Here is a 72089-nt window from a genome sequence, read left to right on the forward strand (position 1 = left end):
ACACACTGACTCTCACTGGGGCACGGGACCCACACCCATTGACCCTCACTGGGTTACGGGTCCCACACACACTGACTCTCACTGGGGTAGGGTCAAGCACACATTGAATCTCTCTCGGGCACAGTTCAACACACACTGATGCTCACTGGGGTACAGTTCCACGCACACTGACTCTCACTAGGGTACAGTTGCACACACACTGACTCTCACTGGGGTACAGTTCCACACACACTGACTCTCACTGGCGTACAGTCCCAGAAACAGTGACTCTCACAGGAGTACAGTCCCAGAAACAGTAAATCTCACTGGGGTACAGTTCCACACACACACTGACTCTCACTGGGGTACAGTTCCACACACACAGACTCTCACTGGGGCACGGTCCCACACACTGACTCTCACAGGGGTACAGTCCCACACACACTAACTCTCACTGGGGTACAGGTCCACTCATACTGACTCTCACTGGGGTACAGGCCCACACACACTGACTCTCACTTAGGTACGGGTCCCACACACACTGACTCTCAATGGGGTACGGGTCCCACACACACTGACTCTCACTGTGGTATAGTTCCACACACACTGACTCTCACTGGCGTACAGTCCCAGAAACGGTGACTATCATTGGGGCACAGTCCCACACACACTGACACTAACTGGTGTACAGGTCCACACACACTGACTCTCACTGGGGTACAGTCCCACACACACTGACTCTCACTTAGGTACGGGTCCCACACACACTGACTCTCAATGGGGTACGGGTCCCACACACACTGACTCTCACTGTGGTATAGTTCCACACACACTGACTCTCACTGGCGTACAGTCCCAGAAACAGTGACTCTCACTGGGGTACAGTTCCAAACACACAGACTCTCACTGGGGTGTGGGTCCCACACACACTGACTCTCACTGACGTAAAGTCCCACACACACAGCCTTTCATTGGTGTACAGGTTCAAACACACCGAGTCTAACTGGTATACAGTCCCACACACACTGACTCTCACTTAGGTACGGGTCCCACACACACTGACTCTCACTGGGGTTCCCACACACACACACTGACTCTCACTGTAGTAAGGTTCCACACAAACTGACTCTCATTGGGATACGGGTCCCACACACACTGACTCTCAGTGGGGTACAGTGCCACACACACTGACTCTCACTGGGGTATAGTCCCACACACTGACTCTCACTGGGGTACAGTTCCATACGCACTGACTCTCACTGGGGTATAGTCCCACACACTGACTCTCACTGGGGCACGGGACCCACACCCATTGACCCTCACTGTGTTACGGGTCCCACACACACTGACTCTCACTGGGGTAGGGTCAAGCACACATTGAATCTCTCTCGGGCACAGTTCAACACACACTGATGCTCACTGGGGTACAGTTCCACGCACACTGACTCTCACTAGGGTACAGTTGCACACACACTGACACTCACTGGGGTACAGTTCCACACACACTGACTCTCACTGGCGTACAGTCCCAGAAACAGTGACTCTCACAGGAGTACAGTCCCAGAAACAGTAAATCTCACTGAGGTACAGTTCCACACACACACTGACTCTCACTGGGGTACAGTTCCACACACACAGACTCTCACTGGGGCACGGTCCCACACACTGACTCTCACAGGGGTACAGTCCCACACACACTGACTCTCACTGGGGTACAGGTCCACTCATACTGACTCTCACTGGGGTACAGGCCCACACACACTGACCCTCAGTGGGGTACGGGTCCCACACACACTGACTCTCACTGGAGTAAGGTTCCACACAAACTAACTCTCTCTGGGATACAGGTCCTACACACACTGACTCTCACTGGGGTACAGTTCCACACAAACTGACTCTCACTGGGGCACGGTCCCACACACACTGACTCTCACTGGCATACAGTCCCAGAAACAGTGCCTCTCACTGGGGTACAGTTCCACACACACTGACTCTCAATGGGGTACAGTCCCACACACACTGACTCTCACTGGGGTACAATCCCACACACACTGACTCTCACTGGGGTACAGTCCCAGACACACTGACTCTCACAGGGGTACAGTCCCAGAAACAGTAAATCTCACTGGGGTACAGTTCCACACACACACTGACTCTCACTGGGGTACAGTTCCACACACACAGACTCTCACTGGGGCATGGTCCCACACACTGACTCTCACAGGGGTACAGTCCCACACACACTGACTCTCACTGGGGTACATGTCCACTCATACTGACTCTCACTGGGGTACAGTCCCACACACACTGACTCTCAGTGGGGTACGGGTCCCACACACACTGACTCTCACTGGAGTAAGGTTCCACACAAACTAACTCTCTCTGGGATACAGGTCCTACACACACTGACTCTCACTGGGGTACAGTTCCACACAAACTGACTCTCACTGGGGCACGGTCCCACACACACTGACACTCATTGGCATACAGTCCCATACACACTGACTCTCACTGGGGTACAGTTCCACACACACTGACTCTCAATGGGGTACAGTCCCACACACACTAACTCTCACTGGGGTACAGTCCCAGACACACTGACTCTCACAGGGGTACAGTCCCAGAAACAGTAAATCTCTCTGGGATACAGGTCCTACACACACTGACTCTCACTGGGGTACAGTTCCACACAAACTGACTCTCACTGGGGCACGGTCCCACACACTGACTCTCAGAGGGGTACAGTCCCACACACACTGACTCTCACTGGGCACTAGTCCCACACACACTGACTCTCACTGGGGTACAGGTCCACTCATACTGACTCTCACTGGGGTACAGTCCCACACACACTGACTCTCAGTGGGGTACGGGACCCACACACACTGACTCTCACTGGGGTAAGGTTCCACACAAACTGACTCTCACTGGGATACAGGTCCGACATACACTGACTCTCACTTAGGTACAGTCCCACACACACTGACTCTCACTTAGGTACAGGTCCCACACACACTGGCTCTCAATGGGGTACGGGTCCCACACACACTGACTCTCACTGGGGTATAGTTCGACACACACTGACTCTCACTGGGGTACAGTCCCACACACACTGACTCTCAGTGGGGTACGGGTCCCACACACAATGACTCTCACTGGAGTAAGGTTCCACACAAACTAACCCTCTCTGGGATACAGGTCCTACACACACTGACTCTCACTGGGGTACAGTTCCACACAAACTGACTCTCACTGGGGCACGGTCCCACACACTGACTCTCATAGGGGTACAGTCCCACACACTGACTCTCATAGGGGTACAGTCCCACACACTGACTCTCATTGGGCCACAGTCCCACACACACTGACACTAACTTGTGTACAGGTCCACACACACTGACTCTCACTGGGGTACAGATCCACACACACTGACTCTCACTGGCGTACAGTCCCAGAAACAGTGACTCTCACTGGGGTACAGTTCCAAACACACAGACTCTCACTGGGGTACAGGTCCACACACACTGACTCTCACTGACGTATAGTCCCACACACACTGACTCTCACTGAGGTACAGTCCCACACACACTGACTCTCACTGGGGTACAATTCCACACACACAGCATTTCATTGGTGTACAGGTTCAAACACACCGAGTCTAACTGGTATACAGTCCCACACACACTGACTCTCACTTAAGTACGGGTCCCACACACACTGACTCTCACTGGGGTTCACACACACACACACTGACTCTCACTGTAGTAAGGTTCCACACAAACTGACTCTCACTGGGATACGGGTCCCACACACACTGACTCTCACTGGGGTATAGTTCCACACACACTGACTCGCACTGGGGTATAGTTCCACACACACTGACTCTCACTGGGGTACAGTGCCACACACACTGACTCTCACTGGGGTACAGTCCCACACACACAGACTCTCACTGGGGTACAGTTCCATACACACTGACTCTCACTGGGGTATAGTCCCACACACTGACTCTCACTGGGGCACGGGACCCACATCCATTGACCCTCACTGGGGTACGGGTCCCACACACACTGACTCTCACTGGGGTAGGGTCAAGCACACATTGAATCTCTCTCGGGCACAGTTCAACACACACTGATGCTCACTGGGGTACAGTTCCACGCACACTGACTCTCACTGGGGTACAGTTCCACACACACTGACTCTCACTGGGGTACAGTTCCACACACACTAACTCTCACTGGCGTACAGTCCCAGAAACAGTGACTCTCACTGGGGTACAGTTCCACACACACTGACTCTCAATGGAGTACAGTCCCACACACACTGACTCTCACTGGGGTACAGTTCCACACACACACTGACTCTCACTGGGGTACAGTCCCAGACACACTGACTCTCACAGGGGTACAGTCCCAGAAACAGTAAATCTCACTGGGGTACAGTTCCACACACACACTGACTCTCACTGGAGTACAGTCCCACACACACTGACTCTCAGTGGGGTACGGGTTCTACACACACTGACTCTCACTGGAGTAAGGTTCCACACAAACTAACTCTCTCTGGGATACAGGTCCTACACACACTGACTCTCACTGGGGTACAGTCCCACACAAACTGACTCTCACTGGGGCACGGTCCCACACACACTGACTCTCACTGGCGTACAGTCCCAGAAACAGTGACTCTCACTGGGGTACAGTTCCACACACACTGACTCTCAATGGGGTACAGTCCCACACACACTGACTCTCACTGGGGTACAATCCCACACACACTGACTCTCACTGGGGTATAGTCCCACACACAGTGACTCTCACTGGGGTACAGTTCCACACACACACTGACTCTTACTGGGGTACAGTCCCACACACACTGACTCTCACTGGGGTACAGTCCCAGAAACAGTAAATCTCACTTAGGTACGGGTCCCACACACACTGACTCTCAATGGGGTACGGGTCCCACACACACAGACTCTCACTGGGGTGTGGGTCCCACACACACTGACTCTCACTGACGTATAGTCCCACACACACTGACTCTCACAGAGGTACAGTCCCACACACACTGACTCTCACTGGGGTACAATTCCACACACACAGCCTTTCATTGGTGTACAGGTTCAAACACACCGAGTCTAACTGGTATACAGTCCCACACACACTGACTCTCACTGGGGTATGGGTCCCACACATACTGACTCTCACTGGGGTTCACACACACACACACTGACTCTCACTTTAGTAAGGTTCCACACAAACTGACTCTCACTGGGATACGGGTCCCACACACACTGACTCTCACTGGGGTATAGTTCCACAAACACTGACTCTCACTTGGGTATAGTTCCACACACACTGATTCTCACTGGGGTACAGTGCCACACACACTGACTCTCACTGGGGTACAGTCCCACACACAATGAGTCTCACTGGAGTAAGGTTCCACACAAACTAACCCTCTCTGGGATACAGGTCCTACACACACTGACTCTCACTGGGGTACAGTTCCACACAAACTGACTCTCACTGGGGCACGGTCCCACACACTGACTCTCATAGGGGTACAGTCCCACACACTGACTCTCATAGGGGTACAGTCCCACACACACTGACTCTCACTGAGCACTAGTCCCACACACACTGACTCTCACTGGGGTACAGGTCCACTCATACTGACTCTCACTGGCGTACAGTCCCAGAAACGGTGACTCTCATTGGGGCACAGTCCCACACACACTGACATTAACTGGTGTACAGGTCCACACACACTGACTCTCACTGGGGTACAGATCCACACACACTGACTCTCACTGGCGTACAGTCCCAGAAACAGTGACTCTCACTGGGGTACAGTTCCAAACACACTGACTCTCACTGGGGTGTGGGTCCCACACACACTGACTCTCACTGGGGTATAGTTCCACACACACTGACTCGCACTGGGGTATAGTTCCACACACACTGACTCTCACTGGGGTACAGTGCCACACACACTGACTCTCACTGGGGTATAGTCCCACACACTGACTCTCACTGGGGTACAGTTCCATACGCACTGACTCTCACTGGGGTATAGTCCCACACACTGACTCTCACTGGGGCACGGGACCCACACCCATTGACCCTCACTGGGGTACGGGTCCCACACACACTGACTCTCACTGGGGTAGGGTCAAGCACACATTGAATCTCTCTCGGGCACAGTTCAACACACACTGATGCTCACTGGGGTACAGTTCCACACACACTGACTCTCAATGGGGTACAGTCCCACACACATTGACTCTCACTGGGGTACAGTTCCACACACACACTGACTCTCACTGGGGTACAGTCCCAGACACACTGACTCTCAGGAGTACATTCCCAGAAACAGTAAATCTCACTGGGGTACAGTTCCACACACACACTGACTCTCACTGGGGTACAGTTCCACACACACAGACTCTCACTGGGGCACGATCCCACACTTTGACTCTCACTGGGGTACAGTCCCACACACACTGACTCTCACTGGGGTACAGGTCCACTCATACTGACTCTCACTGGGGTACAGTCCCACACACACTGACTCTCACTGGAGTAAGGTTCCACACAAACTAACTCTCTCTGGGATACAGGTCCTACACACACTGACTCTCACTGGGGTACAGTTCCACACAAACTGACTCTCACTGGGGCACGGTCCCACACACACTGACTCTCACTGGCATACAGTCCCAGAAACAGTGACTCTCACTGGGGTACAGTTCCACACACACTGACTCTCAATGGGGTACAGTCCCACACACACTGACTCTCACTGGGGTACAATCCCCCACACACTGACTCTCACTGGGGTACAGTCCCAGACACACTGACTCTCACAGGGGTACAGTCCCAGAAACAGTAAATCTCACTGGGGTACAGTTCCACACACACACTGACTCTCACTGGGGTACAGTTCCACACACACAGACTCTCACTGGGGCACGGTCCCACACACTGACTCTCACAGGGGTACAGTCCCACACACACTGACTCTCACTGGGGTACATGTCCACTCATACTGACTCTCACTGGGGTACAGTCCCACACACACTGACTCTCAGTGGGGTACGGGTCCCACACACACTGACTCTCACTGGAGTAAGGTTCCACACAAACTAACTCTCTCTGGGATACAGGTCCCACACACACTGACTCTCACTGGGGTACAGTTCCACACAAACTGACTCTCACTGGGGCACGGTCCCACACACTGACTCTCATAGGGGTACAGTCCCACACACACTGACTCTCACTGGGCACTAGTCCCACACACACTGACTCTCACTGGGGTACAGGTCCACTCATACTGACTCTCACTGGGGTGCAGTCCCACACACACTGACTCTCAGTGGGGTACGGGACCCACACACACTGACTCTCACTGGAGTAAGGTTCCACACAAACTGACTCTCACTGGGATACAGGTCCGACACACACTGACTCTCACTGGGGTACGGGTGCACACACACTGACTCTCACTGGGGTAGAGTTCCACACACACTGACTCTCACTGGGGAACAGTCCCACACACACTGACTCTCAATGGGGTACAATTCCACACACACTGACTCTCACTGGGGTACAGTCCCACACACACTGACTCTCACTGGGGTACAGTTATACACACACTGACTCTCACTGGTGTACGGTCCCAGAAACAGTGACTCTCACTGGGGTACAGTCCCACACACACTGACTCTCACTGGGGTACAGTCCCACACACACTGACTCTCACTGGCGTACAGTCCCAGAAACGGTGACTATCATTGGGGCACAGTCCCACACACACTGACACTAAATGGTGTACAGGTCCACACACACTGACTCTCACTGGGGTACAGTCCCACACACACTGACTCTCACTTAGGTACGGGTCCCACACACACTGACTCTCAATGGGGTACGGGTCCCACACACACTGACTCTCACTGGGGTATCGTCCCACACACTGACTCTCACTGGGGCACGGGACCCACACCCATTGACCCTCACTGGGGTACGGGTCCCACACACACTGACTCTCACTGGGGTAGGGTCAAGCACACATTGAATCTCTCTCGGGCACAGTTCAACACACACTGATGCACACTGGGGTACAGTTCCACGCACACTGACTCTCACTAGGGTACAGTTGCACACACACTGACTCTCACTGGGGTTTAGTTCCACACACACTGACTCTCACTGGCGTACAGTCCCAGAAACAGTGACTCTCACTGGGGTACAGTTCCACACACACAGACTCTCACTGGGGCACGGTCCCACACACTGACTCTCACAGGGGTACAGTCCCACACACACTGACTCTCACTGGGGTACAGTTCCACACAAACTGACTCTCACTGGGGCACGGTCCCACACACACTGACTCTCACTGGGGTACAGTTCCACACACACAGACTCTCACTGGGGCATGGTCCCACACACACTGACTCTCACAGGGGTACAGTACCACACACACTGACTCTCACTGGGGTACATGTCCACTCATACTGACTCTCACTGGGGTACAGTCCCAGACACACTGACTCTCAGTGGGGTACGGGTCCCACACACACTGACTCTCACTGGAGTAAGGTTCCACACAAACTAACTCTCTCTGGGATACAGGTCCTACACACACTTACTCTCACTGGGGTACGGGTGCACACACACTGACTCTCACTGGGGTACAGTTCCACACACACTGACTCTCACTGGGGAACAGTCCCACACACACTGACTTTCAATGGGGTACAATTCCACACACACTGACTCTCACTGGGGTACAGTCCCACACACACTGACTCTCACTGGGGTACAGTTATACACACACTGACTCTCACTGGCGTACGGTCCCAGAAACAGTGACTCTCACTGGGGTACAGTCCCACACACACTGACTCTCACTGGGGTACAGTCCCACACACACTGACTCTCACTGGCGTACAGTCCCAGAAACGGTGACTATCATTGGGGCACAGTGCCACACACACTGACACTAAATGGTGTACAGGTCCACACACACTGACTCTCACTGGGGTACAGTCCCACACACACTGACTCTCACTTAGGTACGGGTCCCACACACACTGACTCTCAATGGGGTACGGGTCCCACACACACTGACTCTCACTGGGGTATAGTTCCACACACACTGACTCTCACTGGGGTAGAGTTCCACACACACTGACTCTCACTGGGGAACAGTCCCACACACACTGACTCTCAATGGGGTACAATTCCACACACACTGACTCTCACTGGGGTACAGTCCCACACACACTGACTCTCACTGGGGTACAGTTATACACACACTGACTCTCACTGGTGTACGGTCCCAGAAACAGTGACTCTCACTGGGGTACAGTCCCACACACACTGACTCTCACTGGGGTACAGTCCCACACACACTGACTCTCACTGGCGTACAGTCCCAGAAACGGTGACTATCATTGGGGCACAGTCCCACACACACTGACACTAAATGGTGTACAGGTCCACACACACTGACTCTCACTGGGGTACAGTCCCACACATCCTGACTCTCACTTAGGTACGGGTCCCACACACACTGACTCTCAATGGGGTACGGGTCCCACACACACTGACTCTCACTGGGGTATCGTCCCACACACTGACTCTCACTGGGGCACGGGACCCACACCCATTGACCCTCACTGGGGTACGGGTCCCACACACACTGACTCTCACTGGGGTAGGGTCAAGCACACATTGAATCTCTCTCGGGCACAGTTCAACACACACTGATGCACACTGGGGTACAGTTCCACGCACACTGACTCTCACTAGGGTACAGTTGCACACACACTGACTCTCACTGGGGTTTAGTTCCACACACACTGACTCTCACTGGCGTACAGTCCCAGAAACAGTGACTCTCACTGGGGTACAGTTCCACACACACAGACTCTCACTGGGGCACGGTCCCACACACTGACTCTCACAGGGGTACAGTCCCACACACACTGACTCTCACTGGGGTACAGTTCCACACAAACTGACTCTCACTGGGGCACGGTCCCACACACACTGACTCTCACTGGGGTACAGTTCCACACACACAGACTCTCACTGGGGCATGGTCCCACACACACTGACTCTCACAGGGGTACAGTACCACACACACTGACTCTCACTGGGGTACATGTCCACTCATACTGACTCTCACTGGGGTACAGTCCCAGACACACTGACTCTCAGTGGGGTACGGGTCCCACACACACTGACTCTCACTGGAGTAAGGTTCCACACAAACTAACTCTCTCTGGGATACAGGTCCTACACACACTTACTCTCACTGGGGTACGGGTGCACACACACTGACTCTCACTGGGGTACAGTTCCACACACACTGACTCTCACTGGGGAACAGTCCCACACACACTGACTTTCAATGGGGTACAATTCCACACACACTGACTCTCACTGGGGTACAGTCCCACACACACTGACTCTCACTGGGGTACAGTTATACACACACTGACTCTCACTGGCGTACGGTCCCAGAAACAGTGACTCTCACTGGGGTACAGTCCCACACACACTGACTCTCACTGGGGTACAGTCCCACACACACTGACTCTCACTGGCGTACAGTCCCAGAAACGGTGACTATCATTGGGGCACAGTGCCACACACACTGACACTAAATGGTGTACAGGTCCACACACACTGACTCTCACTGGGGTACAGTCCCACACACACTGACTCTCACTTAGGTACGGGTCCCACACACACTGACTCTCAATGGGGTACGGGTCCCACACACACTGACTCTCACTGGGGTATAGTTCCACACACACTGACTCTCACTGGCGTACAGTCCCAGAAACAGTGACTCTCACTGGGGTACAGTTCCAAACACACAGACTCTCACTGGGGTGCGGGTCCCACACACACTGACTCTCACTGACGTATAGTTCCACACACACTGACTCTCACTGAGGTACAGTCCCACACACACTGACTCTCAGTGGGGTACGGGTCCCACACACAATGACTCTCACTGGAGTAAGGTTCCACACAAACTAACCCTCTCTGGGATACAGGTCCTACACACACTGACTCTCACTGGGGTACAGTTCCACACAAACTGACTCTCACTGGGGCACGGTCCCACACACTGATTCTCATTGGGGTACAGTCCCACACACACTGACTCTCACTGGGCACTAGTCCCACACACACTGACTCTCACTGGGGTACAGATCCACTCATACTGACTCTCACTGGCGTACAGTCCCAGAAACGGTGACTCTCATTGGGGCACAGTCCCACACACACTGACACTAATTGGTGTGCAGGTCCACACACACTGACTCTCACTGGGGTACAGTTCCACACACACTGACTCTCACTGGCGTATAGTCCCAGAAACAATGAATCTCACTGGGGTACAGGTCCAGCACACACTGACTCACTCTCGGGTACAGTTCAACACAAACTGACACTCACTCGGTTACAGATCCAACACACACTCACTCTTACTGGAATACGGGTCCCACACACACTGACTTTCACTGGGGTACAGTTCCACACAAACTGACTCTCACTGCGATACAGTTCCACACAAACTGACTCTCGCTGGGGTACAGTTCCACACACCTTGACTCTCACTCTGAGCTTCGGCAAGAGCGGAGACTGACGATGTTACGGAGGTGGAAATAGGCGATCTTAGTTATGCTGCGTATATGTGGTCGAAAGCTCATTTCAGGGTCAAATGTGACACCAAGGTTCCGAACAGTCAGTTTCAGTTTTGGCCAGATGTTGGGGAGAGGGATGGAGTCAGTGGCTCGGGAACGGACCAAAACCAAAAACATATTCAATTGAAGAAAATTTATGCTCATCCAGATTTTAGCCCACAAACTGGGTGAGGGGGTGGAAAGGTCGGAGGAGTCGAAGATTCGAGGAGTTAAGGGGTCGCGTGTTCAATGGATCGAGTTCCACGGGCACCGACTCTCACTGGGGTATAATTCCCCTCGTCTCCTCCAACGCCTCAACTAGTTTGTGGGCTAAAATCTGGATGAGCAGAAATGTTTTCCAATTCAATATTAGGAAGACCGAAGCCATTGTTTTTGGTCGAAAGAACATAAGTACATAAGAATTAGGAACATGAGTAGGCCATCTAGCCCTTCGAGCCTGCTCTGCCATTCAATAAGATCATGGCTGATCTGGCCGTGGACTCAGCTCCACTTACCCGCCCGCTCCCCGTAACCCTTAATTCCCTTATTGGTTAAAAATCTATCCATCTGTGACTTGAATACATTCAATGAGCTCGCCTCAACTGCTTCCTTGGGCAGAGAATTCCACAGATTCACAACCCTCTGGGAGAAGAAATTCCTTCTCAACTCAGTTTTAAATAGGCTCCCCTGTATTTTGTGGCTGTGCCCCCTAGTTCTAGTCTCCCCGACCAGTGGAAACAACCTCTCTGCCTCTATCTTGTCTATCCTTTTCATTATTTTAAATGTTTCTATAAGATCACCCCCTCATCCTTCTGAACTCCAGCAAGTAAAGACCCAGTCTACTCAATCTATCATCATAAGGTAACCCCCTCATCTCCGGAATCAGCCGAGTGAATCGTCTCTGTACCCCCTCCAAAGCTAGTATATCCTTCCTTAAGTAAGGTGACCAAAACTGCACGCAGTACTCCAGGTGCGGCCTTACCAATACCCTATACAGTTGCAGCAGGACCTCCCTGCTTTTGTACTCCATCCCTCTCGCAATGAAGGCCAACATTCCATTCGCCTTCCTGATTACCTGCTGCACCTGCAAACTAACTTTTTGGGATTCACCCCCAGGTCCCTCTGCACCGCAGCATGTTGTAATTTCTCCCCATTCAAATAATATTCCCTTTTACCGTTTTTTTTCCCAAGGTGGATGACCTCACACTTTCCGACATTGTATTCCATCTGCCAAACCTTCGTCCATTCGCTTAACCTATCCAAATCTCTTTGCAGCCTCTCTGTGTCCTATACACAACCCGCTTTCCCACTAATCTTTGTGTCATCTGCAAATTTTGTTACACTACACTCTGTCCCCTCTTCCAGGTCATCTATGTATATTGTAAACAGTTGTGGTCCCAGCACCAATCCCTGTGGCACACCACTAACCACCGATTTCCAACCCGAAAAGGACCCATTTATCCCGACTCTCTACATTCTGTTCGCCAGCCAATTCTCTATCCATGCTAATACATTTCCTCTGACTCCGCGTACCTCTATCTTTTGCAGTAACCTTTTGTGTGGCACCTTATCGAATGCCTTTTGGAAATCTAAATACACCACATCCATCGGTACACCTCTATCCACCATGCTCATTATATCCTCAAAAAATTCTAGTAAATTAGTTAAACATGATTTCCCCTTCATGAATCCATGCTGCGTCTGCTTGATTCTAGATGTCCCGCTATTTCTTCCTTAATGATAGTTTCAAGCATTTTCCCCACTACAGATGTTAAACTAACCAGCCTATAGTTACCTGCCTTTTGTCTGCCCCCTTTTTTAAACAGAGGCATTACATTAGCTGCTTTCCAATCCGCTGGTGCCTCCCCAGAGTCCAGAGAATTTTGGTAGATTATAACGAATGCAGCTGCTATAACTTCCGCCATCTCTTTTAATACCCTGGGATGCATTTCATCAGGACCAGGGGACTTGTCTACCTTGAGTCCCATTAGCCTGTCCAGCACTACCCCCCTAGTGATAGTGATTGTCTCAAGGTCCTCCCTTCCCACATTCCCATGACCAGCAATTTTTGGCATGGTTTTTGTGTCTTCCACTGTGAAGACCGAAGCAAAATAATTGTTTAAGGTCTCAGCCATTTCCACGTTTCCCATTATTAAATCCCCCTTCTCATCTTCGAAGGGACCAACATTTACTTTAGTCACTCTTTTCCGTTTTATATATCTGTAAAAGCTTTTACTATCTGTTTTTATGTTTTGCGCAAGTTTACCTTCGAAATCTATCTTTCCTTTCTTTATTGCTTTTTTAGTCATTCTTTGCTGTTGTTTAAAATTTTCCCAATCTTCTATTTCCGACTAACCTTGGCCACCTTATACGCATTGGTCTTTGATTTGATACTCTCCTTTATTTCCTTGGTTATCCACGGCTGGTTATCCCTTCTCTTACCGCTCTTCTTTTTCACTGGAATATATTTTTGTTGCGCACTATGAAAGAGCTCCTTAAAAGTCCTCCACTGTTCCTCAATTGTGCCACCGTTTAGTCTGTGTTTCCAGTCTACTTTAGCCAACTCTGCCCTCATCCCGCTGTAGTTCCCTTTGTTTAAGCATAGTACGCTCGTTTCTGACACAACTTCCTCACCCTCAATCTGTATTACAAATTCAACCATACTGTGATCACTCATTCCGAGAGGATCTTTTACTAGGAGATCATTTATTTTTTCTGTCTCATTACACAGGACCAGATCTAAGATAGCTTGCTCCCTTGTAGGTTCTGTAACATACTGTTCTAAGAAACAATCCCATATGCTTTCTATGAATTCCTCCTCCAGACTACCCCGTGCGATTTGAGTTGACCAATCGATATGTAGGTTAAAATCCCCCATGACTACTGCCGTTCCTTTTTCACATGCCTTAATTATTCCCTTGATTATTGCCCACCCCACCGTGAAGTTATTATTTGGGGGCCTATTAACTACGCCCACCAGTGACTTTTTCCCCTTACTATCTCTAATCTCCACCCACAATGATTCCACATTTTGTTCATTAGAGCCAATATCGTCTCTCACAACTGCCCTGATATCATCCTTTATTAACAGAGCTATCACACCTTCTTTCCCTTCTTGTCTATCTTTCCGAATCGTCAGATACCCCTGTATGTTTAATTCCCAGTCTTGGCCACCCTGCAACCATGTTTCTGTAATGGCCACAAAATCATACCCATTTGTAATGATTTGTGCCGTCAACTCATTTACTTTATTTCGAATGCTGCGTGCATTTAGGTAGAGTGTTTTAATACTAGTTTTTAAACCATGATTTTTAGTTTTGACCCCTCCTGCAGCCCCTTTATATTCAGTGGCCCTTTTTGTTTTTTGCCTTGGGTTTCTCTGCCCTCCACTTTTACTCATCTCCTTTCTGTCTTTTGCTTTTGTCTCCTTTTTGTTTCCCTCTGTCTCCCTGCATTGGTTCCCATCCCCCTGCCATATTAGTTTAACTCCTCCCCAACAGCACTAGCAAACACTCCCCCTCGGACATTGGTTCCGGTCCTGCCCAGGTGCAGACCGTCCGGTTTGTACTGGTCCCACCTCCCCTAGAACCGGTTCCAATGCCCCAGGAATTTGAATCCCTCCCTGCTGCACCACTGCTCAAGCCACGTATTCATCTGCGCTATCCTGCAATTCCTACTCTGACTAGCACGTGGCACTGGTAGCAATCCCGAGATTACTACTTTTGAGGTCCTACTTTTTAATTTAGCTCCTAGCTCCTTAAAGTCGTCTCATAGCACCTCATCCCTTTTTTTATCTATGTCGTTGGTACCAATGTGCACCACAACAACTGGCTGTTCTCCCTCCCTTTTTCGAATGTCCTGCACCCGCTCCGAGACATCCTTGACCCTTGCACCAGGGAGGCAACATACCATCCTGGAGTCTCGGTTGCGGCCGCAGAAACGCCTATCTATTCCCTGCCACAAACTCCGTCCGACCACATATCCGCAGCATAATTAAAACCACCTACTTCCACCTCTGTAACATCGCTCCTTAAATTCGTCTCGTAGCACCTCATCCCTTTTTTTATCTATGTTGTTGGTACCAATGTGTTTGATGCTCACACAGAGAGGCCTCGGTCAGTGCAGTGTTTGATGCTCTCACATAGAGGTCTCGGTCAGTGCTGTGTTTGATGCTCACACAGAGAGGCCTCGGTCAATGCTGTGTTTGATGCTTACACAGAGAGAGGTCTCGGTCAGTGCTGTGTTTGATGCTCACAGAGCGACTGGCTGTTCTCCCTCCCTTTTTAGAATGTCCTGCACCCGCTCCGAGACATCCTTGACCCTTGCACCCTTACCTCAGCTCATCCACGCCTTTGTTACCTCTAGACGGGAGTATTCCAATGCATCCCTGGCTGGCCTCCCATATTCTTCCTGACTTAAACTAGAGGTGATCCAAAACATGCCAGCCCTGTGTCCTAACTCGCACCGAGTCCTGCTCACCCATCACCTCTGTGCTCACCGACCTACATTGGATTCCGTTTAAACAACGCCTCGATTTCAAAATTATCATTCTCGTTGACAAATCGCCCCATGGGCTCGCCCCTCCCGATCTCTGTAATCTCCTCCAGCCCTACAACCCCCCGAGATGTCTGTGCTCCTGTAATTCTGCCCTCTTCAGCGTCCCTGATTATAGTCACTCCACCATTGGTGGTCGTGCCTTCTGTTACCTCGGCCCTAAACTCTGGAATTCCCTCCCTAAACCTCTTCGCCTCACTACCTCTTTCCTCCTTCAAGACGCTCCTTAAAACCTACCTCTTTGATCAAGCTTTAGGTCACGTGCTAATTTCTACTTATGCGGCTTGGTGTCAAATTGTTTTATCTCATAATAGTCCTGTGAAGCACCTTCGGACGATTCACTACGGTAAAGGCAATTTGTTGTTGTTGTAAAACAGACCTTGTGTATTTGCAGCTATAGGTTATCGGAGATTTCCTAAGGGTTACAACATGGATTCCAGGAACAGTCACCTTTGCAGTTGGTTCGAGGTCCTGTTGTACTTTGTCTATCAAGGACTCCAGGTTCATCAGATGTGAGGCCAGCTACCTGTAAGGGTACACAGACAGGGTAAGCAACAAACCGTAGCAACAGCTGCCTCAGCTCGAGCCAACACAACACTCACCCAGTCACAGCTCAGCATTGCTCACACTGCGCTAACAACAAGCCAAGGGTCACATCGCTCCCACATGCAAATGAGAGCAGGTGCTGGCAAAGGACTCTGCTACCTGGAGGGAGGGTGACTATGAGGGACAAATGCACACAGTTCCATACAATCACAGTCCCAATTACAGGAGCTGCTCACCGAGCTGACCGAGTGTTCACCACAACATCTGATGCTGCCATTACCCCACACTGCATCATACGCAACCCCAGGAATTGTACTTAATCGACAGCATCCCGGAGCAGTCAAGCTCCCAGTGCTCACACGACTGCCAGACGGCTTCATTTCATTTCACAAGAAAAATCAATACACGTTTCTCATGGTCTCCGAAAGGGCTGACTCTCTCTGGGTTCCACATACGCCGACACTCTCTGGGGTACAGGTCCACACACACTGACTCTCACTGGGGTACAGTACCACACACACTGACTCTCACTGGGGTACAGTCCCACACACACTGACTCTCACTGGTGTACAGTCCCACACACATTGACTCTCACTGGTGTACAGTCCCACACACACTGACTCTCACTGGGGTACAGGTGCCACACACAATGACTCTCACTGGGGTACGGGTTCCACACACACTGACTCTCACTGGGGTACAGTTCCACACACACTGACTCTCACTGGGGTACAGTTCCACACACACTGACTCTCACTTGGGTACAGTTCCACACACACTGACTCTCACTGGGGTAAAGTTCCACACACAATGACTCTCACTGGGGTTCGGGTCCCACACACACTGACTCTCACTGGGGTACAATTCCACACACACTGACTCTCACTGGGGTAAGGGTCCCACACACACTGACTCTCACTGGGGTACGGGTGCCACACACACTGACTCTCACTGGGGTAAAGTTCCACACACAATGACTCTCACTGGGGTACGGGTCCCACACACACTGACTCTCACTGGGGTACAGGTCCACAGACACTGACTCACACTGCGGTACGGGTCCCACACACACTGACTCAGCCTGGGGTACAGTTCCACACACACTGACTCTCACTTGGGTACAATGCCACACACACTGACTCTCACTTGGGTACATTGTCACACACACTGACTCTCACTGGGGTACGGGTCCCACACACACTGACTCTCAATGGGGTACAGTTCCACACACATTGATTCTCAGTGGGGTAAGGTGCCACACACACTGACTCTCACTGGGGTACAGTTCCACACACACTGACTCTCACTGGGGTACAATTCCACACACACTGACTCACACTGGGGTACGGGTTCCACACACACTGACTCTCACTGGGGTACAATTCCACACACACTGACTCTCACTGGGGTACGGGTGCAACACACACTGACTCTCACTGGGGTAAAGTTCCACACACAATGACTCTCACTGGGGTACGGGTTCCACACACACTGACTCTCACTGGGGTACAGTTCCACACACACCGACTCTCACTGGGGTACAGTTCCACACACACTGACTCTCACTTGGGTACAGTTCCACACACACTGACTCTCACTGGGGTAAAGTTCCACACACAATGACTCTCACTGGGGTTCGGGTCCCACACACACTGACTCTCACTGGGGTACAATTCCACACACACTGACTCTCACTGGGGTAAGGGTTCCACACACACTGACTCTCACTGGGGTACGGGTGCCACACACACTGACTCTCACTGGGGTAAAGTTCCACACACAATGACTCTCACTGGGGTACGGGTCCCACACACACTGACTCTCACTGGGGTACAGGTCCACAGACACTGACTCACACTGCGGTACGGGTCCCACACACACTGACTCAGCCTGGGGTACAGTTCCACACACACTGACTCTCACTTGGGTACAGTGCCACACACACTGACTCTCACTTGGGTACATTGTCACACACACTGACTCTCACTGGGGTACGGGTCCCACACACACTGACTCTCAATGGGGTACAGTTCCACACACATTGATTCTCAGTGGGGTAAGGTGCCACACACACTGACTCTCACTGGGGTACAGTTCCACACACACTGACTCTCACTGGGGTAGAATTCCACACACACTGACTCTCACTGGGGTACAGTTCCACAGACACTGACTCTCACTGGGGTACGGGTCCCACAGACTCTCACTGGGATACAGTTCCACACATACTGACTCTCACTGGGGTACAGGTCCACAGACACTGACTCTCACTGCGGTACAGTTCCCACACACACTGACTCTCAATGGGGTACAGTTCCACACACACTGACTCTCACTTGGGTACAGTGCCACACACACTGACTCTCACTTGGGTACAGTTCCACACACAGTGACTCTCACTGGGGTACAGTTCCACACATACTGACTCTCACTGGGGTGCAGTCCCACACACACACTGACTCTCACTGGTGTACAGTACCACATACACTGACTCTCACTGGGGTACAGGTGCCACACACATTGACTCTCACTGGTGTACAGTCCCACACACACTGACTCTCACTGGGGTACGGGTTCCACACACACTGACTCTCACTGGGGTACAATTCCACACACACTGACTCTCACTTGGGTACAGTGCCACACACACTGACTCTCACTTGGGTACATTGTCACACACACTGACTCTCACTGGGGTACGGGTCCCACACACACTGACTCTCAATGGGGTACAGTTCCACACACATTGATTCTCAGTGGGGTAAGGTGCCACACACACTGACTCTCACTGGGGTACAGTTCCACACACACTGACTCTCACTGGGGTACAATTCCACACACACTGACTCACACTGGGGTACAGTTCCACAGACACTGACTCACACTGGGGTACGGGTCCCACAGACTCTCACTGGGATACAGTTCCACACATACTGACTCTCACTGGGGTACAGGTCCACAGACACTGACTCTCACTGCGGTACAGTTCCCACACACACTGACTCTCAATGGGGTATTGTTCCACAAACACTGCCTCTCACTGGGGTACAGTCCCACACACACTGACTTCCACTGGGGTACGGATCCCACACACAGTGACTCTCACTGGGGTACAGTTCCACACATACTGACTCTCACTGGGGTGCAGTCCCACACACACACTGACTCTCACTGGTGTACAGTACCACATACACTGACTCTCACTGGGGTACAGGTGCCACACACATTGACTCTCACTGGTGTACAGTCCCACACACACTGACTCTCACTGGGGTACGGGTTCCACACACACTGACTCTCACTGGGGTACAGTTCCACACACACTGACTCTCACTGGGGTACGGGTTCCACACACACTGACTCTCACTGGGGTACGGGTGCCACACACACTGACTCTCACTGGGGTAAAGTTCCACACACAATGACTCTCACTGGGGTACAATTCCACACACACTGACTCTCACTGGGGTACGGGTGCCACACACACTGACTCTCACTGGGGTAAAGTTCCACACACAATGACTCTCACTGGGGTACGGGTTCCACACACACTGACTCTCACTGGGGTACAGTTCCACACACACCGACTCTCACTGGGGTACAGTTCCACACACACTGACTCTCACTTGGGTACAGTTCCACACACACTGACTCTCACTGGGGTAAAGTTCCACACACAATGACTCTCACTGGGGTTCGGGTCCCACACACACTGACTCTCACTGGGGTACAATTCCACACACACTGACTCTCACTGGGGTAAGGGTTCCACACACACTGACTCTCACTGGGGTACGGGTGCCACACACACTGACTCTCACTGGGGTACAGGTCCACAGACACTGACTCACACTGCGGTACGGGTCCCACACACACTGACTCAGCCTGGGGTACAGTTCCACACACACTGACTCTCACTTGGGTACAGTGCCACACACACTGACTCTCACTTGGGTACATTGTCACACACACTGACTCTCACTGGGGTACGGGTCCCACACACACTGACTCTCAATGGGGTACAGTTCCACACACATTGATTCTCAGTGGGGTAAGGTGCCACACACACTGACTCTCACTGGGGTACAGTTCCACACACACTGACTCTCACTGGGGTAGAATTCCACACACACTGACTCTCACTGGGGTACAGTTCCACAGACACTGACTCTCACTGGGGTACGGGTCCCACAGACTCTCACTGGGATACAGTTCCACACACACTGACTCTCACTGCGGTACAGTTCCCACACACACTGACTCTCAATGGGGTACAGTTCCACACACACTGACTCTCACTTGGGTACAGTGCCACACACACTGACTCTCACTTGGGTACAGTTCCACACACACTGACTCTCAATTGGGTACAGTTCCACACACACTGACTCTCACTTGGGTACAGTTCCACATACACTGACTCTCAGTGGGGTACGGGTGCCACACACACTGACTCTCACTGGGGTACGGGTCCCACATACACTGACTCTCAATGGGGTACAGTTCCACACACACTGACTCTCACTTGGGTACAGTTCCACACACACTGACTCTCACTTGGGTACAGTTCCACACACACTGACTCTCAATTGGGTACAGTTCCACACACACTGACTCTCACTTGGGTACAGTTCCACATACACTGACTCTCAGTGGGGTACAGTTCCACACACAATGACTCTCAGTGGGGTACAGTTCCACACACACTGACTCTCAATGGGGTATTGTTCCACAAACACTGCCTCTCACTGGGGTACAGTCCCACACACACTGACTTCCACTGGGGTACGGATCCCACACACAGTGACTCTCACTGGGGTACAGTTCCACACATACTGACTCTCACTGGGGTGCAGTCCCACACACACACTGACTCTCACTGGTGTACAGTACCACATACACTGACTCTCACTGGGGTACAGGTGCCACACACATTGACTCTCACTGGTGTACAGTCCCACACACACTGACTCTCACTGGGGTACAATTCCACACACACTGACTCTCACTGGGGTACAATTCCACACACACTGACTCTCACTGGGGTACGGGTTCCACACACACTGACTCTCACTGGGGTACAATTCCACACACACTGACTCTCACTGGGGTACGGGTGCCACACACACTGACTCTCACTGGGGTAAAGTTCCACACACAATGACTCTCACTGGGGTACGGGTTCCACACACACTGACTCTCACTGGGGTACAGTTCCACACACACCGACTCTCACTGGGGTACAGTTCCACACACACTGACTCTCACTTGGGTACAGTTCCACACACACTGACTCTCACTGGGGTAAAGTTCCACACACAATGACTCTCACTGGGGTTCGGGTCCCACACACACTGACTCTCACTGGGGTACAATTCCACACACACTGACTCTCACTGGGGTAAGGGTTCCACACACACTGACTCTCACTGGGGTACGGGTGCCACACACACTGACTCTCACTGGGGTAAAGTTCCACACACAATGACTCTCACTGGGGTACGGGTCCCACACACACTGACTCTCACTGGGGTACAGGTCCACAGACACTGACTCACACTGCGGTACGATCCCACACACACTGACTCAGCCTGGGGTACAGTTCCACACACACTGACTCTCACTTGGGTACAGTGCCACACACACTGACTCTCACTTGGGTACATTGTCACACACACTGACTCTCACTGGGGTACGGGTCCCACACACACTGACTCTCAATGGGGTACAGTTCCACACACATTGATTCTCAGTGGGGTAAGGTGCCACACACACTGACTCTCACTGGGGTACAGTTCCACACACACTGACTCTCACTGGGGTAGAATTCCACACACACTGACTCTCACTGGGGTACAATTCCACACACACTGACTCTCACTGGGGTACGGGTGCCACACACACTGACTCTCACTGGGGTAAAGTTCCACACACAATGACTCTCACTGGGGTACGGGTTCCACACACACTGACTCTCACTGGGGTACAGTTCCACACACACCGACTCTCACTGGGGTACAGTTCCACACACACTGACTCTCACTTGGGTACAGTTCCACACACACTGACTCTCACTGGGGTAAAGTTCCACACACAATGACTCTCACTGGGGTTCGGGTCCCACACACACTGACTCTCACTGGGGTACAATTCCACACACACTGACTCTCACTGGGGTAAGGGTTCCACACACACTGACTCTCACTGGGGTACGGGTGCCACACACACTGACTCTCACTGGGGTAAAGTTCCACACACAATGACTCTCACTGGGGTACGGGTCCCACACACACTGACTCTCACTGGGGTACAGGTCCACAGACACTGACTCACACTGCGGTACGGGTCCCACACACACTGACTCAGCCTGGGGTACAGTTCCACACACACTGACTCTCACTTGGGTACAGTGCCACACACACTGACTCTCACTTGGGTACATTGTCACACACACTGACTCTCACTGGGGTACGGGTCCCACACACACTGACTCTCAATGGGGTACAGTTCCACACACATTGATTCTCAGTGGGGTAAGGTGCCACACACACTGACTCTCACTGGGGTACAGTTCCACACACACTGACTCTCACTGGGGTAGAATTCCACACACACTGACTCTCACTGGGGTACAGTTCCACAGACACTGACTCTCACTGGGGTACGGGTCCCACAGACTCTCACTGGGATACAGTTCCACACACACTGACTCTCACTGCGGTACAGTTCCCACACACACTGACTCTCAATGGGGTACAGTTCCACACACACTGACTCTCACTTGGGTACAGTGCCACACACACTGACTCTCACTTGGGTACAGTTCCACACACACTGACTCTCAATTGGGTACAGTTCCACACACACTGACTCTCACTTGGGTACAGTTCCACATACACTGACTCTCAGTGGGGTACGGGTGCCACACACACTGACTCTCACTGGGGTACGGGTCCCACATACACTGACTCTCAATGGGGTACAGTTCCACACACACTGACTCTCACTTGGGTACAGTTCCACACACACTGACTCTCACTTGGGTACAGTTCCACACACACTGACTCTCAATTGGGTACAGTTCCACACACACTGACTCTCACTTGGGTACAGTTCCACATACACTGACTCTCAGTGGGGTACAGTTCCACACACAATGACTCTCAGTGGGGTACAGTTCCACACACACTGACTCTCAATGGGGTATTGTTCCACAAACACTGCCTCTCACTGGGGTACAGTCCCACACACACTGACTTCCACTGGGGTACGGATCCCACACACAGTGACTCTCACTGGGGTACAGTTCCACACATACTGACTCTCACTGGGGTGCAGTCCCACACACACACTGACTCTCACTGGTGTACAGTACCACATACACTGACTCTCACTGGGGTACAGGTGCCACACACATTGACTCTCACTGGTGTACAGTCCCACACACACTGACTCTCACTGGGGTACAATTCCACACACACTGACTCTCACTGGGGTACAATTCCACACACACTGACTCTCACTGGGGTACGGGTTCCACACACACTGACTCTCACTGGGGTACAATTCCACACACACTGACTCTCACTGGGGTACGGGTGCCACACACACTGACTCTCACTGGGGTAAAGTTCCACACACAATGACTCTCACTGGGGTACGGGTTCCACACACACTGACTCTCACTGGGGTACAGTTCCACACACACCGACTCTCACTGGGGTACAGTTCCACACACACTGACTCTCACTTGGGTACAGTTCCACACACACTGACTCTCACTGGGGTAAAGTTCCACACACAATGACTCTCACTGGGGTTCGGGTCCCACACACACTGACTCTCACTGGGGTACAATTCCACACACACTGACTCTCACTGGGGTAAGGGTTCCACACACACTGACTCTCACTGGGGTACGGGTGCCACACACACTGACTCTCACTGGGGTAAAGTTCCACACACAATGACTCTCACTGGGGTACGGGTCCCACACACACTGACTCTCACTGGGGTACAGGTCCACAGACACTGACTCACACTGCGGTACGATCCCACACACACTGACTCAGCCTGGGGTACAGTTCCACACACACTGACTCTCACTTGGGTACAGTGCCACACACACTGACTCTCACTTGGGTACATTGTCACACACACTGACTCTCACTGGGGTACGGGTCCCACACACACTGACTCTCAATGGGGTACAGTTCCACACACATTGATTCTCAGTGGGGTAAGGTGCCACACACACTGACTCTCACTGGGGTACAGTTCCACACACACTGACTCTCACTGGGGTAGAATTCCACACACACTGACTCTCACTGGGGTACAGTTCCACAGACACTGACTCTCACTGGGGTACGGGTCCCACAGACTCTCACTGGGATACAGTTCCACACATACTGACTCTCACTGGGGTACAGGTCCACAGACACTGACTCTCACTGCGGTACAGTTCCCACACACACTGACTCTCAATGGGGTACAGTTCCACACACACTGACTCTCACTTGGGTACAGTGCCACACACACTGACTCTCACTTGGGTACAGTTCCACACACACTGACTCTCAATTGGGTACAGTTCCACACACACTGACTCTCACTTGGGTACAGTTCCACATACACTGACTCTCAGTGGGGTACGGGTGCCACACACACTGACTCTCACTGGGGTACGGGTCCCACATACACTGACTCTCAATGGGGTACAGTTCCACACACACTGACTCTCACTTGGGTACAGTTCCACACACACTGACTCTCACTTGGGTACAGTTCCACACACACTGACTCTCAATTGGGTACAGTTCCACACACACTGACTCTCACTTGGGTACAGTTCCACATACACTGACTCTCAGTGGGGTACAGTTCCACACACAATGACTCTCAGTGGGGTACAGTTCCACACACACTGACTCTCAATGGGGTATTGTTCCACAAACACTGCCTCTCACTGGGGTACAGTCCCACACACACTGACTTCCACTGGGGTACGGATCCCACACACAGTGACTCTCACTGGGGTACAGTTCCACACATACTGACTCTCACTGGGGTGCAGTCCCACACACACACTGACTCTCACTGGTGTACAGTACCACATACACTGACTCTCACTGGGGTACAGGTGCCACACACATTGACTCTCACTGGTGTACAGTCCCACACACACTGACTCTCACTGGGGTACGGGTTCCACACACACTGACTCTCACTGGGGTACAATTCCACACACACTGACTCTCACTGGGGTACAATTCCACACACACTGACTCTCACTGGGGTACGGGTTCCACACACACTGACTCTCACTGGGGTACAATTCCACACACACTGACTCTCACTGGGGTACGGGTGCCACACACACTGACTCTCACTGGGGTAAAGTTCCACACACAATGACTCTCACTGGGGTACGGGTTCCACACACACTGACTCTCACTGGGGTACAGTTCCACACACACTGACTCTCACTGGGGTACAGTTCCACACACACCGACTCTCACTGGGGTACAGTTCCACACACACTGACTCTCACTTGGGTACAGTTCCACACACACTGACTCTCACTTGGGTACAGTTCCACACACACTGACTCTCACTGGGGTAAAGTTCCACACACAATGACTCTCACTGGGGTTCGGGTCCCACACACACTGACTCTCACTGGTGTACAATTCCACACACACTGACTCTCACTGGGGTAAGGGTCCCACACACACTGACTCTCACTGGGGTACGGGTGCCACACACACTGACTCTCACTGGGGTAAAGTTCCACACACAATGACTCTCAATGGGGTACGGGTCCCACACACACTGACTCTCACTGGGGTACAGGTCCACAGACACTGACTCACACTGCGGTACGGGTCCCACACACACTGACTCAGCCTGGGGTACAGTTCCACACACACTGACTCTCACTTGGGTACAGTGCCACACACACTGACTCTCACTTGGGTACATTGTCACACACACTGACTCTCACTGGGGTACGGGTCCCACACACACTGACTCTCAATGGGGTACAGTTCCACACACATTGATTCTCAGTGGGGTAAGGTGCCACACACACTGACTCTCACTGGGGTACAGTTCCACACACACTGACTCTCACTTGGGTACAGTGCCACACACACTGACTCTCACTTGGGTACATTGTCACACACACTGACTCTCACTGGGGTACGGGTCCCACACACACTGACTCTCAATGGGGTACAGTTCCACACACATTGATTCTCAGTGGGGTAAGGTGCCACACACACTGACTCTCACTGGGGTACAGTTCCACACACACTGACTCTCACTGGGGTACAGTTCCACACACACTGACTCTCAATGGGGTACAGTTCCACACACATTGATTCTCAGTGGGGTAAGGTGCCACACACACTGACTCTCACTGGGGTACAGTTCCACACACACTGACTCTCACTGGGGTACAGTTCCACACACACTGACTCTCAATGGGGTACAGTTCCACACACATTGATTCTCAGTGGGGTAAGGTGCCACACACACTGACTCTCACTGGGGTACAGTTCCACAGACACTGACTCTCACTTGGGTACAGTGCCACACACACTGACTCTCACTGGGGTACAGTTCCACACACACTGACTCTCAATGGGGTACAGTTCCACACACAATGACTCTCACTTGGGTACAGTTCCACACACACTGACTCTCACTGGGGTACAGTTCCACACACACTGACTCTCACTTGGGTACAGTTCCACACACACTGACTCTCACTTGGGTACAGTTCCACACACACTGACTCTCACTTGGGTACAGTTCCACACACACTGACTCTCACTTGGGTACAGTTCCACACACACTGACTCTCAATTGGGTACAGTTCCACACACACTGACTCTCACTTGGGTACAGTTCCACACACACTGACTCTCACTTGGGTACAGTTCCACACACACTGACTCTCACTTGGGTACAGTTCCACACACACTGACTCTCAATTGGGTACAGTTCCACACACAATGACTCTCAGTGGGGTACAGTTCCACACACACTGACTCTCAGTGGGGTACAGGTCCACAGACACTGACTCTCACTGCGGTACAGTTCCCACACACACTGACTCTCACTGGGGTACAATGCCACACACACTGACTTCCACTGGGGTACGGATCCCACACACACTGACTCTCACAGGGGTACAGTCCCACACACACTGACTCTCACTTGGTTACAGTTCCACACACACTGACTCGCACTGGGGTACGGGTCCCACACACACTGACTCTCACTGGTGTACGGGTCCCACACACAATGACTCTCACTGGGGTATGGGTTCCACACATACTGACTCTCACTGGGCTACGGGTCCCACACACACTGACTCTCACTGGGGTACAATTCCACACACACTGACTCGCACTGGGTACGGGTCCCACACACACTGACTCTCACTGGGGAACGGGTCCCACATACACTGACTCGCACTGGGGTACGGGTCCCACATACACTGACTCTCAATGGGGTACAGTTCCACACATACTGACACTCACTGGGGTACGGGTCCCACACACACTGACTCTCAATGGGGTACAGTTCCACACACACTGATTCTCAGTGGGGTACAGGTGCCACACACACTGACTCTCACTGGGGTCAAATTCCACACACACTGACTCTCACTGGGGTATAGTCCCACACATACTGACTCTCACTGGGCTACGGGTCCCACACACACTGACTCTCACTGGGGTACAATTCCACACACACTGACTCTCACTGGGGAACGGGTCCCACACACACTGATTCTCACTGGGGTCAAATTCCACACACACTGACTCTCACTGGGGTATAGTCCCACACACACTGACTCTCACTGGGCTACGGGTGCCACACACACTGACTCTCACTGGGGTACGGGTCCCACACACACTGACTCTCACTGGGGTACGGGTCCCACACACACTGACTCTCACTTGGGTACAGTTCCACACACACTGACACTCACTGGGGTACGGGTCCCACATGCACTGACTCTCACTGGGGTACGGGTCCCACACACACTGACTCTCACTGGGGTACAGTTCCACACACACTGACTCTCACTTGGGTACAGTTCCACACACACTGACACTCACTGGGGTACGGGTCCCACACACACTGACTCTCAATGGGGTACAGTTCCACACACACTGATTCTCAGTGGGGTACAGGTGCCACACACACTGACTCTCACTGGGGTACGGGTCCCACACACACTGACTCTCACTGGGGTACGGGTCCCACACACACTGACTCTCAATGGGGTACAGTTCCACACACACTGATTCTCATTGGTGTACAGGTGCCACACACACTGACTCTCACTGGGGTCAAATTCCAACACAGTGACTCTCACTGGGGTATAGTCCCACACATACTGACTCTCACTGGGGTAAGGGTCCCACACACACTGACTCTCACTGGGGTACGGGTGCCACAGACACTGACTCTCACTGGGGTAAAGTTCCACACTCAATGACTCTCGTTGGGGTACAATTCCACACACACTGACTCTCACTGGGGTACGGGTCCCACACACACTGACTCTCACTGGGGTACAGTTCCACACACACTGATTCTCAGTGGGGTACAGGTGCCACACACACTGACTCTCACTGGGGTACGGGTCCCACACACACTGACTCTCACTGGGGTACAGTTCCACACACACTGATTCTCACTGGGGTACAGGTGCCACACACACTGACTCTCACTGGGGTCAAATTCCACACACACTGACTCTCACTCGGGTACAGTTCCACAAACACTGACTCTCACTGGGGTACAGTTCCACACACACTGACTCTCACTGGGGTATGGGTCCCCACACACTGATTCTCACTGGGCTACAATTCCACACACACTGACTCTCACTGGGGTACAGGTCCACAGTCACTGACTCTCACTGGGGTACGGGTCTCACAGACTCTCACTTGGGTACAGTTCCACACATACTGACTCTCATTGGGGTACAGGTCCACAGACACTGACTCTCACTGCGGTGCAGTTCCCACACACACTGATTCTCACTGGGTTACGAGTTCCACACACACTGACCCTCACTGGGGTACGGGTTCCACACACAATGACTCTGACTGGGGTACAGTCCCACACACACTGACTTTCACTGGGGTACAGTGGCTTGAGGAGTGGTGCAGAAGGGAAGGATTCAAATTCCTGGGATGTTGGAACCGGTTCTGGGGGAGGTGCGACCAGTACAAACCGGACGGTCTGCACCTGGGCAGGACCGGAACCAATGTCCTCGGGGAAGTGTTTGCTCGTGCTGTTGAGGAGGGGTTAAACTAATGTGGCAGGGGGATGGGAACCTATGCAGGGAGACAGAGGAAAGTAGAATGGGGCAGAAGTAAAAGATAGAAAGAAGAAAAGTAAAAGTGGAGGGTAGAGAAACCCATGGCAAAAAGCAAAAAGGACCACATTACAGCAAAATTCTAAAGGGGCAAAGGGTGTTAAAAAGACAAGCCTGAAGGCTCCGTGCCTCAATGCGAGGAGTATTCGCAACAAGGTGGACGAATTAACTGCACAGACAGCAATTAACGGAGATGATGTAATTCGCATCACGGAGACATGGCTCCAGGGTGACCAAGGCTGGGAACTCAACATCCAGGGATAGTCAACATTTAGGAAGGACAGATAGAAAGGAAAAGGAGGTGGGGTGGCATTGCTGGTTAAAGAGGAAATTAATGCAATAGTAAGGAAGGACATTAGCTTGGATGATGTGGAATCGGTATGGGTGGAGCTACGGAATATCAAAGGGCAGAAAACGCTGGTGGGAGTTGTGTACAGACCACCAAACAGTAATAGCGAGGTTGGGGACAGCATCAAACAAGAAATAAGGGATGTCTGCAATAAAGGTACAGCAGTTATCATGGGTGACTTTAATCTACATATTGATTGGGCTAACCAAACTGGTAGCAATGCAGTGGAGGAGGATTTCCTGCAGTGTATTCGGGATGGTTTTCTAGAACAATATGTCGAGGAGCCAACTAGAGGGCTGGTCATCCTAGACTGAGTGATGTGTAATGAGAAAGGACTAATTAGCAATCTTGTTGTGCGAGGCCCCTTGGGGAAGAGTGACCATAATATGGTAGAATACTTCATTAAAATGGAGAGTGACACGGTTAATTCAGAGACTAGGGTCATGAACTTAAGGAAAGGTAACTTTGATGGTATGAGACGTGAATTGGCTAGAATAGACTGGCGAATGATACTTAATGGGTTAACGGTGGATAGGCAATGGCAAACATTTAAAGATCACATGGATGAACTTCAACAATTGTACATCCCTATCTGGAGTAAAAATAAAACGGGGAAGGTGGCTCAACCATGGCTAACAAGGGAAATTAAGGATAGTGTTAAATCCAAGGAAGAGGTATATAAATTGGCCAGAAAAAGCAGCAAACCTGAGGACTGGGAGTATTTTATAATACAGTAGAGGAGGACAAAGGGTTTAATTAGGAGGGGGAAAATAGAGTATGAGAGGAAGCTTGCTGGGAACATAAAAACTGACTGCAAATGCTTGTATAGATACGTGAAGAGAAAAAGATTAGTGAAGGCAAACATAGGTCCCTTGCAGTCAGATTCAGGTGAATTTATAATGGGGAACAAAGAAATGGTGGATCAGTTAAACAAATACTTTGGTTCTGTCTTCACGAAGGAAGACACAAATAATCTTCTGGAAATACGAAGGGACCGAGTGTCTCGCGAGAAGGAGGAACTGAAGGAAATCTTATTAGGCGGGAAATTGTGTTCGGGAAATTGATGGGATTGAAGGCCGATAAATCCTCGGGGCCTGATAGTCTGCATTCCAGAGTACTTAAGGAAGTAGCCCAAGAAATAGTGGATGCATTGATGATCATTTTCCAACAGTCTATCGACTCTGGATCGGTTCCTATGGACTGGTGGGTAGATAATATAACACAACTCTTGAAGAAGGATGGGAAAGTGAAGGCAGGTAATTATAGCCTGACATCAGTAGTGGGGAAAATGTTGGAATCAATTATTAAAGATGAAATAGCAGCACATTTGGAAAGCAGTGACAGTATCGGTCCAAGTCAACATGGATTTATGAAAGGAAAATCCTGCTTGACAAACCTTCTAGAATTTTTGAGGATGTAACTAGTAGAGTGGAAAAGAGAGAACTGGTGGATGTGGTGTATTTGGACTTTCAAAAGGCTTTTGACAAGGTCCCACACAAGAGATTTGTGTGCAAAATTAAAGCGCATGGTATTGGGGGTAATGTACTGATGTGGATAGAGAACTGGTTGGCAGACAGGAAGCAGAGAGTCGGGATAAACGGGTCCTTTTCAGAATGGCAGGCAGTGACTAGTGGGATGCCGCAGGGCTCAGTGCTGGGACCCCAGCTCTTTACAATATACATTAACGATTTGGATGAGGGACTTGAGTGTAATTTCTCCAAGTTTGCAGATGACACTAAGCTGGGGGATGGTGTGAGCTGTGAGGAGGATGCTAAAAGGCTGCAGGGTGACTTGGACAGATTAGGTGAGTGGGCAAACGAGTGGCAGATGCAGTATAATGTGGATAAATGTGAGGGTATCCACTTTGGTGTGAAAAACATGAGGACGGAATATTATCTGAATGGCGGCAGATTAGGAAAAGGGGAGGTGCAACGAGACCTGGGTGTCATGGTACATCAGTCATTGAAAGTTGGCATGCAGGTACAGCAGGCGGTGAAGAAGGCAAATGCTATGTTGGCCTTCATAGCTAGGGGATTTGAGTATAGGAGCAGGGAGGTCTTAATGCAGTTGTACAGGACCTTTGTGAGGCCTCACCTGGAATATTGTGTTCAGTTTTGGGCTCCTAATCTGAGGAAGGATGTTCTTGCTATTGAGGGAGTGCAGCGAAGGTTCACCAGACTGATCCCCGGGATGGCAAGACTGATATATGAGGAGAGACTGGATCGACTGGGCCTGTATTCACTGGAGTTTAGAAGGATGAGCGGGGATCTCATAGAAACATATAAATTTCTGACAGGACGGGACAGGTTAGATGCAGGAAAAATGTTCCCGATGTTGGGGAAGTCCATAACCAGGGGACATAGTCTAAGGATAAGGGTTAGGCCATTTAGGACTGAGATGAGAAACTTCTTCACTCAGAGAGTTGTTAACCTGTGGAATTCCCTAACGCAGAGAGTTGTTGATGCCAGTTCATTGGATATATTCAAGATATGGCCCTTAGGGCTAAAGGGATCAAAGGGTATGGAGAGAAAGCAGGAAAGGGGTAGTGAGGTGAATGATCAGCCATGATCTTATTGAATGGTGGTGCAGGCTCGAAGGGCCGAATGGTCAACTTCTGCACCTATTTTCTGTGTTTACAGTCCCACACACACTGGCTCTCACTGGGGTACAGTCCCACACACACTGACTCTCACTGGGGTACAGTCCCACACACACTGACTCTCACTGGGGTACAGGTCCACACACACTGACTCTCACTGGAGTACAGTACCACACACTGACTCTCACTGGAGTACAGGTCCACACACACTGACTCTCACTGGGGTACAGTCCCACACACACTGACTCTCACTGGGGTACAGTCCCATACATACTGACTCTCACTGGGGTACAGGTCCACACACACTGACTCTCACTGGAGTACGGTCCCACACACTGACTCTCACTGGGGTACAGTCCCACACACACTGACTCTCAATGGTGTACGGGTGCCACACACACTGATTCTCACTGGGGTACGGGTCCCACATACACTGACTCTCAATGGGGTACAGTCCCACACACACTGACTCTCACTGGGGTACGGGTCCCACATACACTGACTCTCACTGGGGTACAGTCCCACACACACTGATTCTCACTGGGGTACAATTCCACACACACTGACTCTCAATGGGGTACGGGTGCCACACACACTGATTCTCACTGGGGTCAAATTCCACACACACTGGCTCTCACTAGGGTACAGGTCCACACACACTGACTCTCACTGGGGCATGGGTCCGACACACACTGACTCTCACTGGGGTACAGGTCCCACAGACTATTACTGGGGTACCGTTCCACACACATTGACCCTCACTGGGGTACAGTTGCACGCACATTGATTCTCGCTCAGAGCTTAGTCAAGGGTGGAGACTGATGCTGTTTACGGAGGTGGAAATAGGTGGTCTTAGTTATGCTGCGGATATGTGGTCGAACGGTCATTTCAGGGTCAAATGTGACAAAGTTGCGAACAGTCTGGTTCAGCTAGAGACAGAAGTTGGGGAGAGGAATGGAGTCAGTGGTAGGGAACGGAGTTTGTGGAGGGGACCGAAAACAATGGCTTCAGTCTTCCTAATATTCAATTGGAGAAAATTTCTGCTCATCCAGATTTTAGCCCACAAACTGGGCAAGGGGGTGGAAAGGTCGTAGGGGTCGAGTTCCACAGATACTGACTCTCACCGGAGTACAGTCCCACACACACACAGACTCTCACTGGGGTACAGTTCCACACACACTGACTCTCACTGGAGTACAGTCCCACACAAACTGACTCTCACTGGGGTACAGGTCCACACACACAGACTCTCACTGGAGTACAGGTCCACACACACTGACTCTCACTGGAGTACAGTCCCACACAAACTGACTCTCACTGGGGTACAGGTCCACACACACTGACTCTCACTGGAGGACAGTTCCACAGGCACTGACTCTCACTGGGGTACAGTCCCACACAAACTGACTCTTACTGGGGTACAGGTCCACACACACAGACTCTCACTGGAGTACAGTTCCACACACACTGACTCTCACTGGAGTACAGTCCCACACAAACTGACTCTCACTGGGGTACAGGTCCACACACACTGACTCTCACTGGAGTACAGTTCCACAGGCACTGACTCTCACTGGGGTAAAGTTGCACACACACTGACTCTCACTGGAGTACAGTCCCACACAAACTGACTCTCACTGGGGTACAGTTCCACAGGCACTGACTCTCACTGGGGTACCGTTGCACGCACACTGACTCTCACTCTGAGCTTAGTCAAGGGTGGAGACTGATGCTGTTTACGGAGGTGGAAATAGGTGGTCTTAGTTATGTTGCGGATATGTGGTCAAACGGTCATTTAAGGGTCAAATGTGACAAAGTTGCGAACAGTCTGGTTCAGCTTGAGACAGAATTTGGGAGAGGGATGGAGTCAGTGGTCGGAAACGGAGTTTGTGGCAGGGAAGAAAATAATGGCTTCAGTCTTCCTAATGTTCAATTGGAGAAAATTTCTGCTCATCCAGATTTTAGCCCACAAACTGGGCAAGGGGGGGTGGAAAGGTCGGAGGGGTCGAAGGTTCGAGGGGTAGAGGGGTCAAGTTCCACAGATACTGACTTTCATTGGGGTACAGTCCCACACACACACTGACTCTCACTGGGGTACAGTCCCAAACACACACTGACTCTCACTGGGGTGCAGTCCCACACACACACTGACTCTCACTGGGGTACAGTCCCAAACACACACTGACTCTCACTGGGGTGCAGTCCCACACACACACTGACTCTCACTGGGGTACAGGTCCCACAGACACTGACTCTCACTGGGGTACAGGTCCACACACACTGACTCTCACTGGAGTACGGTCCCACACACTGACTCTCACTGGAGTACAGTTCCACACACACTGACTCTCACTGGGGTACAGTCCCACACACACTGACTCTCAATGGCGTACGGGTGCCACACACACTGATTCTCACTGGGGTACGGGTCCCACATACACTGACTCTCAATGGGGTACAGTCCCACACACACTGACTCTCACTGGGGTACGGGTCCCACATACACTGACTCTCACTGGGGTACAGTCCCACACACACTGATTCTCACTGGGGTACAATTCCACACACACTGACTCTCAATGGGGTACGGGTGCCACACACACTGATTCTCACTGGGGTCAAATTCCACACACACTGGCTCTCACTAGGGTACAGGTCCACACACACTGACTCTCACTGGGGCATGGGTCCGACACACACTGACTCTCACTGGGGTACAGGTCCCACAGACTATTACTGGGGTACCGTTCCACACACATTGACCCTCACTGGGGTACAGTTGCACGCACATTGATTCTCGCTCAGAGCTTAGTCAAGGGTGGAGACTGATGCTGTTACGGCGGTGGAAATAGGTGGTCTTAGTTATGCTGCGGATATGTGGTCGAACGGTCATTTCAGGGTCAAATGTGACAAAGTTGCGAACAGTCTGGTTCAGCTAGAGACAGAAGTTGGGGAGAGGAATGGAGTCAGTGGTAGGGAACGGAGTTTGTGGAGGGGACCGAAAACAATGGCTTCAGTCTTCCTAATATTCAATTGGAGAAAATTTCTGCTCATCCAGATTTTAGCCCACAAACTGGGCAAGGGGGTGGAAAGGTCGGAGGGGTCGAGTTCCACAGATACTGACTCTCACCGGAGTACAGTCCCACACACACACAGACTCTCACTGGGGTACAGTTCCACACACACTGACTCTCACTGGGGTACAGTTCCACACACACTGACTCTCACTGGAGTACAGTCCCACACAAACTGACTCTCACTGGGGTACAGGTCCACACACACAGACTCTCACTGGAGTACAGGTCCACACACACTGACTCTCACTGGAGTACAGTCCCACACAAACTGACTCTCACTGGGGTACAGGTCCACACACACTGACTCTCACTGGAGGACAGTTCCACAGGCACTGACTCTCACTGGGGTACAGTCCCACACAAACTGACTCTTACTGGGGTACAGGTCCACACACACAGACTCTCACTGGAGTACAGTTCCACACACACTGACTCTCACTGGAGTACAGTCCCACACAAACTGACTCTCACTGGGGTACAGGTCCACACACACTGACTCTCACTGGAGTACAGTTCCACAGGCACTGACTCTCACTGGGGTAAAGTTGCACACACACTGACTCTCACTGGAGTACAGTCCCACACAAACTGACTCTCACTGGGGTACAGTTCCACAGGCACTGACTCTCACTGGGGTACAGTTGCACGCACACTGACTCTCACTCTGAGCTTAGTCAAGGGTGGAGACTGATGCTGTTTACGGAGGTGGAAATAGGTGGTCTTAGTTATGTTGCGGATATGTGGTCAAACGGTCATTTAAGGGTCAAATGTGACAAAGTTGCGAACAGTCTGGTTCAGCTTGAGACAGAATTTGGGAGAGGGATGGAGTCAGTGGTCGGGAACGGAGTTTGTGGCAGGGAAGAAAATAATGGCTTCAGTCTTCCTAATGTTCAATTGGAGAAAATTTCTGCTCATCCAGATTTTAGCCCACAAACTGGGCAAGGGGGGGTGGAAAGGTCGGAGGGGTCGAAGGTTCGAGGGGTAGAGGGGTCAAGTTCCACAGATACTGACTTTCATTGGGGTACAGTCCCACACACACACTGACTCTCACTGGGGTGCAGTCCCACACACACACTGACTCTCACTGGGGTGCAGTCCCACACACACACTGACTCTCACTGGGGTACAGGTCCCACAGACATTGACTCTCACTGGGGTACAGTCCCACACACACTGACTCTCACTGGGGTACAGTCCCACACACATTGACTCTCACTGGAGTACAGTCCCACACACACTGACTCTCACTGGGGTACAGGTCCCACAGACACTGACTCTCACTGGGGTACAGTCCCACACACATTGACTCTCACTGGGGTACAGTCCCACACACACTGACTCTCACTGGGGTACAGTCCCACACACACTGACTCTCACTGGGGTACAGTCCCACACACACTGACTCTCACTGGGGTACAGTCCCACACACACTGACTCTCACTGGGGTACAGGTCCCACAGACACTGACTCTCACTGGGGTACAGTCCCACACACACTGACTCTCACTGGGGTACAGGTCCCACAGACACTGACTCTCACTGGGGTACAGTCCCACACACACTGACTCTCACTGGGGTACAGGTCCCACAGACACTGACTCTCACTGGGGTACAGTCCCACACACACTGATTCTCACTGGTGTACAGTCCCACACACACTGACTCTCACTGAGGTACAGTCCCACACACACTGACTCAAACAGGGCTGCGTCATCACCCCAACCCGCTTCTCAATCTTCCTCGCTGCCATGCTCCACCTCACAGTCGACAAGCTCCCGCTTCAGTGGAACTAAACTACAGAACCAGCGGCAAGCTGTTCAACCTTCGCCGTCTCCAGGCCTGGTTCAAGACCACCCCAACCTCTGTTGTCGAGCTACAGTACGCGGACGACGCCTGCATCTGTGCACATACACAGGCTGAACTCCAGGACATAGTCGACATATTTACTGAGGCGTACGAAAGCATGGGCCTTACGCTAAATACCCGTAAGACAAAGGTCCTCCACCAGCCTGCCCACACCGCACAGCACTGCCCCCAGTCTTCAAGATCCATGGTGCGGCCCTGGACATCGTGGACTATTTCCCATACCTTTGGTGGCCGCCTGAGGAAAAGAGTGTGCGAAGACCAGGCCGTCAAATCTGCCACCAAGCTCATGGTCTACAGGGCTGTTGTAATACTCGCCCTCCTGTATGGCTCAGAGACATGGACCATGTGAAATAGACAGCTCAAGTCGCTGGAGAAAAAACACCAACGATGTCTCCGCAAGATCCTACAAATCCCCTGGGAGGACAGACGCACCAACATTAGCGTCTTCGACCAGGCCAACATCCCGAACACTGAAGCACTGACCTCACTCGATCAGCTCCGCTGGGCAGGCCACATTGTCCGCCTGCCAGACACGAGACTCCCAAAGCAAGCGCTCTACTCGGAACTCCTTCACACAAACAAGCCAAAGGTGGGCAGAGGAAACGTTACAAGGACACCCTCAAAGCCTCCCTGATAAAGTGCAACATCCCCACTGACACCTGGGAGTCCCTGGCCAAAGACCGCCCGAAGTGGAGGAAGTGCATCCGGGAGGGCGCTAGGAAACCTCGAGTCTCGACGTCGATAGCGTGCAGAAATCAAGCGCAGGCAGCGGAAAAAGCGTGCGGCAAACCAGTTCCACTCTCCCTTAACCTCAATGACTATCTGTCCCACCTGTAACAGGGACTGTGGTTCCCGTATTGGACTGCTCAGCCATTTTAAGAGCGGAAGCAAGTCTTCCTCAATTCTGAGGGACTGCCTATGATGATGATTAGATCACACGTGCTAATTTCTACTTATGCGGCTTGGTGTCAAATTGTTTTATCTCATAATAGTCCTGTGAAGCACCTTCGGACGATTCACTACGGTAAAGGCAATTTGTTGTTGTTGTAAAACAGACCTTGTGTATTTACAGCTATAGGTTATCGGAGATTTCCTGAGGGTTACAACATGGATTCCAGGAACAGTCACCTTTGCAGTTGGTTCGAGGTCCTGTTGTACTTTGTCTATCAAGGACTCCAGGTTCATCAGATGTGAGACCAGCTACCTGTAAGGGTACACAGACAGGGTAAGCAACAAACCGTAGCAACAGCTGCCTCAGCTCGAGCCAACACAACACTCACCCAGTCACAGCTCAGCATTGCTCACACTGTGCTAACAACAAGCCAAGGGTCACATCGCTCCCACACGCAAATGAGAGCAGGTGCTGGCAAAGGACTCTGCTACCTGGAGGGAGGGTGACTGTGAGGGACAAATACACACAGTTCCATACAATCACAGTCCCAATTACAGGAGCTGCTCACCGAGCTGACCGAGTGTTCACCACAACATCTGATGCTGCCATTACCCCACACTGCATCACACGCAACCCCAGGAATTGTACTTAATCGAGTATGAGAGGAAGCTTGCTGGGAACATAAAAACTGACTGCAAATGCTTGTATAGATATGTGAAGAGAAAAAGGTTAGTGAAGGCAAACATAGGTCCCTTGCAGTCAGATTCAGGTGAATTTATAATGGGGAACAAAGAAATGGTGGACCAGTTAAACAAATACTTTGGTTCTGTCTTCACGAAGGAAGACACAAATAATCTTCCGGAAATACGAAGGGACCAAGTGTCTCGCGAGAAGGAGGAACTGAAGGAAATCATATTAGGCGGGAAATTGTGTTAGGGAAATTGATGGGATTGAAGGCTGATAAATCCCCGGGGCCTGATAGTCTGCATTCCAGAGTACTTAAGGAAGTAGCCCGAGAAATAGTGGATGCATTGATATCATTTTCCAACAGTCTATCGACTCTGGATCGGTTCCTATGGACTGGTGGGTAGATAATATAACACAACTCTTTAAGAAGGATGGGAAAGTGAAGGCAGGTAATTAGAGACCGGTTAGCCTGACATCAGTAGTGGGGGAAAATGTTGGAATCAATTATTAAAGATGAAATAGCAGCACATTTGGAAAGCAGTGACGGGATCGGTCCAAGTCAACATGGATTTATGAAAGGAAAATCCTGCTTGACAAACCTTCTAGAATTTTTGAGGATGTAACTAGTAGAGTGGACAAGGGAGAATCGGTGGATGTGGTGTATTTGGACTTTCAAAAGGCTTTTGACAAGGTCCCACACAAGAGATTTGTGTGCAAAATTAAAGCGCATGGTATTGGGGGTAATGTACTGATGTGGATAGAGAACTGGTTGGCAGACAGGAAGCAGAGAGTCGGGATAAACGGGTCCTTTTCAGAATGGCAGGCAGTGACTAGTGGGATGCCGCAGGGCTCAGTGCTGGGACCCCAGCTCTTTACAATATACATTAACGATTTGGATGAGGGACTTGAGTGTAATTTCTCCAAGTTTGCAGATGACACTAAGCTGGGGGACGGTGTGAGCTGTGAGGAGGATGCTAAAAGGCTGCAGGGTGACTTGGACAGATTAGGTGAGTGGGCAAACGAGTGGCAGATGCAGTATAATGTGGATAAATGTGAGGGTATCCACTTTGGTGTGAAAAACATGAGGACGGAATATTATCTGAATGGCGGCAGATTAGGAAAAGGGGAGTTGCAACGAGACCTGGGTGTCATGGTACATCAGTCATTGAAAGTTGGCATGCAGGTACAGCAGGCGGTGAAGAAGGCAAATGCTATGTTGGCCTTCATAGCTAGGGGATTTGAGTATAGGAGCAGGAAGGTCTTACTGCAGTTGTACAGGACCTTTGTGAGGCCTCACCTGGAATATTGTGTTCAGTTTTGGGCTCCTAATCTGAGAAAGGACATTCTTGCTATTGAGGGAGTGCAGCGAAGGTTCACCAGACTGATCCCCGGGACGGCAGGACTGATATATGAGGAGAGACTGGATCGACTGGGCCGGTATTCACTGGAGTTTAGAAGGATGAGCGGAGATCTCATAGAAACATATAAATTTCTGACAGGACGGGACAGGTTAGATGCAGGAAAAATGTTCCCGATGTTGGGGAAGTCCAGAACCAGGGAACATAGTTTTAGGATAAGGATTAGGCCATTTAGGACTGAGATGAGAAACTTCTTCACTCAGAGAGTTGTTAACCTGTGGAATTCCCGAAAGCAGAGAGTTGTTGATGCCAGTTCATTGGATATATTCAAGATATGGCTCTTACGGCTAAAGGGATCAAAGGGTATGGAGAGAAAGCAGGAAAGGGGTAGTGAGGTGAATGATCAGCCATGATCTTATTGAATGGTGGTGCAGGCTCGAAGGGCCGAATGGTCAACTCCTGCACCTATTTTCTATGTTTACAGTCCCACACACACTGACTCTCACTGGGGTACAGTCCCACACACACTGACTCTCACTGGCATACAGTTCCACACACACTGACTCTCACTGGGGTACAGTCCCACACACACTGACTCTCACTGGGGTACAGGTCCACACACACTGACTCTCACTGGAGTACAGTCCCACACACACTGACTCTCACTGGGGTACAGTCCCACACACACTGACTCTCACTGGGGTACTGTCCCACACACACTGACTCTCACTGGGGTACAGTCCCACACACACTGACTCTCACTGGAGTACAGTCCCACACACACTGACTCACACTGGGGTACAGTTCCACACACACTGACTCTCACTGGGGTACAGTCCCACACACACTGACTCTCACTGGGGTACTGTCCCACACACACTGACTCTCACTGGGGTACAGTCCCACACACACTGACTCTCACTGGAGTACAGTCCCACACACACTGACTCACACTGGGGTACAGTTCCACACACACTGACTCTCACTGGGGTACGGGTCCCACACACACTGACTCTCACTGGGGTACAGTTCCATACACACTGACTCTCACTGGGGTACCAGTCCCACACGCTGACTTCACTGTGTTCCCCACTGTCCTCCGGGGAAGTGACGATGCTGATGCAGGCAAGTTGTGGTCACACATCGTGCTCCGGATGCTGAGGCTCAGCCCAGTTTGAGTGTCAGTGGTTCCCAAGAAATGGAAAGTGCTCTCTTTCCCCAAGATGACAGCATTCCGGCTCCCACCACTGACTCTCCGACTATGCATCGAACACGTTGGGACTCGCGATCCATCAGAGACTGCTGTTGCCGGTGCTGAGGCGCAGCAGTCCTCTTCCGGGCCTTCCAGGCCCAGAGCTGGTCCAGAGTGCCCTCGGCTGTCTTCACTGGCTGTCCCCTCACTCAGCAGCCTTGCTGTAGGCACTGAAGCCTCACTGAGGAGGAGCAGCAGGCGTGGGAGGGGGTAAAGGGTGGGGGGGGTGCAAGGCGCAGGGCAAGTCCAAATATTGTGCAGGACAAGATTGTGAAGATGCCCTGATTTCTGTTTATTACGCCTGTAAATAGTTAAATTTGATTTCCTGCACTTCACTGTTGGTCTGTGCCTTGCAACAGAACGTTGTATATTGTATGTTTTTTTTTAGGTGGGGGAGTATTTGTTACTGTGTCGCAATTAAATGTCACCTTGATCCTTTGCCATTGGAGTCTTCGGTATCATTCCAACGTTCACTGTCGATGTGCCTTTATGGGGGCACATGGCGTATCCAGTATTAGCTCCATCCCTCAGTTTCCTCCATTTAGGAGAACTGCTGCATTATCAGCTGGCAACGTGCGACTCTTGGTCCAACTGCATTGCACCCCCCCCCCCCCCACCACCACCACCACCCCGGTGAATAGTGTGGCTATTCAATCAGTTGTCATCTTGGGGAAGGAGAGCACTTTCCATTTCTTGGGGACCACTGACACTCAAACTGGGCTGAGCCTCAGCATCCAGAGCACGATGTGTGACCACAACTTGCCTGCATCAGCATCGTCACTTCCCCAGAGGACAGTGGGGAACACAGTGAGAGTCAGTGTGTGGGACTCGTACCCCAGTGAGTCAGTGTGTGTGGAACTGTACCCCAGTGAGAGTCAGTGTGTGTGGGACCCGTACCCCAGTGAGAGTCAGTGTGTGTGGGACCCGTACCCCAGTGAGAGTCAGTGTGTGTGGGACCCGTACCCCAGTGAGAGTCAGTGTGTGTGGGACCCGTACCCCAGTGAGAGTCAGTGTGTGTGGGACCCGTACCCCAGTGAGAGTCAGTGTGTGTGGGACCCGTACCCCAGTGAGAGTCAGTGTGTGTGGGACTGTACCCCAGTGAGAGTCAGTGTGTGTGGGACCCATATCCCAGTGAGGATCAGTTGGCTGGATTTTCAGTTCCGTTGCCCCTCTGGTAGTGAACCGGAGGGGCGGTAAAGGGGGTTTTAAGGCGTAACGGGGGTGGCCAACTTTCGGTTGGCAAATTCAGCTCGGGGTTTGCAACGGCGCAAAAATGTACCGCCCCACTCTCTAGTTTCAATGAGATCATGACGTCTGTTGTCGTACAACGCTCCGCTAGTGCCCCGGATGCAAAATTAGGACCTGATGTCGCATTATACGCCCGCCCAAGAGACGCCTGAAAAACCAGGTGGTCCCACAGTCCAGTAGGCAGCGTTTGTGGCATATTTAATTTGAGGGAGGAGAATCCTATATCGCATCTCACGTGTTTTCAGGCACCAACGCTCATACATGCAGCTCTCTGAGGAGCAGTGTGTGCGAAGGCTGCACTTTCTGAAAGGAAGTGCTGACAGAGATATGCTGTCTCATCCAGGCAAACCCAATACTCCCCTCAACAGGTCTCCGAATTCATTGTGGTGTGCTGCATGCTACACAACTTGGCCATCATGAGGGGCCAGGCATTGCCAATGGGGATTGCAGGCCCACCTCAGGAGGACTTTCACTGGGTACGGCCCCGATGCCCTCACTCACTGGGTACAGGCCCCGATGCCCTCACTGGGTACAGGCCCCAATGCCCTCATTCACTGGGTACAGGCCCCGATGCCCTCACTCACTGAGTACAGGCCCCGATGCCCTCACTCACTGGGTACAGGCCCCGATGCCCTCACTCACTGAGTAAAGGCCCCGATGCCCTCACTCACTGAGTACAGGCCCCGATGCCCTCGCTCACTGGGTACAGGCCCCGATGCCCTCACTGGGTACAGGCCCCAATGCCCTCACTGAGTACAGGCCCCGATGCCCTCACTGAGTACAGGCCCCGATGCCCTCACTCACTGGGTACAGGCCCCGATGCCCTCACTCACTGAGTACAGGCCCCGATGCCCTCACTCACTGGGTACAGGCCCCAATGCCCTCACTCACTGGTTACAGACCCCGATGCCCTCACTGGGTACAGGCCCCGATGCCCTCACTCACTGGTTACAGGCCCCGATGCCCTCACTCACTGGGTTCAGGCCCCGATGCCCTCACTCACTGGGTACAGGCCCCGATGCCCTCACTCACTGGTTACAGACCCCGATGCCCTCACTGGGTACAGGCCCCGATGCCCTCACTCACTGGGTTCAGGCCCCGATGCCCTCACTCCCTGGTTACAGGCCCCGATGCCCTCACTCCCTGGGTTCAGGCCCCGATGCCCTCACTCACTGGGTACAGGCCCCGATGCCCTCACTCACTGGGTACAGGCCCCGATGCCCTCACTCACTGGGTACAGGCCCCGATGCCCTCACTCACTGGGTTCAGGCCCCGATGCCCTCACTCACTGGGTACAGACCCCGATGCCCTCACTCACTGGGTACAGGCCCCGATGCCCTCACTCACTGGGTACAGGCCCCGATGCCCTCACTGGGTACAGGCCCCGATGCCCTCACTGGGTACAGGCCCCGATGCCCTCACTCACTGGGTACAGGCCCCGATGCCCTCACTCACTGGGTACAGGCCCCGATGCCCTCACTCACTGGTTACAGGCCCCGATGCCCTCACTCACTGGGTTCAGGCCCCGATGCCCTCACTGGGTACAGGCCCCGATGCCCTCACTCACTGGGTACAGGCCCCGATGCCCTCACTCACTGGGTTCAGGCCCCGATGCCCCCACTGGGTACAGGCCCCGATGCCCTCACTCACTGGGTACAGGCCCCGATGCCCTCACTGGGTTACAGGCCCCGATGCCCTCACTCACTGGGTACAGGCCCCGATGCCCTCACTGGGTACAGACCCCGATGCCCTCACTCACTGGGTACAGGCCCCGATGCCCTCACTCACTGGGTACAGGCCCCGATGCCCTCACTCACTGGGTACAGGCCCCGATGCCCTCACTGGGTACAGGCCCCGATGCCCTCACTGGGTACAGGCCCCGATGCCCTCACTCACTGGGTAGAGGCCCCAATGCCCTCACTCACTGGGTACAGGCCCCAATGCCCTCACTCACTGGGTACAGGCCCCGATGCCCTCACTCACTGGGTACAGGCCCCGATGCCCTCACTCACTGGGTACAGGCCCCGATGCCCTCACTGGGTACAGGCCCCGATGCCCTCACTCACTGGGTACAGGCCCCGATGCCCTCACTCACTGGGTACAGGCCCCGATGCCCTCACTGGGTAGAGGCCCCGATGCCCTCACTCACTGGGTACAGGCCCCGATGCCCTCACTGGGTACAGGCCCCAATGCCCTCACTCACTGGGTACAGGCCCCAATGCCCTCACTCACTGGGTACAGGCCCCGATGCCCTCACTCACTGGGTACAGGCCCCGATGCCCTCACTCACTGGGTACAGGCCCCGATGCCCTCACTGGGTACAGGCCCCGATGCCCTCACTGGGTACAGGCCCCGATGCCCTCACTGGGTACAGGCCCCGATGCCCTCACTCACTGGGTAGAGGCCCCGATGCCCTCACTCACTGGGTACAGGCCCCGATGCCCTCACTCACTGGGTTCAGGCCCCGATGCCCTCACTCACCTACCTCATGCTGTAGCGGGGTCTCCACAGGATGTCGACCGGCGACAATCGTTTCGTTGCCGGAGCTGCTCGAACAGTGCCACACATCCGGTTCACTGCGGAGCCATCTTGGTGAGGGAGAAGTTTCAAAGAAGGCTGCGCGCGCCATCTTGGTGAGGGAGAGGTTTCAGGGAGCGGGCGGGCGCCATCTTGGTGAGGGAGAGGTTTCAGGGAGCGGGCGGGCGCCATCTTGGTGAGGGAGAGGCTTCAGAGAGCGGGCGGGCGGGCGCCATGTTGTTGAGGGCCTGCAGAGTTTGCGGGACTCGGGTCAGCGAGCACAAGGGGATGGGCGGGACGGTGCAGCCGAGGGTTGGATCAGCTCTAGTTGATGGAGGTGGGCGGGTGCTCCCTGTGCGGTGCTGATCCGGGAACCGAGCCGCTGGCCGGCCAACATTTCAGTAACATCCGTGCAGCCCCTTACAGGAGCCAGGCAGGGCCAACATACTGTGATTCGGTGTCGAGATACAAGGGCATGGATGAGCTGTTCAGAGCACACAGTTGAGGCAGATTGAGGAGTGGGGCCCTGTTATGGAGGTGGAAATAAGCCGTCTTAGTGAAGGCGCAGATATGTGGTCAACATCTCAACTCGGGCCGGTCAAATCGGAAACTGAGGTTACAAACAGTCTGAGACAGTGGCCGGGGAGAGGGGTGGCGAGGGAGCGGAGTTTATGGCGGGGACCTAACACAAAAAGAGTTGCATTTATTCGCACTTTTCACGACCACCAGACATCGCAAAGCGCTTTACAGCCAATGGAGTACTTTTTGGAGTGTTGTAATGTGGGAAACATGGTAGTCAATTTGCGCACAGAAAGCCCCCACAAACAGCAATGTGATAATGACCAGATAATCTGTTTTTGTTCTGTTGATTGAGCGATAAACATTGGCCCTGACACTAGTGATAACTCCCCTGGGGACCGACCACAATGACCTTGATATAGGGAAGGAGGAACTTAATACAATCACTATCCAGAGTACTTAAGGAAGTAGCCCTAGATATAGTGGATGCATTGGTGATCATTTTCCAACAGTCTATCAACTCGGGATCAGTTCCTATGTACTGGAGGGTAGCTAATGTAACACCACTTTTTAAAAAAGGGGGAAGAGAGAAATCGAGTAATTATAGACCGGTTAGCCTGACATCAGTGGTGGGGAAAATGTTGGAATCAATTATTAAGGATGAAATAGCAGCACATTTGGAAAGCAGTGACAGGATCGGTCCAAGTCAGCATGGATTTATGAAGGGGAAATCTTGCCTGACAAATCGTCTGGTTTTTTTTGAGGATGTAACGAGTAGAGTAGACAAGGGAGAACCAGTGGATGTGGTGTATTTGGACTTTCAAAAGGCTTTTGACACGGTCCCGCACAAGAGATTGGTGTGCAAAATCAAAGCACATGGTATTGGGGGTAAAGTACTGACGTGGATAGAGAACTGGTTGGCAGACAGGAAACAGAGAGTCGTGATAAACGGGTCCTTTTCAGAATGGCAGGCGGTAACTAGTGGAGTGCCACAGAGCTCAGTGCTGGGATCCCAGCTCTTTAAAATATACATCCATGATTTGGATGAAGGAATTGAGTGTAATATCTCCAAGTTTGCAGATGACACTAAATTGGGTGGCGGTGTGAGCTGTGAGAGGGATGCTAAGAGGCTGCAGGGTGACTTAGACAGGTTAGGTGAGTGGGCAAATGCATGGCAGATGCATTATAATGTGGATAAATGTGAGGTTATCCACTTTGGGGGCAAAAAAGGCGAAGACAGAATATTATCTGAATTGTGGCAGATTAGGAAAAGGGGAGGTGCAACGAGACCTGGGTGTCATGGTTCATCAGTCATTGAAAGTTGGCACGCAGGTACAGCAGGCGGTAAAGAAGGCAAATGCTATGTTGGCCTTCATAGCTAAGGGATTTGAGTATAGGAGCAGGGAGGTCTTACTGCAGTTGTACAGGGCCTTGGTGAGGCCTCACCTGGAATATTGTGTTGCATTATGGTCTCTTCTGAAGAAGGAGGTTCTTGCTATTGAGGGAGTGCAGCGAAGGTTCACCAGACTGATTCCCGGGATGGCCGGACTGACATATGAGGAGAGACTGGATCAACTGGGCCTTTATACATTGGAGTTTAGAAGAATGAGAGGGGATCTCATAGAAACACAAAATTCTGACGGGATGGGACAGGTTAGATGCGGGTAGATTGTTCCCGAAGTTGGGGAAGTCCAGAACCAGGGGACACAGTCTTAGGATAAGGGGTAGGCCATTTTGGACTGAGATGAGAAACTTCTTCACTCAGAGAGTTGTTAACCTGTGGAATTCCCTGCTGCAGAGAGTTGTTGATGCCAGTTCATTAGATATATTCAAGAGGGAGTTAGATATGGCCCGTACGGCTAAAGGGATCAAGGGGTATGGAGAGAAAGCAGGAAAGGAGTACTGAGGGAATGATCAGCCATGATCTTATCGAATGGTGGTGCAGGCTCGAAGGGCCGAATGGCCTACTCCTGCACCTATTTTCTATGTTTCTATCGCTAAAGAAGTAGTACTTGGTAAAATAATGGGACTAAAGGCGGACAAGTTCCCTGGCCCTGATGGCTTACATTCTAGGGTCTTAAAAGAAGTGGCTGCAGAGATAGTGGGTGCATTGGTTGTAACCTACCAAAATTCCTTGAATTCTGGGGATTCCCAGCGGATTGGAAAACCGCAAATGTAACGCCCCTATTTAAAAATGGAGGCAGACAAAAAGCAGGAAACTATAGACCAGTTAGCCAAACATCTGTTGGGAAAATGCTGGAGTCCATTATTAAGGAAGCAGTCGCAGGACATTTGGAAAGCATAATTCAAACAAACAGAGTCAGCATGGTTTTATGAAAGTGAAATCAAGTTTGACAAATTTGCTGGAGTTCTTTGAGGATGTAACGAGCAGGGTGGTTCAGGGGGAACCAGTGAATGTGGTGTATTTGGATTTCCAGAAGGCATTCGATAAGGTGCCACATAAAAGGTTACTGCACAAGATAAAAATTCACAGGGATGGGGGTGATATATTAGCATGGATAGAGGATTGGCTAACTAACAGAAAACAGAGTTGGGATGAATGGCTCATTTTCCGGTTGCCGCAGCCTCAACTATTTATAATCTATATTAATGACTTGGATGAAGGGACCGAGTAATGTAGCCAAGTTTGCTGATTGGTGGGAGAGCAAATTGTGAGGAGGACACAAAAAATCTGCAGAGGGATATAGACAGGCTCAGTGAGTGGGAAAACATTTGGCAGATGGAGTATAATGTGGGAAAATGTGAGGTTATCCACTTTGGCAGAAAAAATAGAAGAGCAAATTATAATTTAAATGGAGAAAAATTGCAAAGTGCTGCAGTACAGAGAGACCTGGGGGTCCTTGTGCATGAAACACAAAAAGTCAGTATGCAGGTACAGCAAGTAATCAAGAAGGCAAATTGAATGTTGGCCTTTATTGCAAGGGGGATAGAGTATAAAAGCAGAGAAGTCCTGCTACAACTGTACAGGGTATTAGTGAAGTCACACCTGGAGTACTGCGTACAGTTTTGGTCTCCGTATTTAAGGAAAGATATACTTGCATTAGAGACTGATCAGAGAAGGTTCAATGGGTTGATTCTGGAGATGAGGGGGTTGACTTATGAAAATAGGTTGGGTCTATACTCATTGGAACTCAGAAAAATGAATGGTGATCTTATCGAAACATATAAGATAATGAGGGGGCTCAACAAGGTGGATGCAGAGAGGATATTTCCACTTATTGGGGAAACTAAAACTAGGGGACATAGAATAAGGGGCTGCCCATTTAAAACTGTGATGAGAAATTTCTTCTCTGAGGGTTTTAAATGTATAGAATTCTCTGCCTCAGAGAGTTGTGGAGGCTGGGTCATTGAATATATTTAAGGTGGAGATAGACAGATTTTTGAGTGATAAGGGAGTAAAGGATTATGGGGAGCGGGCAGGGAAGTGGAGCTGAGCCCATGATTAGATCAGCCATGATTTTATTAAATGGTGGAGCAGGCTCGAGCGACCAAATGGCCTACTCCTGCTCGTATTTCTTATGTTCTTATGCTATTTATTGGGGCGGGTCTCCAAGCCAATTGTTGGTGGGAGGAGGGGTTAGGGTCGGGAAAACCAGTAGTCCCGGTTTCCCCACACTGAAGTGGTGTTTACACAGGTGCATCTTTTTTATTCCAGCGGGTCCCCAGCCCGGAAGCCAAATTGAGTTGGCTGCGTGTCGGGCTCGAGAAAAGGCCGCAGCCCAGGATCAGGTAAGTCTTGTGGTTACTGGGGGTAGAGATAGCAGGGCGGGTGGGGTGTGGGTGGAGCCTGGTTAGGGTGGTCAGGAAAGAGTGGGAAATGAATGGGGAGATCGGGTGTGTCAGTGATGGGGTCGGGATGTTGGGGGGAGATGTTGGAGGTCGGTGGGTGTGTGCAGGTTAGCTTGTTGGGCCGGGAGGGAGGAAACATTCCTGATCCCCCTGACCCACAAGCAGTGCTGTAAAGGCACTTGCCTGATAGATCCCATCCTTTCACCTGCCGGGTTTCCTGAGGCCCGGGAAACCCAGCCGACATGGACTAAAAATAACAATTCTGTAAAAATGGAAGGGAGAACTTCCTTAAAAACCAACCCGGATCCTGAGAGCGGATTGGTTGCCTGCCCCTCGTCTGATAAAACTGGAAGTGGGAGGTTCAAGGCTGATTGGGTTCCTGTTTCACATTTTTAACATTTTAACATTCCACCCAACCCAAGCCCACCTTTTTTGGGGGCTAAAGTTACCCCCAATGGCTTCCATCTTCCCAACGTTTAATTGGTGGGAATTTATTCTAATTCAGAACTGGATGTCAGGCGAGCAGTTTACACAGGAACAGGAGGAGGCCATTCAGCCCCTCCAGCTTGTTCTGCCATTCCATCAGGGATGATCAAAACTCCATCTACCCACCTTGGTTCTTATGCAGGGAGACAGAGGGAAGTAGAATGGGGGCAGAAGCAAAAGGAAAATGGAGTACGAGAAGAAGCTTGCAGGGAACATTAAGGCGGATTGCAAAAGTTTCTATAGGTATGTAAAGAGAAAAAGGTTAGTAAAGACAAACGTAGGTCCCCTGCAGTCAGAATCAGGGGAAGTCATAACGGGGAACAAAGAAATGGCAGACCAATTGAACAAGTACTTTGGTTCAGTATTCACTAAGGAGGACACAAACAACCTTCCGGATATAAAAGTGGTCAGAGGGTCTAGTAAGGAGGAGGAACTGAGGGAAATCTTTATTAGTCGGGAAATTGTGGTGGGGAAATTGATGGGATTGAAGGCCGATAAATCCCCAGGGCCTGATGGACTGCAACCCAGAGTACTTAATGAGGTGGCCTTGGAAATAGCGGATGCATTGACAGTCATTTTCCAACATTCCATTGACTCTGGATCAGTTCCTATCGAGTGGAGGGTAGCCAATGTAACCCCACTTTTTAAAAAAGGAGGGAGAGAGAAAGCAGGGAATTATAGACCGGTCAGCCTGACCTCAGTAGTGGGTAAAATGATGGAATCAATTATTAAGGATGTCATAGCAGCGCATTTGGAAAATGGTGACATGATAGGTCCAAGTCAGCATGGATTTGTGAAAGGGAGATCATGCTTGACAAATCTTCTGGAATTTTTTGAGGATGTTTCCAATAAAGTGGACAAAGGAGTACCAGTTGATGTGGTATATTTGGACTTTCAGAAAGCTTTCGACAAGGTCCCACACAGGAGATTAATGTGCAAAGTTAAAGCACATGGGATTGGGCTGACGTGGATTGAGAACTGGTTGTCAGACAGGAAGCAAAGAGTAGGAGTAAATGGGTACTTTTCGGAATGGCAGGCAGTGACTAGTGGGGTACCGCAGGGTTCTGTGCTGGGGCCCCAGCTGTTTACATTGTACATTAATGATTTAGACGAGGGGATTAAATGTAGTATCTCCAAATTTGCGGATGACACTAAGTTGGGTGGCAGTGTGAGCTGCGAGGAGGATGCTATGAGGCTACAGAGTGACTTGGATAGGTTAGGTGAGTGGGCAAATACGTGGCAGATGAAGTATAATGTGGATAAATGTGAGGTTATCCACTTTGGTGGTAAAAACAGAGAGACAGACTATTATCTGAATGGTGACAGATTAGGAAAAGGGAAGGTGCAACGAGACCTGGGTGTCATGGTACATCAGTCATTGAAGGTTGGCATGCAAGTACAGCAGGCGGTTAAGAAAGCAAATGGCATGTTGGCCTTCATAGCGAGGGGATTTGAGTACAGGGGCAGGGAGGTGTTGCTACAGTTGTACAGGGCCTTGGTGAGGCCACACCTGGAGTATTGTGTACAGTTTTGGTCTCCTAACTTGAGGAAGGACATTCTTGCTATTGAGGGAGTGCAGCGAAGATTCACCAGACTGATTCCCGGGATGGTGGGACTGACCTATCAAGAAAGACTGGATCAACTGGGCTTGTATTCACTGGAGTTCAGAAGAGTGAGAGGGGACCTCATAGAAACGTTTAAAATTCTGACGGGTTTGGACAGGTTGGATGCAGGAAGAATGTTCCCAATGTTGGGGAAGTCCAGAACCAGGGGTCACAGTCTAAGGATAAGGGGTAAGCCATTTAGGACCGAGATAAGGAGAAACTTCTTCACCCAGAGAGTGGTGAACCTGTGGAATTCTCTACCACAGGAAGTAGTTGAGGCCAATTCACTAAATATATTCAAAAGGGAGTTAGATGAAGTCCTTACTACTCGGGGGATCAAGGGGTATGGCGAGAAAGCAGGAAGGGGGTACTGAAGTTTCATGTTCAGCCATGAACTCATTGAATGGCGGTGCAGGCTAGAAGGGCTGAATGGCCTGCTCCTGCACCTATTTTCTATGTTTCTATGTTTTTTCTATAGAAAGAAGAAAAGTAAAAGTGGAGGACAGAGAAACCTAAGGCAAAAATGGCCACGTTACAGCAAAATTCTAAATTGGCAAAGTGTGTTAGAAAGAAAAGCCTGAAGGTTCTGTGCCTCAATGCGAGGAGTATTCGGAATAAGGTGGACGGATATGATGTAATTGGCATCACGGAGACATGGCTCCAGGGTGTGACCAAGGCTGGGAACTCAACATCCAGGGGTATTCAACATTTAGGAAGGATAGACAGAAAGGAAAAGGGGGCGGGATGGCATTGCTGGTTAAAGAGGAAATTAATGCTATCGTAAGAAAGGACATTAACTTGGATGATGTGGAATCGGTATGGATGGAGCTGCGGAATACCAAGGGGCAGAAAACGCTGATGGGAGTTGTGTACAAACCACCAAACAGTGGTAGTGAGGTTGGGACAGCATCAAACAAGAAATAAGGGATGTGTGCAATAAAGGTACAGCAGTTATCATGGGCGACTTTAATCTACATATTGATTGGGCTAACCAAACTGGTAGCAATGCGGTGGAGGAGGATTTTCTGGAGTGTAATAGGGATGGTTTTCTAGACCAATATGTCGAGGAACCAACCAGAGAGCTGGACATCCTAGACTGGGTGATGTGTAATGAGAAAGGACTAATTAGCAATCTTGTTGTGCGAGGCCCCTTGGCGAAGAGTGACCATAATATGGTAGAATTCTTTATTAAGATGGAGAGTGACACAGTTAATTCAGAAACTAGGGTCCTGAACTTAAGGAAAGGTAACTTCGATGGTTTGAGGCGTGAATTGGCTAGAATAGACTGGCAAATGATACTTAAAGGGTTGACGGTGGATAGGCAATGGCAAACATTTAAAGATTACATGGATGAACATCAGCAATTGTACATCCCCATCTGGAGTAAAAATAAAACGGGGAAGGTGGCTCAACCATGGCTAACAAGGGAAATTAAGGATAGTGTTAAATCCAAGGAAGAGGCACATAAATTGGCCAGAAAAAGCAGCAAACCTGAGGAATGGGAGAAATTTAGAATTCAGCAGAGGAGGACAAAGGGTTTAATTAAGAGGGGGAAAATAGAGTACGAGAAGAAGCTTGCCGGGAACATAAAAACTGACTGCAAAAGCTTTTATAGATATGTGAAGAGAAAAAGATTAGTGAAGACAAACATAGGTCCCTTGCAGTCGGATTCAGGTGATTTTATAATGGGGAACAAAGAAATGGCAGACCAATTGCACAAATACTTTGGTTCTGTCTTCACGAAGGAAGACACAAATAACCTTCCGGAAGTACGAGAGAACCTAGGGTCAAGTGAGAAGGAGGAACTGAAGGATATCCGTATTCGGTGGGAAATTGTGTTAGGGAAATTGATGGGATTGAAGGCCGATAAATCCCCGGGGCCTGATAGTCTGCACCCCAGAGTACTTAAGGAAGTGGCCCGAGAAATAGTGGATGCATTGGTGATCATTTTCCAACAGTCTATCGACTCCAGATCAGTTTCTATGGACTGGAGGGTAGCTAATGTAACACCACTTTTTAAAAAGAGAGGGAGAGAGAAAGCGGGTAATTATAGACCGGTTAGCCTGACATCAGTGATGGGGAGAATGTTGGAATCAATTATTAAAGATGAAATAGCAGCACATTTGGAAAGCAGTGACAGGATCGGTCCAAATCAGTATGGATTTATGAAAGGGAAATCATGCTTGACAAATCTTTTGGAATTTTTTGAGGATGTAACTCGTAGAGTGGACATGGGAGAACCAGTGGATGTGGTGTATTTGGACTTTTGACAAGGTCCCACACAAGAGATTGGTGTGCAAAATCAAAGCACATGGTATTAGGGGTAATATACTGACGTGGATAGGGAACTGGTTGGCAGACAGGAAGCAGAGAGTCGGGATAAACGGATCCTTTTCAGAATGGCAGGCAGTGACCAGTGGGGTGCCGCAGGGTTCAGTGCTGGGACGCCAGCTCTTTACAATATACATCAATGATTTGGATGAAGGAATTGAGTGTATTATCTCCAAGTTTGCAGATGACACTAAGCTGGGTGGCGGTGTGAGCTGTGAGGGGGTTGCTAAGAGGCTGCAGGGTGACTTAGACAAGTTAGCTGAGTGGGCAACTGCATGGCAGATGCAGTATAATGTGGATAAATGTGAGGTTATCCACTTTGGGGGCAAAAACGCGAAGACAGAATATTATCTGAATTGTGGCAGATTAGGAAAAGGGGAGGTGCAACGAGACCTGGGTGTCATGGTTCATCAGTCATTGAAAGCTGGCATGCAGGTACAGCAGGCGGTAAAGAAGGCAAATGGTATGTTGGCCTTCATAGCTAGGGGATTTGAGTATAGGAGCAGGGAGGTCTTACTGCAGTTGTACAGAGCCTTGGTGAGGCCTCACCTGGAGTATTGTGTTCAGTTTTGGTCTAATCTGAGGAAGGACGTTCTTGCTATTGAGGGAGTGCAACGAAGGTTCACCAGACTGATTCCCGGGATGGCAGGACTGACATATGAGGAGAGACTGGATCGACTGGGCCTGTATTCATTGCAGTTTAGAAGGATGAGAGAGGATCTCATAAAAACGTATAAGATTCTCACGGGACTGGACAGGTTAGATGCAGGTAGATTGTTCCCGACGTTGGGGAAGTCCAGAACCAGGGGACACAGTCTTAGGACAAGGGGTAGGCCATTTAAGATTGAGATGAGGAGAAACTTCTTCACTCAGAGTTGTTAATCTGTGGAATTCCCTGCCGCAGAGAGTTGTTGATGCCAGCTCATTGGATATATTCAAGAGGGAGTTAGATATGGCCCTTACAGCTAAGGGGATCAAGGGGTATGGAGAGAAAGCAGGAAAGGGGTACTGAGGGAATGATCAGCCATGATCTTATCGAATGGTGGTGCAGGCTCGAAGGACCAAATGGCCTACTTCTGCACCTATTTTCTATGTTTCTATGTTCCATAACCCTTAATACCCTTGCCTACCAAAAATCTTATCAATCGCAGTTTGAAATGTTCAATTGACCCCCAGTCTCAACAGCTTATTGGGGAGAGAGTTCCAGATCCCCCCTGCCCTTTGTGTGAAGTGCTTCCTGACATCACTCCAGAATGGCCTACCTTTAATTTTAAGGTTCTTGATTCCCCCATCAGAGGACATAGTTTCTCGCTATCTACCCAACAAAGCCTTTAATTATCTTCAATCTGAACACTTACATCATGGTTTCCATGGAGCGTAGACAAAAAATGGGGACTGCGTAGGTTTCTTCCAGTGCCTACATGTGTCAGTCATATTGATTGACCACATTTGATGGGGTTTCCTCGCTGACAAACCTGGAATGGTTTTCTTCAACTTTCCCAAAAAGCTGTTGTGCCTGAAACTTTCAAAGCTGAGGTTGCTAGCCTTTGATTGGGCAAGGGTATTAAGCGTATGGAACCAAAGCGGTTAGATGGAGTTAAAATACAGAACAGATGATATCTACTTGAATGGTAGAACAGGCCCGAGGGGTTACATAAGAACATAAGAAATAGGAGCAGGAGTAGGCCATACGGCCCCTCGAGCGTGCTTCGCCATTTAATATCACCATGGCTGATCTGACCATGGACTCAGCTCCACTTTCCTGCCCGCTCCCCATAACCCCTTAACCCCTTATCGTTTAAGAAACTGTCTATTTCTGTCTTAAATTTATTCAATGTCCCAGCTTCCACAACTCTCTGTGGCAGTGAATTCCACAGATTTACAACCCTCTGAGAGAAGAAATTTCTCCTCATTTCAGTTTTAAATGGGCTTCCCCTTATTCTAAGATTATGCCCTCTAGTTCTAGTCTCCCCTACCATTTGTAACATCCTCGCTGCATCCACCTTGTCAAGCTCCCTCATAATCTTATACGTTTCGATAAGATCACCTGAATTCCAATGATAGAGGCCCAACCCACTTAACCTTTCCTCATAAGTCAACCCCCTCATCCCCGGAATCAACCTAGCGAACCTTCTCTGAACTGCCTCCAAAGCAAGTATATCCTTTCGTAAATAATGGAAACCAAAACTGCACGCAGTATTCCAGGTGTGGCCTCACCAATAGCCTGTATAGCTGTGGTGAGACTTCCCTGCTTTTATACTCCATCTCCTTTGCAATAAAGGCCAAGATACCATTGGCCTTCCTGATCACTTGCTGTACCTGCATACTATCCTTTTGTGTTTCATGCACAAGTACCCTCAGGTCCCGCTGTACTGCGGCACTTTGCAATCTTTCTCCATTTGAAAAATAACTTGATCTTTGATTTTTTTCTGCCAAAGTGCATGACCTCACACTTTCCAACATTATGGGCCCAAGTTTCGGGCCGCGCCTAGAACGGCGCAGCCCCGACCTGGATGCCCGTTTTTCGTGCCCGAAAGTGCGCCTAAAAAAATAGCTGCAGATTCTCCGGCTCCTTGCAGGTCCTTTGCAGCTTAGCGCAGCACGAGCTGTGGGGGGCGGAGCCAGGTCCCTGCGCTGAAATCAGTGCCGGGATCTCTGCACAGGCACGCTACAGTGGGCGCGCATGTGCAGTAGCTCCAGGCACCTGAAACTGTGTGGGAAGGGCCCGAAGCACACAGCCCCAAGTCCTGGCCAAATGGCCTCACTGGGGCTGCAAGGATCAGGCTGCACCTCCCACGCCCAGCTCCTGCTCTGGCTCCAGCTGGCTCTCTCAACCCCCCAGCTCCCGCTCTGCTCCCCCCGGACCCCCTCCCGCTCTGCTCTCCCCCGCTGCCCAGCTCCCATTCCGCCCATTCCGACCCACCCCCCAGCTCCCGCTCCGCTCTCCCCCGGACCCACCCCCCCCCCCCCCCCCACTCCCACTCCCGCCCGACGACCCCTCCACCCTCCCGCTCCAATGACCCCCCTGCTCCCGTTCCGCTGACCACCCCCCCCCCCCCCACTGCCGCTCTGTCGACTCCTGCTACGACGACCCACCGCCCTCTCCAACGACCCCCCGCCCGCTGCGACGACCCCCCCCCCCCGCTCCCAGCTCCTGCTCTGACGACCCCCAGCTCCGACGACCCCCCCCACTCCCGCTCCAGCTTCCCCCGGCCACCTACCTTTAACTCCTTCGGCGGGGCCTGCCCACCCAGCATCTTGCTGGGGTCCGGCTCCGCCCGAAGTCTTGTTCCCGGCTTCTTCACGTCAGCCGGGCCCGTTCAGCCTCCTCCCTCTCCTCGCCTCCTCCCTCTCCTCCCCCCCTCTCCCTCTTCCTCCCTCCCTCTCCTCCCCCCCTCTCCTCCCCCCTCCCTCCCCTCCCCCTCCCTCTATCCCCTCCCTCCCTCTCCTCTCCCCCTCCCTCCCTCTCCTCTCCCCCTCCCTCCCTCTCCTCTCCCCCTCCCTCCCTCTCCTCTCCCCCTCCCTCCCTCTCCTCTCCCCCTCCCTCCCTCTCCTCCTCCCTCCCGCCCTCTCCTCTCTCCCGCCCTCTCCTCTCCCCCTCCCTCCCTCTCCTCTCCCCCTCCCTCCCTCTCCTCTCCCCCTCCCTCCCTCTCCTCTCCCCCTCCCTCCCTCTCCTCTCCCCCTCCCTCCCTCTCCTCTCCCCCTCCCTCCCTCTCCTCTCCCCCTCCCTCCCTCTCCTCTCCCCCTCCCTCCCTCTCCTCTCCCCCTCCCTCCCTCTCCTCTCCCCCTCCCTCCCTCTCCTCTCCCCCTCCCTCCCTCTCCTCCTCCCTCCCGCCCTCTCCTCTCTCCCGCCCTCTCCTCTCCCCACCCCCCCCTCCTTTTGAAAAAAAAATCTGTTCCAAACTGAAACTGTTCTAACTGACTAGAACTGGAGCAAACTAAATGCCGACAATTGCAATTTCGAAGATACTCCATTCTAAACCAGTTGCTCCAAAAAAACAGGAACAACTCCGGCCGAAACTTGGCCCCATTACTCCATCTGCCAAATTTTTGCTCAGCCTGAGTATGTCCTTTTGCAGATTTTTTGTGTCCTCCTCACTCATTGCTTTTCTTCCCATCTTTTGTATTGTCAGCAAACTTGGCTACGTTACACTTTTCCCTTTTTCCAAGTCGTTAATATAGATTGTAAATAGTTGGGGTCCCAGCACTTATCCCTGTGGCACCCCACTAGTTACTGATTGCCAACCAGAGAATGAATAATTTATCCTGACTCTCTGTTCTCTGTTCGTTAGCCAATCCTCTATCCATGCTAATATATTACCTCCAACCCCGTGAACTTTTATCTTGTGCAGTAACCTTGTCAAATGCCTTCTGGAAGTCCAGATACACCACATCCACTGGTTCCCCTTTATCCACCCTGTTCATTACATCCTCGAAGAACTCCAGCAAATTTGTCAAACATGACTTCCCCTTCATAAATCCATGCTGACTCTGTCTGACCGAATTTTGCTTTTCCAAATGTCCTGCTACTGCTTCTTTAATAATGGACTCCAACATTTTCCCAACTACAGATGTTAGGCTAACTGGTCTATAGTTTCCTGCTTCTTGTCTGCCTCCTTTTTTAAATAGGGACGTTACATTTGCAGTTTTGCAATCTGCTGGGACCTCCCCAGAATCCAGGAAATTTTGGTAAATTACAACCAATGCATCCACAATCCCTGCCGCTACTTCTCTTAACACCCCAGGATGCAAGCTATCAGGTCCAGGGGATTTACCTGCCTTTAGTCCCATTATCTTACTGAGTACCACCTCCTTAGTGATTGTGATTGTGTTAAGTTCCTCCCCCCACTATAGCCCCTTGGTTATCCACTTGAGGGATTGAATGGTCTCCTCCTGTTGCGATGATCCTCAAGACCTTGTAACATTCTGGTGAATCTGCGCTGCATCTCCTCCAAGGCCAATATGGCCTCCCTGAGGTGTGATGCTCAGACGGAACAACTGAACTCCAGATAGAGTTTTATACAACGGTAGCATTACACCAAACCTGTGAATTACCACCCCCTCTACAAACTACACACACCCCTCCACAAACTACACCCCCCCTCTCCAAACTACACACACCCCTCCACAAACTACAACCCCCTCTCCAAACTACACATCCCCCTCTACAAACTACACACACCCCTCCACAAACTACACCCCCCCTCTCCAAACTACACACACCCCTCCACAAACTACAACCCCCTCTCCAAACTACACATCCCCCTCTCCAAACTACACACCCCCCTCCACAAACTACACACCCCCCTTCACAAACTACACATCCCCCTCCACAAACTACACACCCCCCTCCACAAACTACACACCCCCCTCCACAAACTACACACCCCCCTCCACAAACTACACACCCCCCTCCACAAACTACACATCCCCCTCCACAAACTACACATCCCCCTCCACAAACTACACATCCCCCTCCACAAACTACACATCCCCCTCCACAAACTACACACCCCCCTCCACAAACTACACACCCCCCTCCACAAACTACACACCCCCCTCCACAAACTACACACCCTCCTCCACAAACTACACACCCCCCTCCACAAACTACACACCCCCCTCCACAAACTACACACCTCCCTCCACAAACTACACACCCCCCTCCACAAACTACACACCCCCCTCCACAAACTACACACCCCCCTCCACAAACTACACACCCCCCTCCACAAACTACACACCCCCCTCCACAAACTACACACCCCCCTCCACAAACTACACACCCCCCTCCACAAACTACACACCCCCCTCCACAAACTACACACCCCCCTCCACAAACTACACACCCCCCTCCACAAACTACACACCCCCCTCCACAAACTACACACCCCCCTCCACAAACTACACACCCCCCTCCACAAACTACACACCCCCCTCCACAAACTACACACCCCCCTCCACAAACTACACACCCCCCTCCACAAACTACACACCCCCCTCCACAAACTACACACCCCCCTCCACAAACTACACACCCCCCTCCACAAACTACACACCCCCCTCCACAAACTACACACCCCCCTCCACAAACTACACACCCCCCTCCACAAACTACACACCCCCCTCCACAAACTACACACCCCCCTCCACAAACTACACACACCCCTCCACAAACTACACACACCCCTCCACAAACTACACAGCCCCCTCCACAAACTACACAGCCCCCTCCACAAACTACACACCCCCTCCACAAACTACACACCCCCTCTACAAACTACACACCCCCTCTACAAACTACACCCCCGCCCTCTCCAAACTACACCCGCCCCCCTCCAAACTACTCAACCCCTCTCCAAACTACACCTCCACCCCTCTCCAATCTACACCCCACCCCCCTCTCCAATCTACACCCCACCCCCCTCTCCAATCTACACCCCACCCCCCTCTCCAATCTACACCCCAACCCCCTCTCCAATCTACACCCCAACCCCCTCTCCAATCTACACCCCACCCCCCTCTCCAATCTACACCCCACCCCCCTCTCCAATCTACACCCCACCCCCCTCTCCAATCTACACCCCACCCCCCTCTCCAATCTACACCCCACCCCCCTCTCCAATCTACACCCCACCCCCCTCTCCAATCTACACCCCACCCCCCTCTCCAATCTACACCCCACCCCCCTCTCCAATCTACACCCCACCCCCCTCTCCAATCTACACCCCACCCCCCTCTCCAAACTACACGCCCCCTCTCCAAACTACACGCCCCCTCTCCAAACTACACGCCCCCTCTCCAAACTACACGCCCCCTCTCCAAACTACACGCCCCCTCTCCAAACTACACGCCCCCTCTCCAAACTACACGCCCCCTCTCCAAACTACACGCCCCCTCTCCAAACTACACGCCCCCTCTCCAAACTACACGCCCCCTCTCCAAACTACACGCCCCCTCTCCAAACTACACGCCCCCTCTCCAAACTACACGCCCCCTCTCCAAACTACACGCCCCCTCTCCAAACTACACGCCCCCTCTCCAAACTACACGCCCCCTCTCCAAACTACACGCCCCCTCTCCAAACTACACGCCCCCTCTCCAAACTACACGCCCCCTCTCCAAACTACACGCCCCCTCTCCAAACTACACGCCCCCTCTCCAAACTACACGCCCCCTCTCCAAACTACACGCCCCCTCTCCAAACTACACGCCCCCTCTCCAAACTACACGCCCCCTCTCCAAACTACACGCCCCCTCTCCAAACTACACGCCCCCTCTCCAAACTACACGCCCCCTCTCCAAACTACACGCCCCCTCTCCAAACTACACGCCCCCTCTCCAAACTACACGCCCCCTCTCCAAACTACACGCCCCCTCTCCAAACTACACGCCCCCTCTCCAAACTACACGCCCCCTCTCCAAACTACACGCCCCCTCTCCAAACTACACGCCCCCTCTCCAAACTACACGCCCCCTCTCCAAACTACACGCCCCCTCTCCAAACTACACGCCCCCTCTCCAAACTACACGCCCCCTCTCCAAACTACACGCCCCCTCTCCAAACTACACGCCCCCTCTCCAAACTACACGCCCCCTCTCCAAACTACACGCCCCCTCTCCAAACTACCCCCCCTCCACAAACTACACCCCCCCCCTCCACAAACTACCTCATCTCTGGGCCAAATTATAATAAAATAATTATAGAACCAAACAATATACATGAAGAGGGCCCGTAATTCTTTGTGTTGAGTAGAACAGTGCACATTTCGGAATCAGCATTCTGGAGACTTGAGGCAAATTATTTAATTGATTATGTTGTTTTTATTGATGAATTTGTTTGAAAGATTGGTCACATGAGTATGTGTATACTCCCCTCTTCCAGCGGCGTTTAGGATCAGATGTGTGAGGGGTCGCTTTAAATCGTCACTTCACTGATTATTTTCAGGATTGTTCTTAACCTCTTCTTCCTTTGTTTCTGGCTGCACTTTCTTTGGATCAGCCAGAAATGCATCTTCTCCTGGAAAAGAGTGAAAGATTCATCACCTCCCGACTCCTTACAGGCTGGTGTCATGGGCCAACCATACACGAAGCTCAGAGCACTTTCTGTCTGCCCTGCCCTGCCCTTCCCCTTCATTCTCAGGGGTGCTCAGTCCCATTAACCATATGTACACCCTCCACCCCTTCATCAAGGGTAAGGACCCTCAGATTTCTACCTGTGGGCTGACTGACTCACCTCAGCCACCAGCATGGCTTTGGTTGCTGAGTTCTACAAAGGGTTCAGCTTGGACACAGATTCAAAGTGCCCGGGGTAGTACCTAGAGCAGGGTGCAGTACCCGGGGCAGTACCCGGTCTAGTACCCGGGGCAGTACCCGGTGCAGGGTGCAGTACCCGGGGCAGTACCTGGTGCAGGGTGCAGTACCTGGGGCAGTACCCGGGGCAGCAATTGGTGCAGTAACTGGTGCAGGGGGCAGTACCTGGTGCAGTACCCGGTATAGTATCCGGGGCAGTACCCGGGGCAGCAATTGGTGCAGTAACTGGTGCTGGCAGGCAGTACCCAGGTTCCAGTACCCGGGCAGAACCCGGGTGACAGTACCCAGTGCAGGGGGCAGTGCAGGGGGCAGTACCCTGGGCAGGGAGCAGTACCCGGTGCAGGGGGCAGTACCCGGGGCAGTACCCGGTGCAGGGAGCAGTACCCGGGGCAGTACACAGTAACCGGGGCAGTGCTGTATTTTGGCAGTGACCATAATTCAGTAAGATTCAAGTTGGTTATGGATAAGGACAAGAATATGCCTAGAATAAAAGTTCCGAATTGGGGAAAAGCTAATTTTGCTAAGTTAAGGAGTGATTTGGTCATGGTGGACTGGAAACAGAAACTTGTGGGTAAATCAGTGTCGGAACAGTGGGAGGCATTCAAGGAGGAGATCCGGAAGGCTCATGAGCCCTTGAAGAAAAAGGCTGGGAAAAATAATTCGAGAGCCCCCTGGATGTCTAGGGACTCACAGGGGAGGATTATACCAACGGCTAAATACTTTAGAATCTTTAAAGGAATATAAAAAGTTAAGAGGCAAAATTAAAAAGGATATTAGGAATGCTAAGAGAGAGCACGAGAAATTAAGGAAAACCCTAAGATGTTCTATAAATATATTAAGAGGGTAACTAAGGAAAGGGTAGGGCCTATTAGAGACCATGAGGGTAATCTTTGTGTGGAGGCAGAAGATGTTGGTGGTGTTCTTAACGAATACTTTGAATACTTTGCATCTGTTTTCACAAAGGAAAGGGGTAATGCAAATATACAGGTTGAGCGTCCGAAATCCAGAGTTCCAAAATTCGGAACGTTCCGGAATCTGGGGACTGGGCCGAACCGTGGCGGGGTCACCTGGAAACCGGAAGATGTTCCGAAATCCAGACTCCCCCCCGCCTCGGCGGCCCGACCTCCGCGGCGGCCCGACCTCTCCCTGGCCCGACCTCTGGCCCGACCTCGCCCCGGTCCTCGGCGGCCCAACTTCGCCACTACTTCGTCCACCCCGACTTCGCCTCGGCCCCGGCTCCGGCTCCCGCCCCTCCCCCCGGCTCCCGCCCTCCCCCCCCGGCTCCCGCCCTCCCCCCCCGGCTCCCGCCCTCCCCCCCCGGCTCCCGCCCTCCCCCCGGCTCCCGCCCTCCCCCCCGGCTCCGGCTCTCCCCCCCGGCTCCGGCTCTCCCGCCCGGCTCCGGCTCCCGCCCTCCCCCCCGGCTCCCGCCCTCCCCCCGGCTCCGGCTCCTGCTCTCCCGCCCTCCCCCCGGCTCCGGCTCGCGCCCTTCCCCCGGCTCCCGCCCTCCCCCCGGCTCCGGCTCCTGCTCTCCCGCCCTCCCCCCGGCCCCGGCTCCCGCCCTTCCCCTCGGCTCCCGCCCTCCCCCCCGGCTCCCGCCCCTCCCCCCGGCTCCCGCCCTCCCCCCCGTCTCCCGCCCTCCCCCCGGCTCCGGCTCCTGCTCTCCCGCCCTCCCCCCGGCTCCCGCCCTCCCACCGGCTCCGGCTCCTGCTCTCCCGCCCTCCCCCCCCGGCTCCCGCCCTCCCCCCGGCTCCGGCTCCTGCTCTCCCGCCCTCCCCCCGGCTCCCGCCCTCCCCCCCGGCTCCCGCCCTCCCACCGGCTCCGGCTCCTGCTCTCCCGCCCTCCCCCCGGCTCCCGCCCTCCCCCCGGCTCCGGCTCCTGCTCTCCCGCCCTCCCCCCGGCTCCGGCTCCCGCCCTCCCCCGCGGCTCCCACCCTCCCCCGCGGCTCCCACCCTCCCCCCCGGCTCCCGCCCTCCCACCGGCTCCGGCTCCTGCTCTCCCGCCCTCCCCCCCCGGCTCCCGCCCTCCCACCGGCTCCGGCTCCTGCTCTCCCGCCCTCCCCCCCGGCTCCCGCCCTCCCCCCCGGCTCCCGCCCTTCCCCCCGGCTCCCGCCCTTCCCCCCGGCTCCCGCCCTCCCACCGGCTCCGGCTCCTGCTCTCCCGCCCTCCCCCCGGCTCCCGCCCTCCCCCCGGCTCCCCCCCCTTCTCTTACCCCTTACCTCGGCTGCCAGACCCCACCTACCTCGGCCCAGGCAAAGACGTTCCAAAATCCGAAAATACCCGGAATCTGGAACGGCCTCAGTCCCGAGGTTTCCGGATTTCAGACGCTCAACCTGTACTGCTATCAAGGAGGAGTGTGATATTCTGGATGAAAAAATATAATGAGAGAGGAAGTATTAAGGAGCTTAGCAGCTTTGAAAGTAGATAAGTCCCCAGGCCCGGATGAAATACATCCCAGGCTGTTGAGCGAAATAAAAGAGGAAATAGCAGAGGTCTTGACCATCATTTTCCAGTGCTCTTTGGATTTGGGCATGGTGCCGGAGGACTGGAGGACTGCTAATGTGGTACCCTTGTTTAAGAAGGGAGAAAGGGATAGGCCGAGTAATTACAGGCCTGTCAGCCTAACCTCAGTGGTGGGAAAATTATTGGAAAAGGTCCTGAAAGACAGGATAAATGTGCATTTGGAAAGGCAAGGATTAATTAGTGACAGTTAGCACGGATTTGTTAAAGGAAGATCGTATTTGACTAACCTGATTGAATTTTTTGAGGAGGTAACTAAGAGGGTCGATGAGGGTAGTGCGTATGATGTAGTATATATGGACTTTAGCAAGGCTTTTGATAAGGTCCCGCATGGTAGACTGGTCATGAAGGTTAAAGCCCATGGGATACAGGGCAAAGTGGCAAGTTGGATCCAAAATTAGCTTGGAGGTAGGAAGCAAAGGGTAATGATTGATGGATGTTTTTGTGACTGGAAGGATGTTTCCAGTGGGGTTCCGCAGGGCTCAGTACTGGGTCCCTTGCTTTTTGTGGTATATATCAATGATCTAGATTTGAATATAGGGAGTATGATTAAGAAGTTTGCAGACGACACTAAAATTGGCTGTGTGGTTGATAATGAAGAAGAAAGTCATGGGCTGCAGGAGGATATCAATCTACTGGTCAGGTGGGCAGAGCAATGGCAAATGGAATTTAATTCAGAGAAGTGTGAGGTGATGCACTTTAGGAGGGCTAATAAGGAAAGGGTATACACATTAAGCAGTAGGCCATTTAATAGTGTAGATGAACAAAGGGACCTTGGAGTGCTTGTCCACAGATCCCTGAAAGTAGCAGGTCAGGTGCATAATGTGGTTAAGAAAGCTTACGGAATGCTTGCCTTTATTGGCCGAGGCATAGAATATAAGAACAGGGAGGTTATGCTTCAATTGTATCATACTTTGGTCAGGCCACAGCTGGAGTACTGAGTGCCGGTCTGGTCACCGTATTATAGGAAGGATGTGATTGCACTCGAGAGGGTGCAGAGGAGATTTACTAGGATGCTGCCTGGAATGGAGAATCTTAGTTATGAGGACAGATTGTATAGTGAGTTTGTTCTCATTGGACCCGAGGAGGTTGAGAGGAGACCTCATTGAGGTGTACAAAATATTAAGGAGCCTGGACATAGTGGATAGTAAGGGTCTATTTCCATTGGTGGAGGGGTCTGTTACGAAGGGGCATAGTTTTAAGATTGTTGGTGGAATGCTTAGAGGGGATTTGAGGGGGGGGCTTCTTTATGCAGAGGGTTGTGGAGATCTGGAACTCGCTGCCTGGAAGAGTGGTGGATGCAGAAACCCTCACCACTTTTAAGAGATGGTTAGATGGGCACTTGAAGTGCAGTAACCTGCAGGGTTACGGACCTAGAGCTGGTAATTGGGATTAGACTGGATGACCTTTTGTTGGACGGAGCAGATATAATGGTAAGTATTGCAGGGAATCGAATACGGCCAGGGTGATCTTCTGGACTAGTTTCGATCACCTGGATGGGTCGGAGAGGAATTTTTCCAGATTTTTTTCTCCCTAAATTGGCCTGGGTTTTTATCTGGTTTTTGCCTCTCCCAGGAGATCACATGGCTCTGTTTGGGGTGGAGTGTAGAATGTTTCGGTGCAAGGGGTGTCGCAGTTGTGTGAGGTGGACTGGTTGGGCTGGGTGCTCTTTGCCTTTCCGTCATTATTCATGGGTTTATATGTAACCTTTAGGGCTGCTGACCAAGGGCCGTGCGGCTCTTTGTCGGCCGGCGCGGACATGATGGGCCGAAATGGCCTCCTTCTGCGCTGTAAATTTCTATGTTTCTATAAAAGCAGAGAAGTCCTGCTACAACTGGAAAGGGTATTGATGAGGCCTGGAGTACTGCATACAGTTTTGGTCTCCGTATTTAAGTAAGGATATACTTGCTTTGGAGGCTGTTCAGTGAAGGTTCACTAGGTTGATTCTGGAGATGAGGGGGTTGACTTATGAGGAAAGGTTGAGTCGGTTGGGCCTGTACTCATTGGAGATCAGAAGAATGAGAGGTGATCTTATTGAAACTTATAAGATAATGAGGGGGCTCAACAAGGTGGATGCAGAGAGGATATTTCAACTCATTGGGGAAACTAAAACTAGGGGGCATAGTGTCAGAATAAGGGCCGCCCATTTAAAACTGAGATGAGGAATTTATTCTCAGAGGGTTGTAAATCTGTGGAATTCTGTGCCCCAGAGAGCTGTGGAGGCTGGGTCTTTGAATATATTTAAGACGGAGATAGACAGATTTTTGAGCGATCAGGGAATAAAGGCTTATGGGGAGCGGACAGGGAAGTGGAGCTGAGTCCATGATTAGATCAGCCATGATATTAAATGGCGGAGTAGACTCGAGGGGCCAAATGGCCGACTCCTGCTCCTTGCTCTTATGTTCTTATGTACCCTGTTCTGTAACCAGTGCCATAACTAGTGCAGTCCTGTAACTAGTGCCATAACTAGTGCAGTGCTGTACCCAGTGCTATAACTAGTGCAGTGCTGTACCCAGTGCTATAACTAGTGCAGTGTTGTACCCAGTGCTGTAACCAGTGCCATAATAGTGCAGTGCTGTACCCACCTTCACTATAAGCCAACCGCGTTCATAATCTGTGCATAAGCCTGAGAGGGGTGGAGAAAACATATCAATAATCACATAATGACCATAAACATGGTGTGACAAAAATGAAGCATTATTTTTCTTCTTTAAACATCCTTAACCCAGTTATAAAATATTCTCTCAGGAGTTACGAACAGCTGCAATAAAATCAGAGCCCCGACAAACCTCGTACAATCGTTGCCAAAATTTATTTCAGAATCTTGGGTTGAGGGAACGTCCGAAACAAACAAATTCAGAGACAAACCAACTATGTGATCTGTTCAGTTATGGGTGTGACTGAAACAGTATTTGTAGCCCCGATCCCCGGGACACTACACCCCCCGATCCCCGGGACACTACACCCCCCGATCCCCGGGACACTACACCCCCCGATCCCCAGGACACTACACCCCCGATCCCCGGGACACTACACCCCCCGATCCCCGGGACACTACACCCCCCGATCCCCGGGACACTACACCCCCCGATCCCCGGGACACTACACCCCCCGATCCCCGGGACACTACACCCCCCGATCCCCGGGACACTACACCCCCCGATCCCCGGGACACTACACCCCCCGATCCCCAGGACACTACACCCCCGATCCCCGGGACACTACACCCCCCGATCCCCGGGACACTACACCCCCCGATCCCCGGGACACTACACCCCCCGATCCCCGGGACACTACACCCCCCGATCCCCGGGACATACACCCCCCGATCCCCGGGACACTACACCCCCCGATCCCCGGGACACTACACCCCCCGATCCCCGGGACACTATACCCCCCGATCCACGGACACTGCACCCCCCGATCCCCGGGACACTACACCCCCCGATCCCCGGGACACTACACCCCCCGATCCCCGGGACATACACCCCCCGATCCCCGGGACACTACACCCCCCGATCCCCGGGACACTGCACCCCCCGATCCCCAGGACACTACACCCCCCGATCCCCGGGACACTACACCCCCCGATCCCCGGGACACTGCACCCCCCGATCCCCGGGACACTACACCCCCCGATCCCCGGGACACTACACCCCCCGATCCCCGGGACACTACACCCCCCGATCCCCGGGACATACACCCCCCGATCCCCGGGACACTACACCCCCCGATCCCCGGGACACTACACCCCCCGATCCCCGGGACACTACACCCCCCGATCCCCGGGACACTACACCCCCCGATCCCCGGGACACTGCACCCCCCGATCCCCAGGACACTACACCCCCCGATCCCCGGGACACTACACCCCCCGATCCCCGGGACACTGCACCCCCCGATCCCCGGGACACTGCACCCCCCGATCCCCGGGACACTGCACCCCCCGATCCCCGGGACACTGCACCCCCCGATCCCCGGGACACTGCACCCCCCGATCCCCGGGACACTGCACCCCCCGATCCCCGGGACACTGCACCCCCCGATCCCCGGGACACTACACCCCCCGATCCCCGGGACACTGCACCCCCCGATCCCCGGGACACTACACCCCCCGATACCCGGGACACTGCACCCCCCGATCCCCGGGACACTACACCCCCCGATCCCCGGGACACTACACCCCCGATCCCCGGGACACTGCACCCCCCGATCCCCGGGACACTACACCCCCCGATCCCCGGGACACTGCACCCCCCGATCCCCGGGACACTACACCCCCCGATACCCGGGACACTGCACCCCCCGATCCCCGGGACACTACACCCCCCGATCCCCGGGACACTGCACCCCCCGATCCCCGGGACACTGCACCCCCCGATCCCCGGGACACTACACCCCCTGATCCCCGGGACACTACACCCCCCGATCCCCGGGACACTACACCCCCCGATCCCCGGGACACTACACCCCCCGATCCCCGGGACACTACACCCCCCGATCCCCGGGACACTACACCCCCCGATCCCCGGGACACTACACCCCCCGATCCCCGGGACACTGCACCCCCCGATCCCCAGGACACTACACCCCCGATCCCCGGGACACTACACCCCCCGATCCCCGGGACACTACACCCCCCGATCCCCGGGACACTACACCCCCCGATCCCCGGGACACTACACCCCCCGATCCCCGGGACACTGCACACCCCGATCCCCAGGACACTACACCCCCCGATCCCCAGGACACTACACCCCCCGATCCCCGGGACACTACACCCCCCGATCCCCGGGACACTACACCCCCCGATCCCCGGGACACTACACCCCCCGATCCCCGGGACACTACACCCCCCGATCCCCGGGACATACACCCCCCGATCCCCAGGACACTACACCCCCCGATCCCCGGGACATACACCCCCCGATCCCCGGGACATACACCCCCCGATCCCCGGGACATACACCCCCCGATCCCCGGGACACTACACCCCCCGATCCCCGGGACACTACACCCCCCGATCCCCGGGACACTACACCCCCGATCCCCGGGACACTACACCCCCGATCCCCGGGACACTACACCCCCGATCCCCGGGACACTACACCCCCGATCCCCGGGACACTACACCCCCGATCCCCGGGACACTACACCCCCCGATCCCCGGGACACTACACCCCCCCGATCCCCGGGACACTACACCCCCCGATCCCCGGGACACTGCACCCCCCGATCCCCGGGACACTACACCCCCCGATCCCCAGGACACTACACCCCCCGATCCCCGGGACACTACACCCCCCCGATCCCCAGGACACTGCACCCCCCGATCCCCGGGACACTACACCCCCCGATCCCCGGGACACTACACCCCCCGATCCCCGGGACACTGCACCCCCCGATCCCCGGGACACTACACCCCCCGATCCCCGGGACACTACACCCCCCGATCCCCGGGACACTACACCCCCCCGATCCCCGGGACACTACACCCCCCGATACCCGGGACACTGCACCCCCCGATCCCCGGGACACTACACCCCCCGATCCCCGGGACACTACACCCCCGATCCCCGGGACACTGCACCCCCCGATCCCCGGGACACTACACCCCCTGATCCCCGGGACACTACACCCCCTGATCCCCGGGACACTACACCCCCCGATCCCCGGGACACTACACCCCCCGATCCCCGGGACACTACACCCCCCGATCCCCGGGACACTACACCCCCCGATCCCCGGGACACTACACCCCCCGATCCCCGGGACACTACACCCCCCGATCCCCGGGACACTGCACCCCCCGATCCCCAGGACACTACACCCCCGATCCCCGGGACACTACACCCCCCGATCCCCGGGACACTACACCCCCCGATCCCCGGGACACTACACCCCCCGATCCCCGGGACACTACACCCCCCGATCCCCGGGACACTGCACACCCCGATCCCCAGGACACTACACCCCCCGATCCCCAGGACACTACACCCCCCGATCCCCGGGACACTACACCCCCCGATCCCCGGGACACTACACCCCCCGATCCCCGGGACACTACACCCCCCGATCCCCGGGACACTACACCCCCCGATCCCCGGGACATACACCCCCCGATCCCCAGGACACTACACCCCCCGATCCCCGGGACATACACCCCCCGATCCCCGGGACATACACCCCCCGATCCCCGGGACATACACCCCCCGATCCCCGGGACACTACACCCCCCGATCCCCGGGACACTACACCCCCCGATCCCCGGGACACTACACCCCCGATCCCCGGGACACTACACCCCCGATCCCCGGGACACTACACCCCCGATCCCCGGGACACTACACCCCCGATCCCCGGGACACTACACCCCCGATCCCCGGGACACTACACCCCCCGATCCCCGGGACACTACACCCCCCCGATCCCCGGGACACTACACCCCCCGATCCCC

General features: G+C 52.5%; 1 long non-coding RNA gene across 1 annotated transcript; it reads right to left on the reverse strand.

Moving 5' to 3' along the window:
- Positions 1 to 16640: 16640 nt before the first annotated feature.
- On the reverse strand, positions 16641 to 46121 carry LOC139257587 (uncharacterized). Its single transcript, XR_011592308.1, has 3 exons — positions 46018 to 46121; positions 39157 to 39299; positions 16641 to 16781 (listed from the first exon to the last, which is right to left on the reverse strand). It is a non-coding gene; the product is annotated as an uncharacterized lncRNA (long non-coding RNA).
- Positions 46122 to 72089: the final 25968 nt, after the last annotated feature.

The sequence above is a fragment of the Pristiophorus japonicus genome, unplaced genomic scaffold (genome assembly GCF_044704955.1).
Source record: "Pristiophorus japonicus isolate sPriJap1 unplaced genomic scaffold, sPriJap1.hap1 HAP1_SCAFFOLD_868, whole genome shotgun sequence".
In the NCBI taxonomy this organism is placed as follows: Eukaryota; Metazoa; Chordata; class Chondrichthyes; family Pristiophoridae; genus Pristiophorus; species Pristiophorus japonicus.